This window comes from Mesoplodon bidens, assembly GCF_964165515.1.
Source record: "Mesoplodon bidens genome assembly, chromosome: 3".
NCBI lineage: Eukaryota > Metazoa > Chordata > Mammalia > Artiodactyla > Ziphiidae > Mesoplodon > Mesoplodon bidens.
In genome coordinates, this window is record NC_138178.1 from 102,498,692 (window position 1) to 102,568,623 (window position 69,932).

Below are 69,932 nucleotides of genomic sequence, written 5' to 3' on the forward strand. Positions count from 1 at the left end.
GTTCCCCGATGGGACTAGTGGTTAGGATTCTGGGCTTTCACTGCTGTGGCCCAGGTTCAATCCCTGGTCAGGGAACTGAGATCCCGCAAGCCGCACGGCATGGCCAAAACAAACAAACAAACAAAAAAACCCAAACTGCATAGATGTGTAAAAACAGATGTTAAAAACTGACACATAAAAAAGGTGCTTTTGTGGGTTGAAGAAGACTGTTCCAATGTCCTATGATCCTATAATCCAGTGACTATAATTGAACTCATCCAGGCACTGGGAGACACTGAAATTGTTTAATGATAAGAACTCAGAAAATATTTAATGTAAAACCTAAATTGATTTTCCCTTCAACTCCCTTGGGGACATATTTACTGTTACCTAGAACCTGTTCTTCACTCACAGCAATTATATCTCCAAGATAAGAAAGATCACACCCTTCAGGTGGACCTGGTAAACAAAGCTGAGTCTACTGAGCAAGGTATGCTTTACTTTCTCCAGCCCCACTCCTCCATCCTCAGCTGGGATGCCTTTGTAGAATTTTTAGAGCATGGAAGACAGACATCTAGGGCTTCCTCCTGTCCTTGGCCCATGCTTTCAGGGGAACAAAAGGCAAAAGATTGAAACCAGTGACTTCCAGGATGATGGTGTACCATGGTTCTCTGTAGCATTTCTGGGTAGTATTATGAATCATAAGTTTCAAATTACCTTAACTTGGACTTCTAGTCACAAGGTTCATGTAGAGCAGGTAGTCTAGAAGGTATATTTAGAGCCCTGCATGAGGCATGTGAGAAAAGATAGGAGCATGACCTATGATTAAAACTTATCAGCTGGTCAAAATGGATTAAAGACCTAAATGTAAGGCCAGACACTATCAAACTCTTAGAGGAAAACATAGGCAGAATACTCTATGACATAAATCACAGCAAGATCCTTTTTGACCCACCTCCTAGAGTAATGGAAATAAAGACAAAAATAAACACATGGGACCTAATGAAACTTCAAAGCTTTTGCACAGCAAAGGAAACCATAAACAAGACCAAAAGACAACCCTGAGAATGGGAGAAAATATTTGCAAATGAAGCAACTGACAAAGGATTAATCTCCAAAATTTATAAGCGGCTCATGCAGCTCAATAACAAAAAAACAAACAACCCAATCCAAAAATGGGCAGAAGACCTAAATAGACATTTCTCCACAGAAGATATACAGACTGCCAACAAACACATGAAAGGATGCTCAACATCTTTACTCATTAGAGAAATGCACATCAAAACTACAATGAGATATCATCTCACACCAGTCAGAATGGCCATCATCAAAAAATCTAGAAACAATAAATGCTGGAGAGGGTGTGGAAAAAAGGGAACACTCTTGCACTGCTGGTGGGAATGTGAATTGGTACAGCCGCTATGGAGAACGGTATGGAGGTTCCTTAAAAAACTACAAATAGAACTACCACATGACCCAGCAATCCCACTACTGGGCATATACCCTGAGAAAACCATAATTCAAAAAGAGTCATGTACCAAAATGTTCATAGCAGCCCTATTTACAATAGCCCGGAGATGGAAACAACCTAAGTGTCCATCATCGGATGAATGGACAAAGAAGGTGTGGCACATATATACAATGGAATATTACTCAGCCATAAAAAGAAATGAAATTGAGCTATTTGTAATGAGGTGGATGGACCTAGAGTCTGTCATACAGAGTGAAGTAAGTCAGAAAGAGAAAGACAAATACTGTATGCTAAATACCGTATGCTAACACATATATACGGAATTTAAAAAAAAAATGTCATGAAGAACCTAGGGGCAAAACGGGAATAAAGACACAGACCTACTTGAGAATGGACTTGAGGATATGGGGAGGGGGAAGGGTAAGCTGTGACAAAGCGAAAGAGAGGCATGGACATATATACACTACCAAACGTAAGGTAGATAGATAGTGGGAAGCAGCCGCAGAGCACAGGGAGTTCAGCTCGGTGCTTTGTGACCGCCTGGAGGGGTGGGATGGGGAGGGTGGGAGGGAGGGAGATGCATGAGGGAAGGGATGTGGGAACAGATGTATATGTATGACTGATTCACTTTGTTATAAAGCAGAAACTAATAAAAAAATAAATTAATTTAAAAAGAAACAAAAACAAACAAACAAAAATACTGTATGCTGACACATATATATGGAATTTAAGGAAAAAAATGTCATGAAGAACATAGGGGTAAGACAGGAATAAAGACACAGATCTACTAGAGAATGGACTTGAGGATATGGGGAGGGGGAAGTGTAAGCTGTGACAAAGCGAAAGAGCGGCATGGACATATATACACTACCAAACGTAAGGTAGATAGCTAGTGGGAAGCAGCCGCAGAGCACAGGGAGATCAGCTCGGTGCTTTGTGACCGCCTGGAGGGGTGGGATAGGGAGGGCGGGAGGGAGACGCAAAAGGGAGGGGATATGGGAACATATGTATATGTATAACTGATTAAATTTGTTAATTAAAAAAATTTAAAAAAAAATCTAGTGTAAATAGCGGGCGTCAGAAGGATGAGAAGGCGTGCCATTTTTTTCCTGATTAAATGTTTGACTTAACATTAAAAAAAAAAAAAAAAAAAAACTTATCAGCTGGGCTCCCATGGTGGCGCAGTGGTTGAGAATCTGCCTGCTAATGCAGGGGACATGGGTTCGAGCCGCGGTCTGGGAAGATCCCACATGCCGCACAGCAACTGGGCCCGTGAGCCACAACTACTGAGCCTGCACGTCTGGAGCCTGTGCTCCGCAACAAGAGAGGCTGCGATAGTGAGAGGCCCACGCACCATGATGAAGAGTGGCCCCCGCTTGCCACAACTAGAGAAAGCCCTCGCACAGAAATGAAGACCCAACACAGCAACAATAAATAAATTAATTAATAAACTCCTACCCCCAACATCTTCTCTAAAAAAAAAAAAACTTATCAGCTGATGGCATTCCTTATGTCTTTATCCTCAGGCTGAGAGAGAATATGAGGCATTGGTAGAAATAAGATAAAGTCCTTCAGGTGATTTCTCCACATAAAATCTGCAATCAGGGCAAAGTAAGAATAAAACTGAGTACCCCTCAACTCCCTAAATCTAGAAAACTCTAGACCAGAGTGCAGTGATATGTCTCTGAGAGAACCCTACCAACCCAGGATAAAATCCTGTAATAGCTCTGGCTTATCATACACAAGTCCTTGACTTCTTGGACACCGAAGACCCTTAACCCTTAGAAAGAAAGGGCCTCGGGGAACTTCCTCTCCCATAAAATAGACTTATAGGAAAATAAGAGGGTCACAGTTTACTTAAGAGGGTCACAGTCCACAGCAAGTCCATGTGTAGGCACTGTTCCACCTTTCAACTCATTTTATCTTTATGAACTTCAATTTGAGAGAGATACCCTTTTGTGATCTCCTCCAAGAATGCAAATTACTATACTGACTAATGCTTCCAAGTCAAGTGGCTGCCGCTGCCCTATCAGAGGCTGTGAAAGCCAGAAGACACGTTCTGCTCTCAGAGCCCTGGCTTCTCACCTCTCACCTGGGCAGTTGGCTCTGAGTAGATGGGGCTGTTTCTGTGACAGGAACCTAGTGTTGTCCTGGTTCTATCCCAGTTCTTTCCAAATACCCTGAACCAGGGCCCAAGTGACTCATTCTTCTTTCTCTTCCTCTTCCTTGAACAAGTGAGAGGTCTTCAGATTTCTGTTCAAACTAAGCGCTGGTCAACATCACTTTCATTCCTCCTCCTGGTAGGAGTCATACCTTACGGTCCTGGGGCCAGAAAATGACACAAGAATTCTAAAGCATAATTTCAAAGAATACTAAAGATCTGGTTCACTTTCTTGCAGTTCTAGTAAGGATTAATGTTAAGTCAGAAAAGAAACATAAGAACATTCATATTCTTCCCACTTGGTCCAAATCCACATAAGATCACAGGCAGGACTGCATGTGAGATTTTCTGACCTTTTATTTATATAATTGTATCAAGAACGTAGCCACTGGTGTCTTCAGGCTTTGCATCTCTAGCAGAAGCAGTCTCTTTGCCCTGAGCAGTGATCTTCATTCCCAGGACAGAAAGTATACATTGCCCTGCGTGTCTCCCACTGCGAGCTGCAGGGCAGAGTTAGGACCCAGCCAAGGTTCCAGGCAGCTCACTGCCCCTTCACATCGGAACAGGCCCAGCTACAATGGGAACAAAAACGGGAGATGTGGGCTACAAGCCTAGGGCCTCCTTACTAACTTATTTGTCTCACACCAATGACTTTGTTTAGAAACAGGTTAGTTGCACATTACTGCAAGAAGGATAGGAGAAAACAATCTTGATCCTTTGCCCTTTCTTACCCCAAGTTTGCTCTATGACATCCCTTTAGCCCTCCTTACACACACACACACACACACACACACACTTACGAGCTGCATACTGGGTCTCTCCCACAGTTTAACATCTCTGTCCTTTGAAGCTGTCACCAGCAACTCAGGCAGCACATGGAGGGCTGTGACAGAGCCCGTGTGAATCTTAGGGAGGGAGGGGAAGAGGTGTGGTGAGTTCTCAGTGGACCCTCCTCAGACAAGGAAGCAGCGAAGTCTGCTGGGTCAAACCTAGAGCCTCCTCCCCAACGTCTGTGACCTTTCCCTCAAACTCACCTTTCTACGCTGCCGTGTCTTTAGCTGTGGGACTGCTGGACAGGTATACGTGTCAGCACAGACACATGCGTCTGTCTCTGGAGTTCGGGTTTCAGGCATTTCTACTTTTTCCTGCCAGATATTATCTGTGGTCCATTCTCCTTCAACGTTGCATCTAGCTAGGCTCCACAGCGTCCCATCAGAGCTGGCACACAAAAATGAGGACTCTGCCATTTCAAGGGAAGAGTTTGAGCCAGGTCTTAGACTTTGAAGGATCCACCATCCTCCCCTAGGCCACCTCTGGATTCCTTGGGCCCTCCCGTCACCACTCACCAGATTCAGGTTTGGCCTGAGTTACCGATATGAGGGTCTTATTAGGATTCTCTAAGCTCAGATCAAATTCTGGGCACTCTTCAAACTCTCCTAATTCCTTTTGGCTCTGTGAAAGGATAGATCATTTTGATTAGCCTACTTGTATCACTTATTGCTGCCCAGACAAAGCAACTCTTTTCTGCTCTGGGCTGGTCAAGATTTTTTTAAAGCGTATCCTAGATACAGTGAAGTACTGATACACAAATCTTAAATGGACATCTTGATAAAATTTTACACGTGTATACATCCATGTAATCCCTTCCCAGATCAAGATGTAGAACATTTCCATCACCCTGGAAAGTTGCCTTCATGCCCCTTCCCAGTCAATACGAGAGTATCACCACCCCCAGAGCTAACAATACTCTGACTTCTGTCACTATCAGTTAGTTTTGCTTGTTCTTGAACTTCATCTAGGTGAAATCATGTAATATGTACTCTTTTGTGTCTGGCTTCTTTCGCCCAACATAATGTCTATGATATATATCTGCACTGTTCCAGACACTGCTAATACTCACAGTGGTAAGGCAAGACAGACATGAAGAAAATGCAATTAAAACAACTAGGTTTATGGTTTCCCACGATTCTTTTAAACACTAGAATCCTTTTTAGTATCAATGAAATCTTATAGGCAAACCCAATATAAAATGCTCTTAAGTAGAGCTACAGTTGAAGGAAGAGAATGGGATTTGGAACCAACTGCTTTTCCCTTCCTTCCTCTTATCCTCCATCATGGCCCCAAGGCTTTAAAACATTGGTCCTGGACAAATGTTTGTTTTAACACACACCCAGACAGAACTTACTGAGAAAGAAAGAACTCTAAGGTTCATTGACTGCAGGACAAACACACCATAGTCCTGGTGGGTGGACAACATTATAGGATCTTCTGAATAGCTTCTCCTGGTTTATAAGAAAGAAAGAGGCTAAGCCCAGGAACACCTCTCCGTAAGACCCCAATGTTTGTTCTAGTTAGACCTAAACTCTGGGTAGCCACTAACCCACTTTTCCTCTTTCTCCAGCCCAAGAGAAAACATTTTGGATCTTACCAGATTACAGAGGGCTCATCACCTGGCTTCATGTGCAGTAATTGCAAATCTGCTTTGGCCAAGATGAGGGAGTGACCGTCAGGGGCCAGACTTACACCTGTCAGGAACCCTAAGTCCTCCTGCAGAACTCGGTTCAGGTGAAGACTATAGCACAGAAAAGGATACATGGACAGAGAAAGATTCTACTTTAGTCCACCTCTCTCAGTTCCCCAAGAATTCCTCAGGAGTAAAGTATAAAACAAAATATATCACCGTCTCTACAAATTGTGTTCCTCTTTCTGTTTTTGTTTTATTAGTATTCATCATACCATCATCACCTTATCTGCTCAAACCAGGAATTTCTAACATTCCTGTCCTTTCCTTCCCTCCTGACCTCCCAATTGATTGATAATCACTGTGGACTCCAATGGCAACACATGCCTAAATCTTTATCTCTCCTTTTCATCCCCACTGCCCAGGTCAGGGCTCACGTTCTGTCTTCCCTGGACTAGAGCATCAGCTGTAAATGTGGTCACCCTACGTTTAGTATCTCTCTACTACTAACCATCCTCCGTGTGGCCACTAGAGTTCTCTTTCTAAAATTCAGATAATTATTCTGCTCAAAATTCTTAGCACTGTGCCCTCTAGAGCCTGGCCCCAGTTTATTTTTTCAACCCAATTCCCCACCACCACTCGCACCAAGAACCCAAAGACTGAGCTATACTCAGAACACACCACACACTCTCATGCCTCCATGCCTTTTGTTAATGCTACCTCCTCTTCCTGAAACACCATTCCCTTCCCTTACTGATTCAGAAAACTCCTACTCATCCTCTAAGCCCAATCTCAAATAGCAACTCTTTTGTAAACAGTAAATTTCTTAAATTCTGCAGCCCCAGGAATTTTATATACATGTATATAAAATATATATATATATATATATATATCTTTATTATGGCAGTAATCACTCTGCATATTGTTGGCAGTTTACTTATCTGCACATTCCTGTACTGTGAGCTCCCTTAGTTAAAAATTAATTTCAATCTGGTTCACACTGCCTGGCCCAGAGCTTAGCATAAAGTAGGCACTTGATAATTATTACTTAAATTGACATCATGAGCAGAAAACAATTTCCCAGTGACTTTTTCCTGCTTACTAATATCCTATTGACCTAGTTCAGAAGTAGAAGGGAGTGATTTGAGCAAAATCCCAGATGTAACTGTATTCATTAACCCAGCCGCCTCATTTCACCTGAAATTTCTGGGTGCTGAACCCTTCTGCAGTTCCACTTGCCACTCACTGACTTTTTCATCGGCACTGACAACAATCAAGGTGTGTGCTGAGTACCAGATCAGAGCACTGATGCGGCCTGGAGCCTGGTGAATACAAGCTTATTTCAGTATTTCTGAGGAACCAGGATTAACCTTCTCCCCCATCCCAGGCGTCTACGCAACCTCTAACCCCAGCACATACCATCAGATACATAGCCAGGGCAGAATTCACATAAACAAAGAACTGAAGTTGACCCAACCCACCTGTGCTGTGGCCACAGCCTTAGCTTCCTGCCACAAGGTGAGTTCCCCAGCTTGATTCCCAGACACTGCTATAGAAGCGTCTGGGGCCCAGGCCACAGCAGTGATGGCTGCATGACTCCTGGGTATATATGTGTCATCTGGAGAAGAAAGGAAGAAAGGAAGAAAGGAAGAAAGGAAGTGATTCATTAGGAGCTGGACCACTGTTGGGATACAAGAGGAGATAGCAGGCTACCCTTGACCTTCTTGGTCCGACAAACACACCTCCCTTTCACACCTTGAGTCTCTCCACACCTCACTCACCTGCTTCTTCAGGTACCTGCCAGAGCTGTGCGGAACCATCCTCTGAGGCGGTCAGCAGGAGGCCTGAGGTTTCTGAAACAGCAGCTGCACTGACTGGGCCACTGTGTCCCAGGAGGGTGTGTGTATGAAACACCTATAGGAGGAAAGGATGGAGATGGAACAGTGGGGAGGTGACACAACAGGATGCTGTCCCATCATACCCTCCCCACTGCCCCCACCCAAGGCCTTTCAGGGAACTCACCAAGAGTGGGTGCCACAACCGTGTGGCCCCATCCAATCCCACAGTTACCACCAGAAGCTCTGACCCCAGCTGGCCAGCTGATAAGACACAGAAACTGAGTCAGGAGAAGGGGAGAAGGGAACAGGCAGCAGGGACAGGAAGGTGGCTGACATTTCATTACCTGCACTGGGCTCCAGGGCAGCTGCACAGTGGCTGATGGGTCCTGAGTGAGCAGGGATGCTGGTCATCTCCACACCCTGATGGTCCCACACTTTCAAGGTCCCATCTCGGCCCACAGATACCACGTGCCCCTCCTGCCCCAGAGCACAGGATCAGAGAAGAGTCACACTGAGCGGGACATGGGAATTATGACTCCCGCCACAGAGGTGTGGGCTCAACATTAAGGGCCTAGAAGATGTCAAAGAATGAGGACACCCCGGATAGTGGGGCTGGGAGGCTCAGGATTACCATCATGCCATGAGGTCATGATACTGAGATACTGTGTTTTCATGCCCTCCCTCCCCTCACACCAACCCTCAGCCTCAATACCCTAATCCTGCTGTAATTCAGGCCCAAGCATCTCACTCTTTTTTTTTTTTTTTTTTTTTTTTTGCGGTACGCGGGCCTCGCACTGTTGTGGCCTCTCCCGTTGCACAGCACAGGCTCCGGACGCGCAGGCTCAGCGGCCATGGCTCCCGGGCCCAGCCGCTCCATGGCACGTGGGATCTTCCTGGACCGGAGCTCGAACCCACGTCCCCTGCATCGGCAGGCGGACTCTCAACCACTGCGCCACCAGGGAAGCCCAAGCATCTCACTCTTTATACTCCTTTTGCCTTTGGGATTAGATACGCAATGCATCCAGTCTCCCAAAGCCCCCTTAACCTTCCCAGAGACCCCCAGTGAGCTCTCCACTGCCTTCTCACCACAGCCAGCACGGCGCTCACGGCACTCTGGTGACCCAGGAACTGACCAAGCTGCTGTCTCGACTCTGGGTCCCACAACCCTACAGAGCCATCACTGGAGCAGGAGACCTGCAGAGTCAGAGGGCAGAGGAGTGGAATAATCAGCATCCCTCCAGCATTTCTCTATACTTATAACGTAGGGGGACGGCTGTAAGCCTTGTGATTAACAGCAAGGGCTGTCCTGGGTTCAAATCCTAGTTCCACCATTCATTGCTTGGTAACCTGGGGCAAGTTCATCTCTCTGGGCCTCAGGCTTCTCATCTATTCAACTAGGATAATGACAGGTACCTACTGATATGGGGCCGAAGCATCTACGGAAAGGACTTAGCAGGATGCCTGGTACATAGTGAGCATTGAATAAATAGTAGCTATTGTCCTTGTTATTAACATAATGTTAGTCAACAACAACTTTCTCTCACCCCGACAAAGGTGAGAGGTCTGCAACGCCCAGGAGAGATCTGGCTGCCTGGAAGTCAGGGGTAGGACAGACAATGACAAGTGTGTTCGATTGCTACTCATTTCTTTTTGAGAACAACAGGAACTCCGCGTTGGAAAACTAGGCTTTACCAACGCTGAGTGCATAATTTGAGACCCATTTTTCACTTAGGACCAGAGAAATCATAGTACTACCTTTACCTGCAGGGACAGGGCATCCTAAGCCCTTGGGGAGACAGTTCTGTGTTCTTGTTAAGAGCATGGGCTTTCTTATCATAAAGTTTACTGGCTCAGCTTCTTCACTTACATGACCTTGGAAATGGTCTTTAATCTAGCTGAGCTCAATATCCTTGTCTATGAAATAGAGAGAATAGTTGTAGCTTCTTTACGGGGTGTTGTAAAGACTAAATGAGGCCATATATGCGAAGGGCTTAGTCCAATGTCTGGCACATACTAAGTGCTCAATAAATGTGAGCTATTATATTGGGTGTTAGAAAATCATATACTATATTATAAATGGATATTTGGAACAGGATGAGGTGGGATGTGTTGTCCTCCCCCAGGAACCCTGCTGAGCTTTGTGCCACACCCCACCCCTTCACTTACCAGGAGGTTGTCTTTGGTCCAGGCACAGCCAGTGACCCAGTCTCGGTGACAGGCAGAGAAGGAGCAAATCAGAACAGGGGCTTTGGGTGTCCTCACATCCCAGCAGAGCAGACTCTGGACAGGCCCCAAGAGAGGAAGCCATCAGGGCCACAGGACAGAGGTAGGAACACCAGGGCCATCTCAGGCAAAAAGTTTCAAGGAAAGAGGGAATATCAAAGGAGGACGGGTGGACAGATCCCGAGCAAAGCAAAAAGCTGGAGGAAGCAGTGGGAAGTGAGCTGCTCAGGAATCCAGGACCAGAGGGCTGGGGGCCCACAGGGAGGAGGGCCCTGCAGCTCACCCGATCCCTGCCCCCGGTGGCCAGGCTGCATCCATCAGTGCTGAAGCTACAGCAGCTTACGGGGCCCTCGTGTCCCCGGAGCTCAGTGCCACAGGGAAAGTCTTCTGTCTTTTGTGGCAGTGCCAGCAACTGCCTTGGCCACAGATGCACTGTGAAGTCCTCTGCATTAGAAATGGGGAGAGAGGAAGATTTTCTGAAAGAGGAAGTGACACAGGCCTGGGAGGCCAAAGACAAAGGCAATCATGGGGGCTGAAGGTGATGTCTGAGGGCACAGCTCCAAGGGAGGGACGCCGTGAGTCCCACCCAGGCCCTGAACAAGGATCAGTCACCATGTGAGGGCACAGGACAGGAATGCCAGGCACTCCCAGCTCTGGCTCTGCGGCCGTCCCCTTCTAACTCCCGACTGCACCTCCACACCCTCCTCTCCTAAAGTGCACAGTGTCACTTTGAACAAGCCTCTTACCTAGACAGGACTAAGGCCATTTTCACCTTCACGTCTCTCTCTTCTCCTAAGGGAAACCCATCCCTTTTACACAGCAAAATCCCTCACTAGGCAGAAACTCAAAGGGTGACAGGAATTACAAAGAGGTCCCAGAATCAGGGTTAGGGAACAAGAAGAAACAGTCTAGACTGATTATGCAAGATAAACGCATTTAAAAGCACTTTGCAAGTTGTAAAAAAAAGTTATATAGGTGTGTGTATTTTCATGCACACATATACATACACATTGAAGAAAGGTGTTAGCACATTTGAAAGGAACAGTGATTCAGGACCCTGCCCGTTGCCCAGCCGTACCTGAGGCAGCAGCCAAGAGTTCCTGGGATGTGGCCAGGGCCAGCACAGGCTTCCGGTGTCTGGACAAGAGCCAGAGGGCCCGAAGGGAGCCTCCCTGGAGCATCCAGCCCTGCAGGGCCCCATCTTCTGCACCACTCACCAACACCTTAGGGCTGAGCCAGGCCAGTGCAGACACTGCCACATCTAGCGCTTGACACTGAGCCCCCTGGGAACCTAGAGAATGAGGGACAACGACAGAGTAAGATGCTTAGAAAGGGGGCCAGAGTTGGGGGAGAGGGGCCCTTTCCAGGCTCAGACACTCCAACCCTTCTCCCTCCAGTACCTGAAGAGATTGTGTAGATCCGAATGCCATCTGCTCGGTACCCAACAGCCACCTGATCACCATCTGGGCTGAGGGCCACGGAGAGGGCAGAAGAGAGAGAGGGGGAACCTAGGCATCCACGGGGACGACCCAGAGACCCGGACCACACCTGAACCTGAGGGCCAAGAAAGGGGCTTAAGGATAACCCACGCCCCATTAAAGTCCTCCTTCCAGAGACTCGTCTCCGAGAGCTACTGTGCACACACCGCACCCCCTCCCTGTAGCACAAGCTCCTCCAGACTCCTCGGCAAAGGCGCCACCCTCCCCCACATAGTCCCACACCTTTGCAATCCCTCCTCATGGCCCACCGCCAGCCCTCTGTAACCTGACCTTGCCATCCTCTCCAGCCGTCAGTAACTGGCACCCAGCACGCAGGAAAAGGGCAGCAGTAACAAAGCCATGGTGCGCAGGGAAGGCAGCCAGCCGTGTCCCCTCCTGCCAGACCCAGAGCTCCACCATCCCGTCCAGCCGGCCCACAGCTACAGCCCGCCCAGACACACTGAAGGCCAAGGCACGGACAGAGGCTCCTGGGGCCCCCAGTTCCTGCATGGAGAGGCAGAAACCGGAACGTCAGGGCCCTGCTCTCAACCCAAACCAAGAGTGACCCAGGATGCAGGTGTCCGCCATTTCCCACCCTCCACTCCCACCCTCCCGTGCTTCCTTCGCCAGGGCCACCTGGCTCCTCTCACCTTGGTGACTTTGAGCCCATCCACCTGCAAGAAGCTGAAACTGCCAGCCCAGCTGCCAATGGCTACCACCTGCCCCTCTGGGTGGAAAGCAATGCAGTTGAGGGGCTTGGGACAGGTGTGCTGGGAGGCCAGCTGCCCGCGGACTGTGTCCCACAGCTGGAGGAGAGGGAAGAGGAGGGGGACTCAGCGTGCTGAACACAGATGCCTGAGCTGCTCAGTCCCAGAGCTCCAGGGGCCACCTTGTCCAGTCCCCTGCCCTCAGCAGGCCAAGCAGCCAGAGCCTCTGCCGCGCAGAGGAGAGCGATCTCACAGGGCTGTCCCCGAGTTCAGGGCCGCTTTCACCACCACAGCCCACTGGTCGTTACCTTCAGGCCTCCCCCCAGGCACACGGTGGCCAGAAGCCGGCCGTCTGGGCTCAGGCAGCAGCCAGTGATCCGGTACTGGTGAGCCTTGATCTGGAGCACCCTACCCCAGGGAGACAAGGTCAGGGGGCCCCCTGGCCACAGACTCCCTCCTCATCCCCTTCCCCCTGGGCTTCCAACAAACAGGGACGGCCCTCAAGCTGAGACGTGAGGGGCCCCTTACCGACAACCATGCTGCAGGTCCCAGAGCTCCAGGAGCCCGTCAAAGCCAGTAAGGAAGAGGGCGATGTCGGAGAGGAACGAACAAGAGGAGACCCCATCACAGCCACTCACCACAGACCTCTCCTCCTGCGACAGTGAGCGGGGAAGCGCACTCAGGACATGCCCCTGACCGGTCCACGTCCAGCCACTCCGAGCCCCAACCAGGAAGGAGGCGATGGCTAGAAGGGCTGGAGCCCTTAGCTCTCTACACTCCCTGCTAAGTCTCAAACTCTGGCCCTCTGGTCCCACAGCAGGAGCCCCTGTGAAAAGTGCAAAGCTTTGGGCCCTACTCCAGACCTAGGCCAAGCTCGAACAGCTTCAAGCGGGAACTCCTGATCCAAGTGAGGTCACATCGTCCCCCTCACTTCGAACCCCATACGTAACCCCGAGTCACAGAAGGTTTGATGCTTCTGAGGCGGGAAAGACGTCACACACACGCCTATGGGGGGAGGGGGGCACTGACACGGGTGGAAGAGGAGACGGCGGCTGTGGCCACAGAGCCCACCTCTCTCGCCTACTGTACTCCCGCCCTCTCTCACACACGCTCTGCTGCCATTATTCTCAGCCACTTACAGGGAACATCCCCCCAGCGTCTTCGCCCGGGTTCCTCACTCAAGCCGGAACGCCTCCCCCTCTCCATCCTACCTCCTCCAGTAACTGCACAACTCACTTAGCTCTTACCTATGCCACGTGGCTATGTTTTGGTTCCTTTTTTACCTTGTATGCCTTGTTTTTCAACAAAACTGACCACCTGGTGGGCAAAGACAATGTCCTAAGCCCTGTGTTCCCTGCAGTGCTTAGTACAGTGCCTTGAAAAGAAGGTATACAGCAAGCATGTGGTGTGGGATTGGTTTTTTGACCAAGCCCTTGTGATCTGATGTGAGGAAAGTAAAGTTGCTGAATCAAACAGGGTGATAACAGGTGGGTTTGGCTTGCCTCGGGCTTCGGGGCAGGACGTGAGGCTCTTCTGAAGGTAAATCCCACCCCGCCCTGCACGTCGTACCTGCCAGGTTCTCAGGTCCAACAGGTAAACCGTCCCACTGGCAGTGCCCACAGCTGCTCTTTGCCCACTGGGGGAGAAGGCCACAGCTGTGGGGGGTGAGGAAACTCCCAGGGACAGGCTGGAGCTAGAGGAAGAACAGCAAGCAAGGGAGGAGATGAGGAATGAGGGGAAGGAAGAGGATGGGAATTCGTTTCTGCATTTCTGGGCCTGAACCCCTCTCTCCATGGTGACTGCGGTCTGTTCTTTACTCTCCAGTTTCAGAGAGGGCTGCAGCTTGCTCTCTGGCGGGTTTGCCAGCATCTGGGGTCAAGGGTTTTACCTTTGCTGGCCCCTCAGGGTCTGGGGTTTATTAAGCCAACGTAGCATGCGCTGGAGGTGCCGTCGCTGGGAGAGCTGGGGGGCCTGGCGGCAAAGGGGCGAGTACAGAGGCTGGTTGGCTGCCTGTTGGTGCAGGAGCAGTGGGTACTGGCTGAGGACTGAAGCCTGCCGCCTCAGGAAGGTGTGAAATACAGCAACATCAGCCTCAGGAAGCTTCTGTTCCTCGTCAGGGACTGAGGAAGCTATAGAAGAGATGTGGGGTGTCACTGGGGAGCCAGCCTGGGACCCCATTAACCCCAGCACCAAGTCAATCATATGATGTGTCTAAAATGCTAAGTCTCAAAGTGTGGCCCTCTGGTCCCACATCAGGAACATCTGTTAAAAGTACGAAGCGGGCTTCCCTGGTGGCGCAGTGGTTGAGAGTCCGCCTGCCGATGCAGGGGACACGGGTTCGTGCCCCAATCTGGGAAGATCCCACATGCCGCGGAGCGGCTGGGCCCGTGAGCCATGGCCGCTGAGCCTGCGCGTCCGGAGCCTGTGCTCCACAACGGGAGAGGCCACAACAGCGAGAGGCCCGCATAGCGCAAAAAAAAAAAAAAAAAGTACGAAGCTTTGGGTCCCACTCCAGACCTAGGAAAACAGAATCTGGGCACGCAGGGATCAACAAGTTTCCCAAGTAACTGTATGCCCACTAAATAAAGTGTGAGAGCCTCTGGTTTAAGAGACCTAAGCAAAAGGTCTCCCAAGAATCCCATGCTTACCCTCTTGGCCTTTTCACCTTGGAACAGAAACTCAACTGTTCTTTCCATTATACCTCCCTCTGAGCAGGCCGCCCCCCCATGAACACACCCAGGAGCCCCAGCTTGGAGAAGACTCCACCCAGTAACTCATCTCACCATAGAGGGCATGGGCCTCCAGGAGCTGAGAGATCAGACCCAGTTCCAGGTGTGCAGCCACCACGTGGAGACTGGTAAGGAACTTTGCAAGAAAGCCACGGTTCCCACTCTGGAGCTGGGAAAGTCAGACTGGATTCGTTAGGGATGTGATGAGGTTGGTGAGGAGGGACAGTCTAGGCTTGGACCCTGCCTGTACAGCGAAGACCTAGACTTAGGAGCTGGGACAAAGGACCTGAAGGACGAGGGCAGGAAAACTGAAAGGAGAAAGGTACACGGAGTTTGGGAAGGGGGTGGGGGTGATAACGGCAGTGGAGATGATGGTGGTGGTCATGGGGGAGAGGGGTCTCAGAAGAGCCAAAGAAGTTCCTTGGGAGAGGGTGCCTATAGGATCTGGGGACTAACCAGGTGATAAGGCAGGTCTCCCAGAGCTTCAGGAGGGCACCTTCGGAAGGTACCTGAGGCATCAGGGTCACACGTCTTCCAGAGCTGAGCTGCAGGTGTGGGTCACAGGAACAGACACTGAGACGGGCTTGGCCCTGAAGCATCTCCAAAGATCACATCCCTCAGGCTACAGCAAGAGCCATCCACCCCCTGGGGTAGCAGGTGAGGGGGCCAGCCGACGTGGAGCACCAGGTCCCACAGTCAGTGTCCCAGGGGTTAACTGGGCTGCAGTCACCTGAGATGAGGATGTGTGCCGTCTTCTCCAGCTCTGGCCTCTTCCCATAGCGACATTTAACGGCTGTTCTCAGGGGCCCATCACGGAGGCAAAGCCGGGCACCAGGGCGCTCCAGGGGTCCCTCCCCTAGCAAACTGATCCCGTGTGAGGGAGAGAAGGCAGGACAAGAGGGAGGAGGCCTGTAAGTGAGCATCTGGCACAGCTGTGGGTTCCCATTCCCACCTCAAACAGTGGTAACTTGAGTGACAGCCATTCAGGGTCTGGGAGACAAGTGTCAGGGGCTATACGGAGGGGAGGGTAGGATGAAGAGAGGATCACATGGGGTCCTGGCTCAAAGACAGGGAGGTACAGAAGTCAGTGGGAGCTCAGCTGGGGGCACCTATACCTGCGCAGACTCTGGACGAGGTAGGCACACGAACCCATGGGGTAGGGGTCCCCGGTGTTACCAGCAGCCACTGCTTCTTCCCAGGTCTTGGTCCCCCTGGGAAGTACCCTCCATGCACTCAACACTCCATGCAACTGGTCCACAGTCAGACCTAAAAACCCAAGCTCTCTGAGGCCCTAAACCACGCAATGTACCCACCCCCATGACACCTAGTCCCTCCTGGCACCACTTGCTGAGGCCCCAACTGAACTGAAGGTCATGCAACCCCCGAGCCCACTCCAAGTACTGACCACTGTGTGTGACCTCAAGAGTGGCCAAGGCTTGGGGAAAGACATCAGGGCCATGCTCTTGTTCCAAGGTGCCCAGGATGTGCTGCAGCAGCAGAGGGACAGTAGCGGGTAGGGTCCGGAGTCTCTCAGACACCTGGGAGGGGACAGGGAGGGGCCTCCGTCAGTGAGGGGAAGGGGAGAAGCAGCTTTGGTTGTGGGGAGGGGAGGGGACAGCAGAAAAAACCACGGGAAGGGATGACAAGGAAAGAGCAACGTTAGTGGCAGAGAAGCAGGGCTGGGGGGTGTGGATGAGGAATGGGTGATCACAAGATGGCAAAGGATGAGGGTGGGAGAAGGTGAGGGATGGGGATGAAAGAGGCTGAATGGAGACTGGGAAGTGGGATTAGGACTTAGAAGATGAAGAGTGAGCGTTCACATCCTCCACTGACCTGCTCAAAGAGCGTGAAGAGCCTCAGGTGATCAGTGACCAAGCGCAGGTAGAACGGCAGGGCTGACCCTCGCTTCACCAGCAGCAGCTGCATCTGAAGACTCAGAGGACTCAGCACAGGACCAGAGAGCCTGGCCACAGCCAGCCCTCCACCCCCTGCCCTCCGTCCTGGCACCAAGCCCAGTGCGGGGCAGCTTCTCCTCTAAGAGGCCACACCGGGGAAGAGACCCACTAAGAGGCATCACCTCAGGATACAGCCATCCCTGCCCTGCACTGCTCTAGCCAGCCAGCCCCGCTTTCAGAAACCACCCCCCCCACCGCGGTTCAGCCTACCCCATTCGACAGCCACAGCTTTCTCCTCCCCTCGCCCGGACAGGCCCTGGAGAGGCCATTCAGCAGGAGAAAAGGAATGGGTGACATTATAAGGAACTGCAGTTATCTTACTGACAACTTCCCTCGGCTGAGAAAATGAAGGAGCTGGTCTGTGTGGGGCAGCTGCTAGCTTCAGCACCCACGGTTCTCCCAGCTCCCAGATTCACCCCACACACCCACCCGCCCGGGCCTACACCTAACCTGGTTGTTGAAAGGTGACTCTTCCAGCCGCTTCCCGTACAGAGCCAGCTCCTCTCGCACCAGCCGGGCCCGGGCAGATGGCTCCAGAGGCCCCAGGGAAACCACATGGGCACCTTGGCTCTGCTCGAGTGTCTCCCCCAGGCCAGAATCACTGGACACACTCAGCACCAGGTGCACCCACTGTGGGATTTGGGCAACAGGGTAAAAATGTTGAAGGAAAAGGAGCAGAATGCTGTTGGAGAGGTCCCTCTCCCTACTGCATCCCACCCCACCTCCTTCTCCCACTTACCCGGGGAAGGGTCTTAGGGATCCAGTCTGAGATCAGCCGCCCATGCTTGTCCACCAACCTGTCAGCCCCATCAATGATCAGCACCAGAGGCTGGCCAGTCTTCAGGGACTGAGCAGACTTGGGGAGCAGCCTCTGCTGCAGCTCCCACACCAGGCCCCTGTGTATGGAGGAGAAGGACCAAGGTCGGCAGGGGTGGTGTCACGTGCTATCAACAAGGCTGGGCTAAGTGGGGGAGCAACACACCGGTATGTGCTGGGGAAGGCACTTGGCTCTTGCAGTTGGCTATGCAGATAGGCACAGAGGCGTCTGAGCAAGGTGAGGACAAGACCCTGGTCAGGGCGGGCTCCTGAAAAGTGGTAGAAGACTAAGGGGGCCACCGTGGGCCCATCGGGAGCTTGCAGGGCTGACACAAGGGATGCCTGCATGGGAAGAGACCAGAAAACATGGTCACATTTCACATGCACAAGCTTCCTGTTTCCCACCTCCTTAGCCCTCCTGAGCTCACGCAGCCCTCCCTCCTGTCCAGGCCTCTGAGACTCTGTACCAGGAAGGTGGTCTTGCCCTGTCCCGACTGCCCGGTCACCAGGCTCAGCCTCCCCTGGTGCCGCCTCAGCTTCTGCACTGTGTCCTGAAGAAGGCGCGGTCGGGCAGGGCTCGGTGGGTTCTTCAGCTGCTGAAAGGCGGCCTGGACCAAATCATCATCCTGGATGGGCACTGGCTGCTCCGGCTGGGCCGCAGGCTGAGAACACATGGGGCAGTGACTACCTGTTTCCATGCTCCTCAGGACCCCAGGCCTAAAACTCACTGTGCCCCACCAAGTTACCTCCCACCCAGGACTACCCAGCCCAGCCTACTCCCTCTCCACTCCCCTGGCCACCAGAGCTCCTGCTGACCTGTAGGTAAAGCTTCTGGATCATATTCCACACGTCCTGCAGAACAAGCTGCCCAAACGTCTCCAGCTCCCCAACATAGGGCCGGCCAGCTGCTACAACACCCCACTTACAGCGGTATCTGTAGGCAAAGCGAGCACAAGCAGGGTCACAGCGGGCTGGGCCCCCCTCACCACCTCGCTCCGTGCAGGTGTTCCCCTACCTCTCCCAGCTCACCTGCGACAGGTGATCCCTTCCTGTCTGCTCAGGTAGCTCTTCAGTTCTGCGAGCCGATGGGCAGCCTCTTCAGACTCAGAAATAAAGTCAGACTTCCAGGCATCTGGCACAGAGCTGACCACCAAAGATATCCCAAGAGCAGGGCTGGATTCAGACCCCAGCCTCTCTCCGTCCCCAACCACCAGACCTGGCTGTGGTTCCCTGAAACCCCTCAAGTGGAGATCTCCTGCAAGGCTGCTTTGGTGCTGCAAGGCAAGCCCTCTGGTCCCTGTTTCTCCATTCTAGGTCCCCCTCTTGTACTCTGAATGTTATGGACAGAAGACACATCCACTGAGCCTGTCTGGCCTTCTTTGGAGACTGAGGCCTGGAGGCAACAGAAGGTACCTGAGGAAGCTAGAATCCCGGAAGTAGATGAGAGGCTGGGCAGAGGGCTGCAGGCGGAGGCCCCGATTCAGGAACTGCATCACCTCCATCTCCGTCACAGAGCGACCTGAAGGGTACTGCTGGGCCTGCAGGGAGAGGCCAGAGAGCAGGCAGGTTCAGTCCTGGTCACACGAACCCCTCCTCTGAGACCTGCCAAGACCCCAGGGCCCCTTCATCTCAGTAATGTTCCTCTCTCCCTCCAGATACAAGCCAATAAAATATAGCTAATAGCTAACGTTGATTGAATGCCTTTCATGTGTTGAGCATTTTTTGGAGCATTTTTAAAGTAGATTTCTAATTGTTATAATAACACTGCAATGTAGACAACACTGTTTCTCTTTAATATATGAAGAAGTTGAGGCTAGATTAAGATAAGCCGTTTTCCATAAAGCTGCACAGTGACAGAAGGGAGATCAGAACCCAGCTCTGTCTGACGGCAAAGCCTAATCAGCCCTACCACTCACCTCTCACACCCCATGGCCAACCCAAAGGTATTTCCCAAAGGAATTCCCTCATCTAGGACTTGATCACTCACAGAACCTTCTACCTGTGTTTCACTTCAAGTCTCAAGGATCTGCCTGTGCAGAGTCCCAGGGTTCTAGACATACTGAGGCTTCTTGCATCCCTGCCCCAACCTTGTCTGCCTTACCCAGCGGAAGTGAGGATGGTCAGGGAGGCTGTAGTTGGGGGGAACATAGCCATAGCGGGAGCCCAGGATGCCCACGAACAGCTGCGAGTTCTCCACCTCCCCCAGGCACACTTCCAGCTGCCTGCAGGATGGTTATGGGGGCGTCGTGTCAGGGAGACGGGGCTCTGGCTCACAACCGATAGCGTCCAAAGAGCACCCCGTACCCTTGGCACACAGCCACCCTGCAGCCCCAGCCCTGCCCAGGTCAGCTCCCCCACTCAAGCCCCTCATCGTCGACCCAGCCCCTCTTCTCTGCGTTCCCCATACCTGTTCCGACGGGTCTCCTCCTCAGTGACGCCCCAGCGCAGGTCGATGGCATGAAGGCTGATGCAGTGGGGGGCCGCTCGGGCCTGCAGTGCTGGCAGCAGGGACCTCAGCAGCAGGTCCCTCTCCCCATTCATGTCCCGGAAAGTGGAGGAAATGAAAAGTCGGACGTTGCGCCATCTGCAGGAAAGCCAGGGATCAGGCCACAGCCCAGCTCCACACACAGGGCTGTGACCTCCCCTCAGCACTGACAAGCCAGATACAGCAGACTGCAGTGGGGGGGAGTCCAGCAGGACTCCAGAGAATAACCTGCTTGTAACCTCAACTGCAGAGCCTAGAAATTAAACCCCACCTGGGGACTGCCAGCGCAAGAGGCACAGGTTCAGAAAACTAAGATCCCACGTGGCACGCGGCACGGCCAAAAATAAATAAATAAATAAACCCACTTGCCATTTCTCAGGCACCCCTCCTGTGTCCGCAATAATTATTACGCACCTACACTCTGCCCATGAAATGCTCATGACAGCACTGTGAGGTAAGCACAGGCATTACCTCCACTGTGCTGATCAAGAAACTACAGCTTAAGGCATCAAGCAACTAGCCCAAGTTTCAAGCTACTATGTGGCAAAGCCAGGATGGAAAAGCCAGAGCCTGCGCCCCTAAGCCCTCTGCCTGAGCCCCGGTGCCTGCCATGCGCCTCGCACCCTCACCCCTTTCCCTAGTAGAGAAACAGGCATGCTCACCATCTGTGTTAGAGACACCCCTACCTGGGAAAGAGGAAGCATTCCTCAGCGAATAGAACAAGCAGCGTCTCTACAGTCAGAATTTCAGTCACCTGAGTTTCTCTAGGTTTCGACTGAAGCCCCTCCCAATTCACAAAGGCATAAAACACAGACTGACCCAGGCTGGAAAACAGGAGCCAAGGGGCTTGGAGTATTCTCTTCCAGTGGCCGGAGAGACTGGACCTCTGTCTTCCCTGGGGGCGGTGGAATCTTGAATATTTTGTCCATTTGGCCTACATGTTCTAGAAGGCGGGAGGCCCCACGCTCTGCAATGAACCTGACATAAAGAGTGACAAAATAAATGAGAGCGACATAGCAGAGTGAGAATCAGGAAGATCTTCCAAGGGGGCAGGGGACAAAGATATGGCTAGATTAGGTTCACCCAGTTAACTGGAGCTCCTTAAGAAGATGACCAGAAACAGTAAATGTAGACTTAAAATAAGCAAGGCAGCAGAACCACAGGAATGAAAGAACAAAGAAGAAACTCAGTTATAGCCTCTGCTGTGTGCATGGTTATCATAGGCTTCCTGTTGGGCCAGGGGCAACTGGGCTGAATGAAGATGTAAAGATTCAGGTTATTCCAGTCTGGGCTTGATCAGCTCTGTACCAGCCATGAAAGCTCCCTGGAGAGGGAGGGAAGTGTATGAGGCTTCCTAACAGGAGTAGGGGGCAATGGGTGGCATCCAAAGGAAAAGGCAGGGGAAAAAAACAAATAAATGGGAATCCTAGTAGCGGAGAGAAAAACAAAGTTAAAAGATTTCTGGATCTGGCATAAATAAATAAAGTTAACATGGAATTTCCTCTGAAACGGAATGGAACAGAGGCCACAGAGAATGAATAGAAGTGATGTGACCAACTCTTGAGTTGTTCCCTTAAAAGCAAACAGCACAATCTCCCATGTCCCCTTTTCTCCTTTCCTACTAGATGTAATACAAAAATAATGGCTGGAGCTGGAGCAGCCATCATGAACTATGAGGTGGAAGCAGAGTATTTGAGGATGGTAGAGCAACAGATAGAAGATGCCCAGGTCCCTGTAATACCGTGTTGTTGCCATGCCTAGACAGCTGTAAAAGAGGAATAAACTTTTATCTTGCTTTTAAAAAGGAAGTGGGGACTTCCCTGGTGGTGCAGTGGTTAAGAATCTGCCTGCCAATGCAGGGGACATGGGTTCGATCCCTGGTCCAGGAATTCCTGATCCCATATGCTGCAGAGCAACTAAGCCCGTGTGCCACAACTACTGAAGCCCGTGCGCCTAGAGCCCATGCTCCACAACAAGAGAAGCCACCGCAATGAGAAGCCCGTGCACCGCAACGAAGAGTAGCCCCCGCTCGATGCAACTGAAGAAAGCCCGCACGCAGCAATGAAGACCCAATGCAGCCAAAAATAAAATAAATAAATTTATTTTAAAAAAAGGAAGTGAACAGAGCAGAGGCCCCAGATAATCTCTAAAAGATGTTCTAACAAAGCCCCCAACCTCTCCAGTGTCCATCCTGTACTCACTTCAGTATCCCGTCAGTGCAGCCTGAGAGTGTCACGTCATTGGGATTCAAATCTGTGTATCTGGTAAAGGAAGAGTAGTCACTACCAGTCAGAAACAGTGCCAAGAACACAGAGTCACTGCCCCTAACATCCTAGGATGGACACCCTACCTGTGCACTTTTAATAGGGTTCTGGGCTAGGCTGGGACTGGGGTGGACCATCACGAAGGGGTATGGAGCCAGCCTGAAGACTTCAGAGAAGGTTCTAGCACTTGAAGTGCAATAGAGGTAAGAGACAGAAATGGGGAGGGGTCTGGTGAGTGGGAGTGTCCCACGCTTTAGTAGAGGTAGACAGGAAATATGGATCTCTATCTGCTGGCACTGGGTAAGGAATGTGAGCGCCCTTACAGGTAACCTGTCCTTCTAAGGAGAACACCAACAAAGAGGCACTTGGGATTCACGTGCTGCCAGAAAAGCTGTTTGGCTGCATTTATCAGTTTCTCATTTGTAGTCTGGCCAAAGACGATGACCCTGTCCACCTGTAAGATGAAAAGGGAGGGGCTAAGATGAGGAACAGAGGGATAGTAGAGGTACCAAAGAGCTCAGGACATCAAGAGACAGGTCTCTGAGGACTGGGGAATTAGGAGAACTCTGAGGTGGGGTGAAAACAGCCTTTTCTGAGAGCACCCAAGCCCACTCCACCCTGACTTGAGGGGCATCAAAGTAGAGTTTGGGGTTGGCAAGACATGGAAGCAACCTAAGTGTCCATCAACAGATAAATGGATAAGGAAAAGGTGGTATATGGGATTCCCTGGCGGTCCAGTGGTTAGAATACCGTGCTCTCACTGCTGAGGACCCGGGTTCAATCCCTGGTTGGGAAACTAAGATCCCACAAGCCACATGGCACAGCCAAAAAAAAAAAAAAAAAGGAAATATGGTGTGTGTATGTGTGTGTGTGTGTGTGTGTGTGTGTGTGTGTATATATATATATATATATATATATATATATATATGCACATATATATATATGTGGTGTATGTATATACATTTAGTGTGTATATACATATATACATACACACACACAATGGAATACTACTCAGCCATAAAAAAGAACAAAATTTTGCCATTTGCAGCAGCATGGGTGGACTTGGAGGGCATTATGCTAAGTGAAATAAGTCAGACAGAGAAAGACAAATACTGTATGATATCAGTTATATGTGGAATCTGAAAAATACAACAAACTAGTGAATAAAACAAAACGGAAGCAGAGTCACAGATATAGAGAACAAACTAGAGGTTACCAGTGGCAGGGGGATAAAATGGGGCGGGGGGATGGAAGGTACAAACTACTGGGTATAATATAGCTCAAGGATGTATTGTACAATAGGCGGAATATAGTCAATATTTTGTAATAACTGTACATGGAAAGTAGCCTTTAAAAATTATATTAAAAATTTAAAATTTTTTAATGAAAATAATAAAAATTTAACATAAATTGGACTTTGGGGTGGGGCAGTGTGTAGCTGGTCATTCAGGCTGACAAGAGCTGACTGTCAAACTTTTAGGAATTCTGTGAGCCAGCTGTTAAACATGGACTGCCATTAAATATTAAATTGTATAAGCTTATAATTGAATAAATTATATTAAAAACAAAGGTAATAAATACTAAAAAATCATTACTTCCTAATTATTTTACTACATTTCACTATTATCTACTCTTGACCTTATTTACATTTACTTTATCTCTATTGTGGAAATACTACACAAACTGTACTGAGTACCTCTGAGTACCTCTTCCCCACTCTGTGTTCACTGACAGCACGTTGGTAGCTTGAAATCAGCCGTGGAAGGAGTAATTACATCATGGAAATTAGCAAATGCTATTAACCAAGACTTAATTTTCCAGATTGCTGGTTGTTAAATATTTACCAGCATGTCACTGAGTAGAGGGTTGCAGCCAGCAGGGTATTGTGCATAGCGTGCAAGGAAGCTTTGAGAAATGAGATACATCAGTGTGGAGGAAAATGTTGGGGAGGGGAGGGTTTCTCAGGGACTGGGCAGTACTCACAGGGACCCTTTGGGTAGCCAGGGACAGCAAGTGCTTCCCCAAAGTAGGCAGGGACCATTCACACTTTTCATCCGACTCCTGAAGGAAAGAGACTAGTGTCATGTGGTTGCATGGGAGATGATCATTAAATAACAAATACTATAGTCTGCTCAAGAAATCTTCAGAACTGAGGGACTTCCCTGGTGGCGCAGTGGATTAAGATTCTGTGCTCCCCATGCAGGGGGCCTGGGTTCCATCCCTGGTCAGGGAACTAGATCCCATGTGCATGCCGCAACTACGAGTTCACATGCCACAACTAAGGAGCCTGAGTGCCACAACTAAGGAGCTGGTGAGCTGCAACTAAGGAGCCCGGGAGCCAAAACTAAGGAGCCCGCCTGCCGCAATTAAGACCTGGTGCAACCAAATAAATAAATAAATATTGTTTTTAAAAAAAGAAAGAAAGAAATCTTCTAAACTGAGTATAACCGAGCCTTTCCCAGTCAGGCTGTTCCCAGGCCTCTGTCTATTCACATATATTTGCACGGTGGGTGTCTGACCTGGACTTGAGCTTGGAGTTTGGTGGCAGTCTTCAGGATACCTTCCTCTGCCGTAATCACAGCAGTCTTCACAGTGCCACTTCCACACAGCAAGAGATCCACCTGCTCTGTCCGTGTCATCATCATTGCAATCAACAGCAGCACATAGTTCAGAGGGGGCTGATTGGACAAGCATCAGGGTAAAATAAGACTCCCCTGTTTTAGAATCCACCTTTGCCCACCCAGCTGTAGAGGCCAAACATCTCCACTGGTTGGGGAAAAGTGGACAAAATCCCCAATTAAGATGGGGCAGCTTCAGCAGTCCCCAGGAAGAGTTGACCAGGTAGGAGGTGGAGAAGGGCCAGGATCCCTGCCCAAATTCAACACTGGGATGTAAGGAGGTGAAAGTGACACATATTTTGGTGACAGAAATTTAGAGAGTATTAAGGACCAGCCAGATGTGAAAGGTTAGTGTTATGATCCACAAACATGCTTGAGACCCCATTCTAGGAATTATCCCTAGGAACCAAGGTCTGATACTGGGAAGCAAATGCATGTCATTTATTTTAGTTCTGAGTGTTTGCCTGGGAGAACCAGGTCTGGGAACAGGATGCCTCTCAGGATCTCCAGCATCCTACCAACATCACCCCATCTTTTTATTCTTTTACCCCTTGTGGGTTGCTCTTGGGAAGGATCCTGTCTGCATCAGCATCTGTCAGATAGACCAAGAGGGTGCGGCCTGGCAGCGGGGGCAGGCTGTGTTTGACGGAGAGGTTCACAGCTGTCTCCAGGGCCTGTCGATACTGAGCCAGCATCGCACGGTCATATTTCCACTGTCTGCAGGCAGGAAAGAAACAGACAGGGGCTTCACTGTTTGCCACTTTGAGGCAGATGGGAAGATGAGAACTTGCCACTCAGGTATAAAGTCTTCACCCCCTCCACAGCCCATCTCCAATGTCAGTAGAGAAAACAGGGACAGAGCTTCCCTTGGCCCCCATTCTACAAGACTATCCTAATCCATTCTCATGGCAGGAGAGAAGTCATCTGTAGATCCATTCTCTGAAATCGCTTGCCATGCTGACCACATCAATCCATACTTACTTCATGAGGCAAGATTTAACTGCTACATATTTTCACATTGTAATTTAAAGAACACATGCTAACTTCTTACTCTAAAAAATGGCAATTAAAGGAGAAAGAATTGAACATTCATCCCACCTTTCCAAGACAATCTCTATTTCAAAGTAACTAAATAGCTTTAGTGCATGAGGGAAGTTCTTTTTAGAGCTCTAGCTAATAAATATGAGAATGATAGAAAACCCCCATTCTGCAACTGCTAATGAAACAATTGATTTGGGCATAGACTATCAAATGGATAAACCATTAACTTTACAGTGGAGAAATCAGGCTACCATAACCTAAAAGCACTGATCAATCATCAACACTATGAGTGGGACCAGTAGGCTTCTGGTGCCTCCTGATCCTGTGTCCTACCAGGAGACAAAAATTCTGGTGGTCTTACTCATTGTGTACAAATGATCACCTATGAAATATTCACGTAAGAAAAAAAGTTAAATCTGAATCTATTCAAGCTTTTAGAGTTAATGCCCAGGGTACACGAAATAGAGAAACAAGTGAGATGACACTGGAGAAGTAGACAAATCTAGAATATGGGACCTTCTGTGGGGCCCCCTGAACCTGATTTCCACAGCAAGTCAATAGCATGAAAACAATTAAAAGATTTTAAGAGATTTAAGTAAATCTGGGACTTCCCTGGTGGCACAGTGGTTAAGAATCCGCCTGCCAATGCAGGGGACACAGGTTTGAGCCCTGGTCCGGGAAGATCCCACATGCCATGGAGCAACTAAACCCGTAAGCCACAACTACTGAGCCTGCGCTCTAGAGCCCACGAGCCACAACTACTGAGCCCACGAGCCACAACTACTGAAGCCCGCGTGCCTAGAGCCCATGCTCCACAACAAGAGAAGCCACCGCAATGAGAAGCCTGTGCACTGCAACGAAGAGTAGCCCCCGCTCGCCACAACTAGAGAAAGCCTGTGCGTGGCAACAAAGACCCAACGCAGCCAAAAATAAAATTAATTAATTTAAAAGAGATTTAAGTAAATCTTAATAACTACATGTAATGTGTGTATGCGTTGTTTGGATCCTGATTTGAATAAACCTGTGAAATGATACTTTTGAGACAACTGGGAAATTTGAATATAGACTAGGTAATAAATGATAATACCAAGGAATTATTTTCAGTTCTGTTAGCTATATTAATGACATTCTGATTATATAAGAAAATGTCTGTTTTAAGAGACATGTGAAATATGGAGGGGTGAAATAAGATGTATCATATTATTTGGCATTTGTTTTTTTAAAACATCTTCCAAAAAAAAGAAAAGAAGGGAAGAGAGGAATCAGGAAAGGAAGGCTGAGAAAATCTAGATTTTCACTGAAAGTGGCTAACAGTTTCATGGGAGTCCATTATATTATTCTCATTACTTTTGTACATGTTTAAATTTTTTCATAGCTTTTTTTTTTTTTTTTTTTTGCGGTACGCGGGCCTCTCACTGTTGTGGCCTCTCCCGTTGCGGAGCACAGGCTCCGGACGCGCAAGCTCAGCGGCCATGGCTCACGGGCCCAGCCGCTCCACGGCATGTGGGATCTTCCCAGACCGGGGCACGAACCCGTGTCCCCTGCATCGGCAGGCGGACTCTCAACCACTGCGCCACCAGGGAAGCCCTTCATAGCTTTTTTAATCTAGAGAATCCAGCAGTCTCTACCAGTGCTATCCAGTAGAAGTAAATTACAATTAATGAAATGAAATTAAATTGAAATTACACATGTAATGTAAGGTTTTCTAGCAGCCACATTTAAAAAAGTAGAAAGAAACAGGACACATTAATATTACATTTAATTTAGCCTTATATATATATTTTTTTCACCTCAACATGTAATTAATACAAAAATTACAAATGAGATATTTTACATCCTTTTTCACACTGCCCCCAAATCTAGCACATCTCAGTTCCCATTAGCCACATTTCAAGTGCTCAATAGCCACCTGTGGCTAATGGCTACCAAACTGGCCAGCAAAGACATCCTGTTTGGACTGCATCCTCAGCTTAATTCTTTAATGGCCCCATGTTCTGCCACTGATTCACTGATTCAGGTGAGTCCTGGCCACTGAGTCCTACTAGAAGGTTAGATGAGCCCTGCATTTGTCTTGAATGAAAATGAATGAAGATACTGTGGATGCATCTAAAAGGACAGAGTGCTGGGACTTCACCAAGCTTACAGAACAGGTTTTATGCCTGACTTTGAGTCTGCTTGATGATAACTATCCTTACATGTGTCAAAAGGAAAAGGAAAGTGAATGGGTCAGAAAATATACAGAGGAGAGAAACAAAAAGAAAAACAAACAGATATCACAGAGAAGAAAAAGAAGGGAAATGTGAACCAGAGCATAAGCAGAGAGGCACTATCATGTACTAATAGGAAGGGAAATGCTACACAGGCTCAAGGAGTCCACAGAAACCAATAAGGCAATCACAGATAATAGAGTGGAGGCCCAAACACAGATTTTGTTTCATGATCTCTCTACAGGACAATGTTAAAGACAAGGTTTGCTGTGCGAGAGAAGACTGGAAACAGGCAAGTCTCAGCCATTGGGATGACTGACAAGCATGTCATTGCAGAATAAACGCTGGGGTCTCCAGATGACTCCCAAGCCCTTTCAGGGTGCCTCTTGTTGCCCACCCTTTGCTCCCAGATAGCACACACTCACACACACACCTGGCCTTGTGTATTTTCAGCTTCGTCCGCTTGAGCTGCTCATATATCACGGGGATCATCATTGCTGCCCGAAGTTCCCGACGACTTGGTTTGTTAAACTGCCAGGAATAGGCATACTTCTTGCCATATCTTGTGTTTTTAATTATTATCCGCTTTATCAGTTTTGTGTTGGAAGGAAGTGGCAACTCTGGGTGGCGACAGGTAAGTATCTGAGTCAGGCAGCTTCTATTCCCTCATCTTGTCTTCCCATCATTGCCTGTCCTGAGTCCTGATCCTTTGGGCTGGCCAGTGTCTGACCTCTGCCCACCCCATACCCTGAGACTGGAAGGCAAGAGGCTGAAAATACCAGTGCTGCTGCCTCATCTATTCTCAGGCACGAGAGACAGACAGGAGTTGGAAGAAGAGAGATAATACCTTTCTTTTCCAGTTGAGCCTCAAAGTCATTGATGGAATCATGAGCATTAAGGAATCTGAATGGAAACTGCCGACTGTTGATCACTGACTTCTGCAAAGCAAGAGAGGGGTCATGAGCATAGGACCAGGAAGCATGGGGAGCATCAGAGGCTCCAGGGACCAGGGAGATGAGATAACCACTCTATTAGATCTGTGGGAAGGTGAGGAAGACCAAAATGGATATTAGATAAAGGTGGAGAAGAATAAAGAAAGATGTCATGTGAGAATACGAGGGAAGGAGAGGAAGTAACAGAAGGTTCCCTGTTTCTTTTATATCAGACTCCCTCTGAAGTTAGTTAAATCACAGAAATGATCTCAGAAAATAAAAAGGAAAGTTCTTATAGTCTATATTCTAAGGGATGATGAACCCCCAAACCTGTCTCCCTCAACCTATCTGAATCTCCATATCTGTTTACAGCCCATATGGAAATAGCTTGGTGGCTATGACCTTCCCCAGCCACTAGGAGAAGGCTGGCTCCCTGCCCTTCACACGTACAGCATGCTGGAGTCTCTGGAGCACAAGGTTGTGGTGGCGGGTGCTGATTCCAACTCGCAGCAGGTTGCGCAGATTCCGAAGCATGGCCATGAAGGGAAGCTTCCCACTGTCTACGGAAGGTAGGACATAGGGTGAGAAAAGCAAACAAAGGATGAGTGAGAGAGGTCAGAGACCAGAGCCATGCAAAATGTTCAGGTTGGAGCAAATGAGGTACGAACATATGATCTAGCCCACCCAAAATGTTTTAAAGGTCTGGAAAGATAACAACTGGGTTGCCTGAGCTTGGAGCAAAACCTAGTCAACACTGTTTATGGGATTAGCTATTTCAATAAACAACTTAGGGTATCACTTTGTCTGCTGGCTCCAGCCCTGAGATTGGGCTCAACAGGCAAAATACATTCTCTAATCCACAGTAATGATTTCCAAAGTTTTTAGATGTCTAAAAGAAACTTCCTAGTGTAATCTTATAAATTATATACATGTAGTACAACCATTAGTTAATATTTCAAGGCGGGATACACATTTAAAGGTTCACCATTAACTGTGAGTGTAAATTGATATTTCAAATAGTCTTCTTGATAATTCTTAAGTTTTTTGGTCAATGCCTTGTATGAGCTGATTAAATAGTCATCATTTTTTATTTAAAGATAGGTGAGGGCTTCCCTGGTGAAGCAGTGGTTAAGAATCCGCCTGCCAATGCAGGGGACACGGGTTTGAGCCCTGGTCCGGGAAGATCCCACATGCCGCGGAGCAACTAAGCCCGTGTGCCACAACTACTGAGCCTGTGCTCTAGAGCCTGCGAGCCACAACTACTGAAGCCCATGCACCTAGAGCCCGTGCTCCGCAACAAGAGAAGCCACCACAATGAGAAGCCGCGCACCGCAATGAAGGGTAGCCCCTGCTCACTGCAACTAGAGAAAGGCTGCGTGCAGCAACAAAGACCCAATGCAGCCAAAAATAAATATAAGTAAAATAAATAAATAAATTTAAAAATTTTTTTAATAAATTAAAAAAATAAAGATAGGTGAAAAAGGGATTCCCTGGTGGTTCAGTGGTTAAGACTCTGCACTTCCACTGCTGGGGGCACGGGTTCGATTCCTGGTCAGGGAACTAAGATCCCGCATGCCACACGGTACGGCCAAAAAAGTTTTTTTAATTAAAAGAAAAATAAAATACAGATAGGTGAGAAAGATTCGCCCTGAAGCAGAATTTCACTTCTGTCACTTTCTTATCGTTCACTTGTCCCTGTGATATTAGTATTACCTTCAAGTCATAGTTTCTTTTCTTAAAAATTATTTATTTATTTCTGGCTGCCTCGGGTCTTCATTGCTGCGTGTGAGCTTTCTCTAGTTGCAGCGAGCGGGGGCTGCTCTTCGTTGCGGTGCACGGGCTTCTCATTGCAGTGGCTTCTCTTGTTGCAGAGCAGGGGTTCTAGGCATGCGGGCTTCTGTAGTTGTGGCACGCGGGCTCAGTAGTTGTGGCTCACGGGCTCTAGAGCGCAGGCTCAGTAGTTGTGGCGCACAGGCGTAGTTGCTCTGCGGCATGTGGGATCTTCCCAGACCAGGGACCGTACCTGTGTCCCCTGCATTGGCAGGCAGATTCTTATCCACTGCACACCAGGGAAGTCCCAAGTCATAGTTTCTTAATAATCTTTTTAAGGCTTATGTCAATTTTAGAGGGTTAGTTTGGTTAATACTGAATAATAATTCTAAATCCATTTACAATTCAGAGATAAGCTGCAGCAAGACTCATTATGCAGAAACCAAAAAAGAGTGAGGGGGGCTCCATCAATGCCCTTGTATTGTGGAACTCCTCCTCTTCCTCAAGAAGCCTCAACTATCATACATGACACATAACCATGTAACATGAACTAAGTGACTACAGGGGTTCAATCTGTATAGTAAACATTGGAAACATTCTTTCTTTTAGATAAAGGTCAACATAAATAGAAGGTGTGATATTTTTCCTGGCTACCACCCAGAGATGCATTCAGACTACATTACAGACCAGGCCTATTAGCCCCCACCCATATCCCAGGCACCAGCCCTACCATCAGCAGCTTTCATTGGGAAAGTGGTGGTACCTTTTTTAAAGTGATGTAAGTCTCATCTGAATTATAGCTAGAAAGCTTTAGGCCTGCTGGAAGTCCTGGGGTTCTCCGATCATAATACCTCTGATTTACAGACTGTGTAGAACAATTATGTTGTATATGCAATGTAAATGATGTGTGACAACTCGTGAACTACTGCATCCTCTGTCAAGTCATTAGTTTTGCTCCAATGTTGCTATGTATGAAAGATTCCTAGATCACTTTGGTAAGAAATTAAGTTCAATATCATATTTATTGATATGATACTAGATGAATAAATGAATATTCATCCTACAGATTGAGAAATTCACTGATTTCATTCCAAATAATTCATTAATGAGTTGTTAATGAGCCTCTGGTTCCAAAGAGGGATCTGTATATCTAATTATATTTTATATTTTATAGTTATATTTATTTATTTTCATATTTATATTTATATATGTTATATAGTTCCTAAAGTACATAATTGATTAGTACATGTATAAAAATTTTTTAAATATATATATACATATATTCTGGTGTATCCCAAAAATTGTTTCTGCAATAAATGATCCAGTGGTCTGGAGACCACTGGTTTAGATTATGGGCATTGGTCTCAACCAAGATAAATAGCAGTTTTAATTTTCAGAGGCAGAGGGGGGGAAGGGGAGATGATGCATGCTAGAATCACCAACACATGCTGACTGCCATCCAGGCTCCTTTATCCTACTCTACTCAAAGTTGTATCAAACATTGCAGAATAAGTTGTCAAGCGCGCGCGCGCGTGTGTGTGTGTGTGTGTGTGTGTTTTAATTCCCATGTGATTCTGATACATACAGCACTAGTGACAACCCCAAAGTGAGAGGAACGATAAGCAGTTAAGCTTTTTGGGCTGCTCTGAGTACAACCTATAAATGGCAGCTTACAGAGCAATAAAAGCCAACTTGGGCTTCTGAAGCTCCAAAATATGAAGTCCACAAAACTCAAGCAGTCAAAAGGGCTACAGTCAGGTATTTTTCAACAGAAAGAAGTTGACTTCAAAGATGAAAGAGGACCTAAAAGAAAAAATGGAATAGGAAGATCCTTCTATAGTTAAAAATAAACTAGCAAAAAAACAGACAGAAAGAGAAGACTGAAAGTAACTTGGTCTTCCCCATTTGAATTCTTTTTATCAGTGTGGGCAAATTACCTAAAACATCCATGTCCTAAAAAAATGGGTTTTGGGGTCTTCCCTGGTGGCGCAGTGGTTGAGAGTCCGCCTGCCGATGCAGGGGACACAGGTTCATGCCCTGGTCTGGGAAGATCACACATGCCATGGAGCGGCTGGGCCCATGAGCCATGGCCGCTGAGCCTGCGCGTCCAGAGCCTGTGCTCCGCAACGGGAGAGGCCACAACAGTGAGAGGCCCGCATACCGAAAAAAAAAAAAAGGGTTTTGGGGGAGATTCCAGTATGCCACGTACTAGTCCTACCTTGTTTGGATGAGTTACACAGATACTGACACAAGTGAAATCAGATAGAAGGTACCGCTTTTGTCATGTGTTGATAAAGGCTTGTGTATCACCTAACCACGTCTGGAGTTATGACCTACCTATGATGCCAGTGCTACTCAAAGCAGGTGCCACTGTTCACTTTGGTGTGGTCAATGGCAGACCTGATAAATCCAATCATTTTCAGTGATGGAACTGCCAAGTAAGAGAATAACTGCACCATGCCATGGAAAGCTTCTAGTCAGGGTCCAAAATGTAGAGGCATGAATGAGGAAGAGAGGAAAGGAGTGTGACGGTCAAGGTTACTCTACCGATGAGTTCCTCCCAGACGGAAGCTTTGTTCCCCCACAAGCTCAGCTCTCGCTCCCAGGTCTCTGGCTTAGCAAGCTTCATCCGTTTCCCGGCTCTCCTAGAATCCCAGGGCCCCGGGAGGCGACTTCGAGAAAAGGCCTGTAGGTTGGAGGGGTATCTGGAAGAGAGGAGGAAAAACTTACGATTTCAAAGCCAGCTGAAAATAACTGAGAAAAGGAATGGTGAGTCAGTCAAAGCTAGTGAGTCACATTTAAGGCCAGGTCTGCCCAAACTAATGTTTCTGGGGTCCAACTACAGGGATTGGGGCCATGGGTGTTGAAGAATCAGGCCATTACCCAGATGGAGCATGTGCTCAGGGTGCATATTCTCACCTGCAGCCCAGGAGGGCCTGGACAAGCTGTGCAGGCTCATGGATGTGCAGTCTCTGTACCAACTTCTTCAGGGTGAAACTTGGCTCATTCTTTTTCTCTGACACTGCACTGCAGGTTGCCTCAAACTGTGGAAATATCCGCAAGTCCCACAGGGGTCATTCAATCTATGACCATGGTCACTTTCTTCAGAAAACAAAAACCAAGACTATCCTATACCTACGGTAATTTCTTTCCCCAAAGTAGATTTGGGCAAAGAATAGGAATAGAGGGTAAAACTCTCCAACAGTAAGAGCTTCTGTGATGAACATAACAGAGTAGGTCTATGGGGTCACCGTGTTTCATTTACACAAGGTTGAACTACCAATGGTTAACATGGGATGACTGGCTTGTGACAAGCAAGATGGGGCTTGAATAAACAGAAAACACCTTGCTCTTAGAGGGAGGGAGAGGGAAAAGCAGCTCTTATTTAAATCACTGAGACCTGGGGCTTCCCTGGTGACACAGTGGTTAAGAATACGCCTGCCAATGCAGGGTACGTGGGTCCAAGCCCTGGTCCAGGAAGATCCCACATGCCGCAGAGCAACGAAGCCTGTGCGCCACAACTACTGAGCCTGTGCTCTAGAGCCCGTGAGCCACAACTACTGAGCCCATGCACTGCAACTACTGAAGCCCATGTGCCTAGAGTCCGTGCTCCACAACAAGAGAAGCCACCGCAACGAGAAGCCCGCGTACCGCAAGAGTAGCTCCCGCTCGCCTCAACTAGAGAAAGCCCACGCGCAGCACCGAAGACCCAACACAGCCATAAATAAATAAAATTTAAAATAAATAATCTAAAATAACTAAATAAAATTTTAAATAAATAAATAAATAAATCACTGAGATCTGGAGCGTGTAAATGCAGGCATCAGCACAATGTGAGCTGTGAGGAGTTTAAAAATGAAAGAAGCTGGCTTTCAGAATCTTCTGTGTTAGAAGAGCTAAGTTTGGGTTGTATTAATAGGATGAAGAGAAAAGACCAATGGACCAACTGAGGATGTGTTTTCTTGTAATACTAATATATTTTCCTAAAAAATCTATTTTAATGATGATGATGATGAAATCATCACTTACTCAGTGCCAGGTATTGTTAGAAATACTTCAAATACAGTAACTGATTTAATCCTCACAAAAACCCAGTGAAGAAGGTACTGCTATTATCCCCATTTTATATATGAGGAAAATGAGGCAAGAAGGAGTAAGCCATTCAGCCAAGGTTCACAGAGCCAGCAACTGGTTTGGGGGGCAGGTGGGGAGATTCAAACCCAAATGGTCTGAATCCAGCTTCTATGCTCTTAACCACGAAGACCAGTGCCTTGTTATTAAAGTAAAAGAAAAAAACTTTGTTTGGTTTGTTTTTAAAACTTCCTATGGAAGGTGGACATTTCATAATGTTTTTAACTCAGTTATCCAGCTGGATGTGCCATCTGTCAGTAAAGAATGACACCAAGGGGCCTCCCTGGTGGCGCAGTGGTTGAGAGTCCGCCTGCCGATGCAGGGGATACGGGTTCGTGCCCCGGTCTGGGAGGATCCCATATGCCGCGGAGCGGCTGGGCCCGTGAGCCATGGCCGCTGAGCCTGCGCGTCCGGAGCCTGTGCTCCGCAACGGGAGAGGCCACAACAGTGAGAGGCCCGCATACCGCAAAAAAAAAAAAAAAAAAAGAAAGAATGACACCAAGGAGAGCAAAATGGAAATAAAAGGAGCCTTTCCCGGGGCTCTCAAAACCCCATAATCACAGCTGAGAATTATCCGGGTAGGACATTGGCATGTGCCTACCATACCCACTACTAGTATTTCTGGACCAAATGGAATTCCATTTCTAAATATTAGTTGAGAAAAGACTGTACGTGTATGTTTAGAACCCCAGAACAAGGCACTCACCATCCTCTGTTCATCTTGAAGAGGCCGAATGAACTTTGGCAAGTATTTCTGTGTCTCAGAAAATGTATGCTCCTTCTGTAGGGACAGGACAAGCCATTTCAAAAGGGGAAGTGGAGGTTGTCCCTAGAGAGACCCATTCCAATAGCCTTGAAGGCCCATCTCTACCACAAAGGAAACTGGCTGGGAAAGAGGCAGGCCCTGCCCTCTCTGCCCTCTGAGCTCTACCCAGCTCCTCTGCATTTCTCTGACTCCTTCTGTCCCTGGTGGTAGAAACATGTCAGCTGTTTAAGGAGGTCAGCGTGTTCCCTCATCCCTCTCACTTTCCGGAGGGGGGAAAGGGCCTAGGCTGTGAATGACCAGGGTTGAGGCAGGGACTGACCGGAGGGCGGGGTGGCCGGCGGGGGCGCCTCTTGGCCCGGTGCTTCCGAGGGTTGTACTTAGCCAGCTGGTACTCATCAAACTGGGCAAATTTGTCCGTCATCGCAGCACGCAGGCAGGCAGGCAGGGGCACTAGCCTGTCCTCCTCTTCTCCAGTCAGGTGCTGTCAGAGAGACGAGAAACCCTCAGGAGCGAGACCCTCCAGAACAAAATGAGAGCACGTCATGGGGTTAAGTGACAGCACAGGATAGGAAGGCCCAGCCCCAGCTCTACAACGACAATTTCTGTGGTCCTGGACCTGAGGGCAGACTTTTCAGGTTCTTATTCTCTTCACTGTAAACATGAGGTCCGGAATAACACCAAGTTTTCTCAAACTCAGTCCAGCCCTTCTCAATCATATTCTCCCTGTTGGGCAACCCAGCCTGGTACCAGGAGAAGCTGTCGTGTCTGGGCACCGGGGTTGAGGACAGCTGAGGGCAGGCCAAAGTGTCTGAGAATTTTCTCCACAGATGCAGTGAGCAAAGGAGAGGGAACCAAGTGAGGGTCAAAAGTCAGGAAACTGGGATTCCCTGGTGGCGCAGTGGTTGAGAGTCCACTTGCCGATGCAGGGGACACGGGTTCGTGACCTGGTCTGGGAGGATCCCACATGCCGCGGAGCGGCTGGGCCCGTGAGCCATGGCCGCTGAGCCTGCGCGTCCGGAGCCTGTGCTCCGCAACGGGAGAGGCCACGACGGTGAGAGGCCCGCGTACCGCAAAAAAAAAAAAAAAAAGTCAGGGAACTGAATGCCATACCTGGTAGAACCTGGCTACCTGGATCCAATCAGAAGGCAGCCGGACAATGGCACAGAAATATCGTCGCAGGTAGGGGCGGCAGACTGGCAAGAAGGCAGCAATGGCCAAGACTTTGTTGGCCACATCCCGGACATTCAGCTGCTGCCTGGCGTACAGAGATGCCTAGGGCACAGGGTAGGGAGTGCTGGTCTCTCAGCCACTTCTGCACAGCACCATGCCCTACACTAATTTGCTTATCTAATCTGCCTGCATAAAACCTTTCCTGAGCCCTCCATATTGTCTGTAAATATAAAATCCAAGCCTCTTGGCTTGGCATTCTACATCTTCCATGATCTAGCCCTTATTCACCAGTCTTCTCCTAAGTCTACTTATCCCAATTTAAGGGCCTTGAACCTTGTCCTTTCCCGCTTTGGAAGACCTCCCACCATCAATGTCTATCAAAAACTTACCCAGGGTTCAAACTGCTGATTTATCCTGCCATCTTCCAAAGCTTCATAGGAAACATTTTCCCTCTCTTTTCTGCTTCTGAAACATTCACTATCTACTACTCCATTTGCATTTATATAATATTTGGGATAATTTTTGCTTCGCTAATAATACCAATCCCTAAGAGCCAGGTCCAAGTTTCGTTTTATCTGTTGGTATAACCCTCAAGGCCTAGCATCGTGTACTTAGCCTGTGTACCTACTAAATAAACAAACCCTAGGATACTCTTTCTCAATCCTATCTTCCCCCACTCCTCAGAGAACCCTAGGGACTGGGCCTCAGGCTCACCCAGAGATCCTACTACTACCTTCCTAAGTAAAGTTCCTTCAGCCCCTAGTATAAAGCTGCTCACCATCCCCCTCACACACCATAACCAAATTCCCTTCCTCCTAACTTCCCACTCCCATCCCCTCTTTCATGTCACAATACCTTGAGTATAAATTCAGGCTCCAAGGGGGCAAGTTCACTACAGACTTTGAGGAGGAAAGCCTGGGTAGAGTAAGCTGCATCATTTGTGTTTACATTTGACACCAGAGTAGAACACAGAAAGCTCATTAGAACCATCTGGGAATTGGGAGAGGGAAGAAAGGAGAAAAGAGGTAATAAGGACCAACTTAAGCATCCACTCAGGCCAACTTCCAAAGACAGAGAGAATGAACCCAGATTCAGGAAGATGTCTGTCCGGCTGAGAGGTCAGAAAAGGGGATTAGGAAGTTAAGAAACCAGAGTTCCTTCCCCTTCTCTCTGTGGAGGGGATCAGCCTTTGGTGACCACTCCACCCAACTTCCCTAGGCCCTCCCCTCCACCATCAACCTCTCCCCAGCTCTGGAACTTTTACCTTTTTTTCCTGAAGGGCCTGGTCAGCAGGCTCAGGACGGGATTCCAAGTCCCCAAGGGTGAGCTTCAGGGTCAGCTCCTCCACTTTCTCCTCCTCTCCCAAACTTAGACTATAAAAAGGCATTTGAGCCTCTGCCCATTCCTTGTCTTCTGGCTCTTTCTCTCCAGAAGACCATCGACCCTGGGGATAGTGACAGCTGTTAATCCCGGCACTCACCCACGGCCCCTCATACAAGAGAGAGATCTGAAAGAAGCATCCAGGGCTAGGAAGAGTCCACATCTACCTTCTCGCACCTGAACTCTTCTCCCCTCACACCCCAGCATGGATCTGCCCAGTCTGACAAGAGTGATCTCTCAGTATCACACACACGCTCTTTCCCAAATCAACATTCTGAGCCTTTGCTCAGATGCTTCATGATCTTCCAGCTTCTTTCATCTCCTTATGGATGTCACAGCCTAGGAGCCTGGGGCCCTTCACAACACAGCTCCCAAGAGGCTATTAAGGTATTTGAGAGTCAGAAGAAAAAGGGCCAAGTCCCAGATCAATCGCCCAGCAATCGTGAGCTTACCCTCTGAGCCTCGGCTTCCTCATTCCCTGCCACCTACCTGATGGGGCTGTTACAAGATTAAATGGGGTCATGTATGTATGACTCTTTGCAAATTGCAAAGCCCTAAATAAATGTAAGATGGCAGTAGCTGTAATCCTGACAATGACCCTATGACGTGGATTTTCATTGATCTCATCTTAAAGGTGAGGAAATTAAAGCTTCAAAAGGTTAAGAGTCTTTGGGTAGTACAGTTATTTTCACAGTATTGATTCTTCCAACCCAAGAACATGGCATGTCTCTCCATCTGTTCGTGCTGTCTGATTTCTTTCATCAGTATCCTATAGTTAGATTCTGAGTACAGGTCTTTTGTCTCCTTAGGTAGGTTTATTCCTATGTATTTTATTCTTTTTGTTGCAATGGTAAATGAGACTGTTTCCCTAATTTCTCCTTCTGATCTTTCATTGTTAGTGTATAGGAATGCAAGAGATTTCTGTGTATTAATTTTGTATCCTGTGACTTTACCAAATTCACTGACAAGCTCTAGTAGTTTTCTGGTGGCCTCTTTAGGATTTTCTATGTATAGTATCGTGTCATCTGCCAACAGTGACAGTTTTACTTCTTCTTTTCCAATCTGGATTCCTTTGATTTCTTTTTCTTCTCTGACTGCCATGGCTAGGACTTCCAAAACTATGTTGAATAATAGTGGCAAGAGTGGACCACTCTGGAGAAGATGTGGAGAAAAGGGAACCCTCCTACACTGTTGGTGGGAATGTAAATTGATACAGCCACTATGGAAAACAGGAAACTAAAAAATATTAATAGAACTACCATATGACCCAGCAATCCCACTCCTGGGCATATACCCAGAGAAAACCACAATTCAAAAAGATACATGCACCCTAATGTTCATTGCAGCACTATTTACAATAGCCAGGACATGGAAGCAACCAAAATGTCCATCAACAGAGGAATGGATAAAGAAGATGTGTTACATATATACAATAGAATATTACTCAGGCATAAAAAGGACAAAAATAGTGCCATTTGCAGAGACACGGATAGACCTAGAGACTGTCATACAGGGGTAAGTAAGTCAGAAAGAGAAAACCAAATATCGTGTGGTGTCGCTAATGTGTGGAATCTAGAAGGATGGTACAGATGAACTTATTTGCGAGCCAGAGGTAGAGACAGAGATGTGGAGAACAGACTTGTGGATGCCAGAGAGGGGGAAGGGGAGGTGGGATGAACTGGGAGATTGGGATTGACATATATTCACTACTATGTATAAAATAGATGACTAATGAGAACCTACTGTACAGCACAGGGAACTCTACTCAATATTCTGTGGTGACCTAAATGGGAAGGAAATCTAAAAAAGAGGGGATGTGTATATACGTGTAACTGGTTCACTCTGTTGTACAGCAGAGGCTAACACAACATCGTGGAGCAACTATACTCCAATAAAAATTAATTTAGAAAAAAAAAAGGTTAAGAGTCTTGCCCAAGGTTGAGTGGCTTATAATTGGCAAAACTGGTAGAGGGCTCAGAGTTGCCTTTCCCTCAGTCCAAATCTCAAGTCTACATAGAAGGAATGTGTGTTTGTCTACCAATCCTGACCTGTATACTAAACGTGCTTATATAGGTGTGTACAAGTGGACGTGTGTCTGCACATTCACACACAGGGAAGTGGTACTGTAGTTGTTTCTCATGCCTTGTAAGATCTCAAAAGCACTTGATTGACTCTGCTACTGCAATAGTATATCGGCTCTCCTCCCGAGCAGAGGCTTTCCAAGGACAAAACCTACTTATGCTCTATTGTCCATAATCTCTGCACTAGATAAGCAATAAGAGTAATGATGCTCATGAAGACAGCCCTCAGGTAAAAGAAGCCTCAGGAAGAGGCTCTGAGGAAAGAAGGCACACAGACACAGAGCAGCACAGAGGGACACTGTGGCACTGAAAGCTAGTGACTAGACATTCTAACAGACATGGCTGCAGTGAAGACAACTGTTTGGAGCTATTACCAAAGCTGCTTCCTGAGCTCTCTCTGTGGCAGAGATGGTTTTCAAGACGCTGGGGCAGATCAGAAGGCCTGGACCCTCAGAGAAGCACTGAGCCCTTGAGGCTGGAGGCTCAGAGAGCAGGTGGTTGCTGGCACTCAGGCTGCACAGGTCAGATTGCACCATGTGAGGTATCTGGAGACTCTGGGTTAAGGGGCTGGTGGACACAGTGCTCTTCAGAGTGGGGAGTGTGGCCAGGCACCGGTTCTCCAAGGAGAGGATGTCTGAGTGGGCAGACACATGCCCATGTGGTTTCTCCAAGGTCTTCAGGTCAGGAAGTGTGGCCAGGCACCGGTTCTCCAAGGAGAGGATGTCTGAGTGGGTAGACACATGCCCATGTGGTTTCTCCAAGGTCTTCAGGTCAGGAAGTGTGGCCAGGCACAGGTTCTCCAAGGAGAGGATGTCTGAGTGGGTAGACACATGCCCACGTGGTTTCTCCAAGGTCTTCAGGTCAGGAAGTGTGGCCAGGCACCGGTTCTCCAAGGAGAGGATGTCTGAGTGGGTAGACACATGCCCATGTGGTTTCTCCAAGGTCTTCAGGTCAGGAAGTGTGGCCAGGCACCGGTTCTCCAAGGAGAGGATGTCTAGGTGGGTAGACACACGCCCATGGAGTTTCTCCATGGCTGGAGCCCAACCAGTATATGCCTAGAAGGACAGAAAGACAGGTAACGAGCAGCTGGCTGTATTGGGAGTGCATGCGTACTGGGTGGGACTAAATCTTTCCCATAGTCCTCCTGGTAATGCCAGTGACCTGAAGGCAGAAAACAACCAATATTTGTTTTTCCAGGACTGGGCTCATTCCAAGGATGTATACAGGGAGTATTCTAAGGGAAAGGAGTACGGAAAAGGTGAGGTAGAAGCTTAAGAGTAAGGAAGTTTAAAAAACAAAAAAAGGGACTTCCCTGGTGGTCCAGTGGGTAAGACTCCACGCTCCCAATGCAGGGGGCCTGGGTTCCACCCCCGTTTGGGGAACTAGATCCCGCATTCATGCCACAACTAAGAGTTCGCATGCCACAACTAAGAGTTCGCATGCCGCAACTAAGAGTCCGCATGCTGCAACTAAAAGATTCTGTATGCCGTGACGAAGACCTGGCCCAGACATACATACATACATACATACATATATAAATAAATAAAAAGTAAGAGCTGGAGAGGAAAGGAACATGTCTTCACATGAAGGGGTAAAGGAGACCCCCCAGGGCTATGAGTATGATCCCAACTTAGCACACGAGCCATACTCGTAATCTGGACTCTGGATTCTTAGCTCCAGAGAAACAAACATTTTGATCAAGTTGTCTATACTCACCACCTCAACTTCCTTGCCTCCTACTCACTCTTAAGCAACTGAATGGGATTCTTTTTCCACTATTCCTCCAAGGCTGTCCTCTCAGGTAACTAACGGAATTCTTCTTACTATAAGAATAGACATATCTTGGAGCTTATCTTACTTCATCTCTCAAGTGGAATATGACCCTGTGATCACCGTCTCACTGAAACTCTCTCCCTTTGACTTCCACAGTGCTGTCCCGGTTCTCCTCTTACAACCCTGATCACACCTTCTTGGGGGGTTCTTTCTCTGCTCTTCCTTGAATGTTGATGCTGCTTAGAGTTCTTTTCTAACCCTCCTATGTACTTTCCCAGGGTGGTCTCACCTACTCTGTTGCTCCACATAACACTGCTATGCTGGCAACTCACATATTTATTCCTTGACCTAGATCTCACCTGAGCTTCGTACTCATTTATCCATTCTCCTGTTGGACATCTCCCCTTGGATGACTCAAAGGTACCCAAAACTCCATAGATCCCAAATATATCATCTTTCTACCTCTCCTCCAAATCCATTCCCCCTCATTGCCCCCTATGCTTACAAGGGTTTGGTATAAAATAGGCTTGAGTTTGAATCCTGATGGGACCTTGGGCTAGTTCCTTAAACGCTCTGTGCCGCAGTTTCATCACCTACAAAACTGAAATAAATGCCTACCTCATAGAGTTGTATAGGAATAAATAAGAAAAAAATATATCAAGCACTTAGAGTTAGTAAGTGTGCAATAAGTGGAAGCTATTATTATTTATTATTATCATCCAATAAATTACCAAATCCTATTGATTCTACTCCCTGAATGTCTCCCAGATCTATCCAGTCCTCTCTGTTCTGCCTGCCACCGTCATCGCTGAAACCCTCCAATCCACGTGGCACACAGTATGTAGATCTGCCTAAAGGAGCTCCCAATACATACCCCAGCCACCATTTACAACACCTTGCTTATTTCATCATAATAAAAATTTATCTTGTTAGCCCATTTGCCTACTTGTTCATGGTTTCTCCTTAATAAAATAAAACTCCCTGAGGGTCAGGCCTCCTGTGTCTTGTTCATCTCTGCATGCCCAGCATCACACACATAACCTGGCTTTTGATCTCCCAGCCTCACCTCTTACTGCTACTCCCATCTAACGTTAAGCTTGAACCACAGAAACTGTTTTCAGCTTATGAATTGCCAAGGTACCTCTTGACTCTGGACTTCGCATAGGCAGAGGCCTAGAAGATTCTTCCTTCTACCAAGACCATCCCCCTTCCCCAGCCCCTCCTTTACTAGGCCAAATTCTACTTCCCTCTCACTCTGAAGGCCTCAGTTTAATAGTCAGTTCCTCCAAGGAGCCTCAGGTGACACCCAGCCCCCAGTCTGGTACAGGTGGTCCTTCTATGTTCCCACACTGTACTTCCTCTAGCATAGAACACATCCTCTATATTGTAATTGCCTGGTCATTTGTCTTTCATCCCCCCAGACTATAAGTTCCTGAGCTCTTTAGCCTTGTTCACCATTGTTGCAACAATGTCTAGTCAGTGGGATTCATAAGCTTTTGAGAATCTGGCAAAAGCCATGGAGCTTTTTCACAGGAAAACATGAGTATATACTACTTTGCATTCAATTTTCAGGGAGTCCACCCACGGATCTCCTAGAATCTCCATTAATTACAAGTTAAGAACCTCTGCCTGAGAGGATGCTTGAATTTATATCATTAGGAATGTACATACTCTCTTATTTGGACAAATGCTTATCTCCTATTTACATTTATGTATTTTAGGAATAAGTATGTTGTTAAGTCAATTGCTTAATCCTTAATATGCAAGAGCTTATGGACAGGAATGTAGAATACTTCCAAGAAGACTTGAATGGACTGACAATCCAGAACCAGAAAGGACAATGGATATCTCACTGGACATAAGTGCAGGCGAACTGCATCAAAAATGATGGCCTATATAGGCTTGTACATTTCCCTCATGTCTTTGCACTATACAAGCCCCCAGCGAAAGGACTGGGGAATCTCAGAATCGACTCAAGATTTTCAAAAGAAGAAGTCTCATAACAAAAATTAAGTTAACAGGGCTTCTCTGGTGGTGGAGAGGTTAAGGATCTGCCTGCCAATGCAGGGAACACTGGTTCAAGCCCTGGTCTGGGAAGATCCCACGTGCCACGGAGCAACTAAGCCCGTGTGCCACAACTACTGAAGCCCGTGTGCCTAGAGCCCATGCTCCGCAACAAGAGAAGCCACTGCAAGGAGAAGCCCATGCACCGCAACGAAGAGTAGCCCCCGCTCGCCGCAACTAGAGAAAGCCCTCGTGCAGCAACAAAGGTCCAACTCATCCAAAAATAAATAAATTAAAAAAAATTAAGTTAACAGAAATATAGTTACATGTTTTTCACACCCTGGTGTGTGTGAAGGGAGATTCAGCTGACCTACAAATGAAAAGTAAAAGTCTCTACAAATTAAAGGTTAAAAATCCCCATCTCTAATTCCATTCTCCAGGGATAACCACTGCTAAGTTCTATATGAAGAGTTTCAGACACTTTCTATGCATATACAAATATCTGTATAGGTCTCTACCTTCCCTTCCCCCATATCCACCACCACCCCCCTTTTTGTTTTGTTTTGTTTTGTTTTACACAAAGAGGATCATACTTTAGACACTATGCTGCACTTAGTATGCCTTGGAGACCTTGCCGTGTTAACACATTAATAGCCACCACACTTTTAAGTTGGCTGTGTGACAGCCTACGCTTAAGCACAGCCTGGGTTCCCGTCCCAAGGAGCACACAGCGCAAGGAAGAGCGACCCATTCTCACTTGGTCTCTTCCACCTTCTTCCTGTGCCCTTCTATCCCCCGGCCCTCCCTTTCCCTCATCCTTCCCACTCCCCCTTTCACACACCACACCCGCTCCCGGAGCTGCCGGAGGAGCAGGGCCGAGGCACACCCCTCCCGGCGCCCGCCCAGCGGAGTCCCGGGAGGTCACTACCTGGCCGCGCTAGGTCCTTCCCACCGGCCCCAGCGGCCGAGCTCACGCCTAGACCCGGGGCTAGGGCCAGCTGCTGCCGGCGCTCGACCGTCCCCGGAGCCACCCGGGCCTGAAGCAGCTGGCTGTCACGCGGGTCCGCTCGGTCCTCGGCAGCAGGAAAAGGACCGGGGGCTCTCGCCTCCGCGGGTGGGTAGAGTGGAAGCCGGAAGTGGAGCCGGGCGGGGAGCGGGGAGGAGACAGCGCGCCGCCGCAGACGCGGGGCGGGGCGGCCGCAGACGCGGGGCGGGGCGGTCGCGGCCCGCGGGGAGGAGAGATGCGCGGCTGGCGATGCAACTGCTGAGAGGGTATTGCAGCCTTTTCTGGGGCCAGAGGTTAGTCCCACTCCCTCCCGCCGCCTTTCCCCCCTCTCCCCCCTTCCTCGTCCTCTTTTCTCCTGCCCCTCAGGTTTCCTCCTCTACCAAATTCCTCTCTTTTGTTAAATTTCCTCTCTTTTGTAATATCTTCCGACACCATTTCTTGAAAAAGATTTTGGCATGTTCGCTGCCGATCTGGACACCTTTTGTCCTGGTATCAAATAGTATAGTGGGACTCTTAATTCATGCGAAAGTTACTTGGTGAAAATAGAAATAAAAGGAGACGGAAAGTCTAAAGCAATGGCCTGTAACCGGGTGTAGATAGCAAATAATTAAGGTAGAGTGAACTAAGAGCAGCTTATGTCCATCTGGGATAGGTCCCTGGACAAAGAATTTTTTGGAGCCATCCTGAATGGCTAATGCGGAACTGTTTTCAGAAAGTGGGACCAGGCTCAGGAAAGGGACAAGTGACCTTTAGGATGGTAATGCTCGTGCTGTTTCATAAAGAGCAGGGCCAAACAGATATTAGCAGGAGAAACATGCTTACCTCATGTAAGATAGATTATCTGTCTTCTGGAAAATATCCCTTTCCTAAGGGTAGCGGGTACCCTTGCATTCTCAGGTAACAACTGAAGCTTCAGCTCAGAATCAGGGGCATCCTTTATTCTCAATTTGTTAAGCCAAATCCCACCTAACTTCCTTAGATGCCTCTCTTACCACCTACCCCATTAGTCCCTACACTCTTTTTATAAGAAATATTTTTCTGTCCCCTTTATTATCCTGAACTACGACTTATAAATAATGTATTTTAGCATCACACTGGTGGTACAGGAAGAGTAGCAACTGGTGACCATTGCTTCCTGGTTGACTAGGAGGATCTAGAGTTTCCTTTCTGGTTAGCTGCAAGAGCAAAGAAATTCAAAGCCAGCACATTGGAATCATTGGAAATCTTTTTAAAAAATCCTCAAACCCAGGCCATACCCTAGACTGATTAAATCACAATCTTCAGAGGAGGACCCGGGCATTAGAAGTTTTTGAAACTCCCCAGATAATACTAATGTGCAGACAAGTTTGGGAATCTCTGCCCTAGGATCTTGCTAATCAAGGTATGGGCTGTGGACCAGCAACATCAGCATCACCTTGTTAGAAATGCAGACTCTCAGGCCCCACCTCAGACCTACTGAATCAGAATCTGTAATTTTACAAGATTCCCACTTACATTAAACTTTGAGAAGCACTGATCTAGACAGGTGGAGTGGGGTCTGGAGTCTGCATTTTCAAGCCCTAGGGGCCAGGCCTGGCAATCTGTATTTTACAAGCTCTCCAGGCAATTTTGATACATGCTAAAGGTTAAGAACCCCTGATTAAAACTAGGGTTTTTGCTCACCCCCCTTGAAAATTTCTGATTTGGTAGGTTTAGGATAGGACCTGAGAATCTGCATTTCTAGGAAACTCTTGGGTATTGGGGATTCTGACCTCTGATCCAGGAAACACATTTAGAAAATCACCAGTCTAGAATGATTCTCTAGGCAGAAGGACAGTAACTGACTGATCTCTAAAGGATATTTCAGTTGGATTTTGAGACAGCCAGATGAACTGTCTCTGCCTTGCAACAGAGGAAATCTCTCAATTCACAAGATGTTTACAAAGTCCAAACTCAGCTTTTCTTTTCGGTGGACAGTGCTAAATGCACCCTGTATTATTTGTTCCTTTGAGTCCTGCTTTTCTAAACTAGCCACTCCCTTGAGTTGAAGCAATCTTTCTTCAGATTACTGTCATTCTGCCAACTGAACAACTACCAGAGCTGAGGAGGCACTCCATTCCCCACTGGGTTAACTCTCATAGAGCTTATTTCCAAGTTCTTAGAGGATGACTCACTTTCTCCTCCATAGGTAGCCTACACCCATAATTGTTGATCAATGGTATTAAGCTGCAATATCCAACTGATGAGTGCAGTGTCCAGACTTGCTACTTTCTGGGGTGAAGTTGTGCCATCTCCTCAGCCCTTAGAAGCCTCTTTATTAAGGGCCCTACCACCTATTAAAATTGCTCACCTTTAGACATACAGATGGCCAACAAGCACATGAAAGGATGCTCAACATCGCTAGTTATTAGAGAAATGCAAGTTAAAACTACAGTGAGGTACCACCTCACACGGGTCAGAATGGCCATCGTCAAAAAGTCTACAAATAATAAATGCTGGAGAGGGTGTGGAGAAAAGGGAACCCTCCTACACTGTTGGTGAGAGTGTAAGTTGGTGCAGCCACTATGGAGAACAGTATGGAGGTTCCTTAAAAAATTAAAAATAGAGCTACCATATGATCCAGCGATCTCACTCCTGGACATACATCCAAAAAAGATGAAAACTCTAATTCGACAAGATACATGCACACCTATATTCATAGCAGCACTGTTCACAATAGCCAAGACATGGAAACAACCTAAATGTCCACCCACAGATGAGTGAATAAAGAAGATGTGAGATATATATATATATATCTATATATATATATATAGATATATATATATAACGGAATACTACTCAGCCATAAAAAAAGAATGAAATATTGGCATTTGCGGCAACATTCATGGACCTAGAGATGATTATACTAAGTGAAGTAAGTCAGAGACAAGTAATATATGATATTGCTTATATGTGGAATCTAAAAAAAAAATACAAATCAACTTATTTACAAAACAGAAACAGACTCACAGACTTCGAAAACAAACTTATGCTTACCAAAGGGGAAAGGGGGGGGGGATAAATTAGGAGTATGAGATTAACAGGTCCACACCACTATATATAAAATAGATAAACAACAAGGATTTACTGTATAGCACAGGGAAATATATTCAGTATCTTGTAACAATCTATAATAGAAAAGAATCTGAAGTTGTACACCTGAAATTGTACATCAATTGTAGTTAAATTTTAAAAATTTGCTCACCTCTTCTAGTCAATCTTATTGCACACTTCTTATCCTCTCCCATTTTGAGTCAATTTTATTGCACACTTCTTATCCTCCCCCATTTTGAGTCAATAAATATCTGTTAAGCACCTATGAAGTGCAAGACAGTATGTAAAATGTATAAAACATGCCTTCTTCTCAAGGCTTCACGGTCTCATAAAGGAGACAGACACATGCAGGAGACACAAGAATACAAGGCAAATTATGAGAAGTGCCATATTCTACTAAGGAACAAACTCAGGATTCTGTGGAGGGGGAACCGTGAGCAACTTCCTGAAGGGAGTAGACTTTGAACTGGGAAGGGTAGATCTCTGATAAGAAGCTGAGAGGGCAGTGAGTGCCTGGGGATTATAAGGACCCTTGGTTTCACCAGATTTTTCTTTTCCCTTTTGTGAATATTTACCTTTAGATTCACAGCTTGTGCTTCTATTCAGTCTGTCCACTGCCAGCTTCAAAGAATCACCCAAGCAGTGATTTATGGACAAGCACCTATTCGGTTGCACTTGGCATCCCAGAGGAGCTTCAGATTCTTTTCCATTATAGATTGTTAAAAGATATTAATACCTTTTAACTGCTCCCACTTGTAGAGTCTAAGTATGAGTTTCGTGAATAAAGCCTACCACTCCATGGAGGTGAATCTACATTGGAGATGTGGCATAATAAAGACAGCAGGCTTGGAAGTCCTTCTACCTGTGTTTAAATACATGCTCAACATTTATAAACTGTGTGACCTTTGGTGAGTAAATTCACTCCTCTAAGCTTCAGTTTTCCTATCTGTAAAATGGGGATAATAATAGCATCCACTTTTTATGGGTTGTTTGGCATTTAAATGAGATAATGCATGTAAAGCAGTTAACACACTGCCTGGCACATAGCAGGCACCTAAACAATGTTAGCTATATTCTAAAACAAGCAGTTCTTACTCCGTTATGAGAGAGTTGGCTTTAATCAGTGACAGTTTGCTTGAAAAGTGTGCAATTCATTGAGGCTCAGATTACCTGTCTGGTAATGAGTCAAGCTGGTATACAACTAGAAGACCTCTAGCTCCCTAAATGCCTTAGCCTCAGCTGGAGTCCAGATGAATCCATATCCCTATCTCAGGAGCAGTGTTAGTCTGGAGTAGCTGGGGATAAACCTGTAACCCTCTGTATGGCACTCATGGTCTCAGGGGTGCTACAGCACACTGGCCACCCTGTTTGGTGTCACCTAGCTTGCTAATCTAAAAGGGTGTAGCCTGGAAACTTAATTTCAGAGTACCAGGGTACACGTTTTGAAATGTGTGTAGAGATCCTTAGGACTATCCCAAGCTCTGGAGCTCATGACTATAATAACACTATGATGTTGACAGTACAGGTATTATCTCTATTTTATGGATTAAGATACTGGCATTCAGACGTTGAGAACGGACTTGAGAACACAGAGGGGGAAGGGGAGCCTGGGACAAAGTGAGAGAGTAGCATTGACATATATACACACCAAATGTAAAATAGATAGCTAGTGGGAAGCTGCTACATAGCACAGGGAGGTCAGCTCGGTGCTTTGTGACCACCTAGAGGGGTGGGATAGGGAGGGTGGGAGGGAGGCTCAAGAGAGAGGGGATATGGGGATATATGTATGCATATAGCTGATTCACTTTGTTGTACAGCAGAAACTAACACAACATTGTAAAGCAATTATACTCCAATAAAGATATATATATATATATATATATATATATATATATATATATAAAGACACTGGTATTCAAAGTGATTAAAGGACTTACCCATGATTACCAAAACAGCAATTGATTTGGGGCTTGAACCCAAGATACTGATTCTAATTCACTCTAATTCACACTCTCAAGCTATACTTTTTTCACAATTCTAAATCAGAAATACAGGTTATTGTATCTTGAATCGTCAGCCATAATAATAATACCGTAAACTTCTATCTCTCAGAGAAAAGAAGACTATAATCTCACCACTAATGACACATACATGTATTCATGCATGTATTTACACATAGGCATGTATATATATGTAATGTATGTATATTTTTGTAGTTGTATTAACAGAAGTTGTGATAAATTCACACTTTTCCACCTATGATCCCTTGATCCCAAGAGTTAGCTAGGATTTGGAATGTAGTCTGTGGCCCTGACAGAGTAATTATGTCATAATTACTGTCCTGCCTGTAGACCTAACCTGTGATGCTTGTCTCAGTGAGTCTCTTGGTCCTGATGTTATGTCACCTGGAGACTGCTCTCATTGAAAAGCCTTCCTGTTCTTTATCCAGACTATGCCACCTGCCTTGGCTTTCTACACTGTGTAAAGAAGGGTTTGAATTGCACTATCCAAAATCTCTTCGTTCCATGTTTCTATTAAACAATCTTTCTATCCAGTTTTTCACTCTTTTGGTTAGACATTGTTGCTTCTACCTCCTGGACTGTCCGTCTGGATAAATAATAGCGCTTAGTTTTGCAGCTAGTAGGATTTCTATGTGATTTTTACCCCCCCCTTTTTTTCATTTTTTAACCTTTTCTGTTATTGATTTCCCAGATGTCCAGGGCATAATATATATATATAGTATATTTGACAGGGAAAATATCTGGAGAAGAGACCAGTAAGCTTTCTATTTCAGTAGTTCAAAATTACATGATGAGGGCTTCCCTGGTGGCACAGTGGTTGGGAGTCCGCCTGCCAATGCAGGGGACACGGGTTCGTGCCCCGGTCCGGGAAGATCCCACGTGCCACGGAGCGGCTGGGCCCGTGAGCCATGGCCGCTGAGCCTGCGCGTCCGGAGCCTGTGCTCCGCAACGGGAGAGGCCACAGCAGTGAGAGGCCTGCATACTGCAAAAAAAAAAAAAAATTACATGACGAGTTGAGTGAAGCAGAAGATAAGAGGAGAGCAAGCTCAAGATGATTACAAAGTTTTGTGTCCAGGAAAAAGGAAAAATGATAGTGCCAACAAAGCATGATGAGTCTGAACCGATGATAGTGGTAAATCCAAGTAGAGGTGAGGGCTGCTAAAAAAACATAATACGATTAGAACCCAGTTGAGTCATTAAGGCTTGGGATAGAGGAGAGGTGAGCTTTCTGAAGAGGATCATGAAGCAAAGTAAGAGAAGAACATGGGCAACCCAGAATTAGGCATAGGAGACTCATATAGTCCAACACACTTAATTGGTATTGAACCTACACCCCCAGTTCTATCCAGTTCTTGAGTTGACCTGGAAAAGATGAGCGCAGGTGTGTAAATTCCACCCTCATCCACAAAGGAAGAGTTGAAGGAAGAGTGGGGGCAGGTAGTAGGGGAGTACCTACAACACCTTGGTTCATTATCTGATTTACCAAAGATAAGAATCCTACCTCTCTAGGAACTCACCAGACTGTAGCCTAATCCCTGGATTGCCATGACTGCCTGCTCTGTAGGAATGACTTCTGTCCCAATTCCTGATGCTCACTCTACTTCCTTTCTGGGGTTGAAATACTACTCTGAATCTCAGTGCACTTGTCCAGGGCCCCAGCTCGTTGCCTTGCCTGTATCAGGCCCCTCCCACTGAAGAGTGGTCCAAGAGCAAGACCAGTGTCCTGCTTCACATCAGAAACCTCCTCCTCTCTTTTCATTCTAACCACAATTTCAAAAATGGACTTCCCTCGTGGTCCAGTGGTTAAGACTCCGTGCTTCCCCTGCAGGGGGCACGGGTTTTGCATGGGTTTTGGCTGCCGTGGGGTGCAGCCAAAAACAAAAGACAAACAAAAAAACTAAGTAATGAAAGCTAGAGCCTTTTGCAGCTAACTCCCCCATCTACATAATTTTGGACCTTTGGCTGTCAGCTCTGCCTGGGATGGCACCACCCCCTCTTGGACACTATGATTTGACTTTCTGCCGCCTCTTTGGATTGGAGAAGTAAGAAGAGTAGGAGAGTGTGCTATCTCTGGAGCCAGGGAAGGAGAAATTTTTAGGGTGAAAGCCAATTTTCAAGCCAGCCAATTCCTGCAGAAAGATGAAAGAAAATGAGGATGGCCTTAGATTGTTTGATTTGGTGAGAAGTAGGTCATGGTGACAATGAAGGAGGATGGTTTCAGTAGTGTGGTGGAGACAGAAGCCAAATTACAAGGGATATTGAATGTTTTTTACAATAGAGAAACTCAGACAAGAATGATTCAGTCATGGTGAAACCTTTATTTAAGCCTGTCTTTGCATACAAATCACAGAGCGTGTTCACAGAAGTTCACCCTAAAGACTCAATCCTTGTAGTTTCTCAGTGCTTCCGATTTCCTTCTTCCCTGTCTTCTTCAATCTTTCTTCTCTGTTCTCTTATATAGCCTACTTACCCCTCCTCATTTTCAACTATGTTCCTAAACAGACATATAGAAAAAAATCCTTAATAAAATAATGAAATCTCAAAACAATAAACAAAAACATGTCAAGTCTCTCCTGGCCGGGATGAAGAAAGATGCGAGGGAGGTTCCCTCATCTCACCCTTGGCAGCATGAGAATCTAAATAAGCAAGGGTAAGAGAAAATTGACCTGTACAAAGAAGTGGCCCTTCTTTGCCTTAAGCTGCTCAGGGGTCAGAAGTGGAAATACCAGACAGGAAAGACGTAGGGGAGTTGTGAAGAAAGAGAACATACAATGAGGTGAAAGCCACTGTCTTCAGGAAGGCTCCAGGGAAGAGAGTAGGCTGGCAGAGCAGCAGAATTCTCTGAAGAATCCCTGGAATACTGACTTCCCCTTTGCTATGGAGACACAGGGCACCACATGCCCCATTTGCTTCTTTCCTCTGACTGGAATGCCTCCCTCCTTCTCTGACTGGTGAGTTTCCAGGAAGCCTTCAAGATCCAGTTCAATCTACACCCATCTGATGATGCCTTCCTAACAGAAGTCTTCCCTGGACAGAGTTCCCTCCTGCATCCTCTGGGCTCTCATACCTTCAACTGCTCGCATCTTCCCCACCTGCAGCACTCCCACCTCATCGCCCTGGCATCTCAGGCCCCTGTGCTGTGCCGGGTCCAGACAGGAGCGTCCTCCTCAGATTGAAAACCAAGAGGCTCTTAGGGGCAGCCTGTGGTGTATGGCTGAGGAAACGCTAGACTGGGTCTACAAGTTTACCTGAGAAAGAACATTGTCAGGAGGGTTTGGGTGTCCCAGGGATTGGAGAGTAAAGAGAAGCAGCAATCACAGTCCTTCCCCCACACTCCTCAGCTCTTTCACGGATGGCCTCTCCACGTTTTTCTCCTTCATCCATTGATCAGAATATCATTTTCCCAGCTGACCTCTCATGGCCCCTACACCTTGGCTATTGACACTTCTCGACTGTCTGCCCAGCCAGATGCACCTTCCCCACCAAGAATCTAAACCTTGTACCGTTGCCCCTGGGTCTCCTCTCCTTACCTAGGTATTCAGCTGCCTCTCCTTCCCCAACGCTCTTTCCCTAGGAATTCCAGAACCACCTTTTCCTCAGTGCAGATCATACATACAAAAGCGCTGTGTGAGTTGTAAAGCACTGTGCTAGAATGAAATATGATCATGAATAAAGCCTTCTCTTTATCCCTGCCCCCATCATTTCTATCCTCTCAAAATGTTTCTTATCCCTTCCTCACGCCATCCACCACCACTCCCCCTTCACCCGGCAGGTTTAGTTTGGTGTCCTGTGGGAACCAAAGCTATTTGCTGCACGGTGGGCAGTGTCAGGACGCAGGCAGGCATCTCAGCCCTAGGCCTCGGCAGAGTTCCCAGGCACAGCCATCGGCCCAGGCCAGGACAGAAGGCGTGGATAAGGTGGGAGGGGGCATAAGTACGGTGGCTGTAGCCCCCCAGCACCAGTAGCTCCCCCTGCAGCACGGCGCCTGCAGCCCCGACATGGGGGGAGGGCAGGGGGGTCAGGTGAGTCCAGCTATCAGTCCTTGGTTCATAGGCTTCAAAGCTCAGCAGGTCCCCAGTCTCACCTAGCCCACCCGCTACGTACAGCCGCCCACCCAGAGCAGCCATGATGTGGCCAGCACGAGGTACCCCCATAGGGCTCAGAAGTGTCCCCGGCTTCTCAAGTTTGGGGTCATAGTGCAGCAGCGAGGCCAGGTACTGGCCAGTCCCGCTGCAGCCGCCGCTCACGTACAGCTGGCCCTCCAAAACAGCAGCTGCGTGGGCAAAGCGTGGTGCTGGAAGAGCAGGTGCCGGCCTGTGGGAGAACAGGGCACGTAATCAGGCAACAGTCATCTTCAGTTCTCCTCTTCCAAGACTCCTAGCCTCTCCCTGATGCCTGAAACACCCCCTTCCCTGCTCACCTCCAGATATTGAGCTTGGGGCTATAAGTCTCCACAGAGCTGAGGGCAACACCACTGTCTCGTCCACCCAGGGCATAAAGCAGTCCATCCAGCGCCACCAGGGGGAAAAAGCTCCGAGCCTGGCACAAAGGTGCCATCTCCTCCCAGTCCTCTTGCCTGGGGTGCCACCTGGACACAGTGGGACAAGAGATGGGAAGAGTGACCCTGGGAGTCTGCGGTTGGCTGGGCTGCCAACCTCCCGCAGCTGCCCACCTTGGGACCAGCCGCTCTCAGGGGCCCATACCTGAGAGTCGAAGCCAGGGTGTTAGAGTGGCCGTAGAAATCCTGTCCGCCACACACGTAGAGCTCACTTCCGGCTAGGCTCGCAGCCCCATGCCGAAAGCGCCCGGGGGCAGGCAGGGCAGGCAGCCGTCCCCACTCCACAGTTCGAACCAGTCCTACGCCGCAGCGAAAGGCCCGGGCCCACCACACTCCTCGGGATGGCTGTCTCATGGCCATGTCTGATCTGAGCCCGTCCCCGCCAATCACTACTAGTGCCTGGTCAGGCTCCCTCCGCCTCTCTTGTCCTGGAACCTCAGCCTCCAGCATCAGCTGACGCAGCAAGTCCGGGCTCAAGGGTGGAGGCAGCCCGGCCGCCCATACCCTACGCAGCTCCCTGGTGGACATACGGCCAAAGCGGACACATCGAAGCAGGGCCTTGGCCTCTGACTCCTGGGTGTCAGGGTTGGCAGCTAGCCAACGCCGTGCAGCCGCAAAGGCCTCGAACTCCTCCTGCAAGTGTAGCTCATCGCTGTCCAGAAGCTCAACCAGGCAGGCAACCGGTAAAGACGGGAAAGTGGAGCACAAAGCCACAGCAGGCAGGTGGGTGAGGAGGTAGTGACGGGCTTTGCTCCAGAGCCTCTCCAGCCCAGGGGCTTCAGCCATGGGGATCAGGGCCAGGCAACGGGCAGGGTTGAGGCCTTGTGCCAAGGCTCTCTGGCACAGAGCCAGGCAGGAAGAGCTCTGGTACCGCAGAGCAGCCTGGGCGGCTCTCAGCAGTCCTGGCCACCTTGCCCGCACAACCCCAGAGTAGGCAAAGGAGACAAGGAGTCGCAGGTCCTGGGCAGAGATGGTATGCAGAGACACCTCTGTGCCCTGGGATTCCCTCATCCCACTCAGGAGCATGGCCCCAAAGAACTCACTGCCACAGGCGAGGGCTGCTCGGTGCACTGCAAAAGGGAGAAGCAGAGGGGGACCCAGAGTGTTGCAAACTGCGAGGCACTCTCCTGACTTCACAGCCCCAACTTTGGGCCAACCACCCAAGACCACAGGCCAAACTGCGGTATATGCACCAGAACCACGTGGGGTGCTTGTTACAGTGAAGGTTTCACGGATCCACCTCCAGAGATTCTGATTCAGTAGCTCTCGACGGAGACCCTAGGAATTTGTGTTTTAACATATTCAAGCACCCTGCATGATTCTCATGTGAGTGGCCTGAAGACACTTTGAAAAACATTGCTTTAGTCTTTTTGCTGCAGGCCAATTAGAGAAAGGGTCTTGATCGATCAAGTAAAGATGCTACAGAGAACATTTGCTAAGAGGGGGTACAAAATAAACTGCGAAGACCAATGTGCAACTTATATAGGTCTTTCTATATTGTGCACAGAATAAAGTTCTCTCCTCTACGATTGTAAGAGCCACTGACATCAGCCATTCTGCTAGTCAGATTTTACTCAGAAAGTGGTACCACACTCAGGAATGGTTGTGACCCACACTCATCTAACTGCCATCTCCTCTTACCCAAGACTTAGTGCTTGTAAACTGGAAACCTTCAAAATCACCCACTTCAATTGCTCCTTTTAAGATATGGAAACTGAGTCCTAGTGAAAGGGAGTGATTTATTTTCTATCTCCATGCAGTGGCTGTCTGGGCAGATCACTGTAACTGATGTCAGGCTGCAATGAGCACACTTGTGTATCAGTTCCCTGCTTATCTGCATGGCCCTCGTGACTCTGAAAATGTCCTATTCAAAAATGCTATTAAATAACTAGACCTTATATGTTCCCTAATGTAACTCGATTTGAGGCAGTTGGCATCAAGTATGGAGTATCCTTACCAAAATATTTAACCAAAATCTAATCAAACCTTCAGATCTAAATTCAAGTTTATAGGAAATTGAGAGGCTAAAAGAATGAGTTAAACAAAACCATGAGGGAAAATGCTTACAAATCTAGAACATGGAGCATTCTATAGGACAACTAATCTTGTTTCTTCAATAAGTCATAAAAAAAAAGGGAGAGAGGACTGTACGAGAGTAAAGGAAGCTTAAGAGACATATATCTGAGTTCAGCGCAAACCTTGATTGGCTCCTGGGTTGAACAGAGCAGCTCTAAAAGACACTTTTTTGGACAAGTGGGAAAGTTTCAATGTGGACTATACGATATTAAGAAATCATTGTTAATTTTGTTAGATATGATAAAGAAATTGTGGTTACATGAGAAAATTTCCTCTTTTAGAGAGACACATACCCAAGTATTTGTGAGTGAAATGTCTGAGATTTACTTTAAACTTTAGCAAAAAATAAAGAAATGAAACAAATATAGTAAAATGTGAATTGTTAAGTCTGGGTGATGGGTGTTTTGAGTGTTCATCTTAATATTCTCTTTTCTTTGCTATGTTTGAAATGCTTCATAACAGAAAAGAGAGGAGGACTTCCCTGGTGGCACAGTAGTTAATAATACACCTGCCAATGCAGGAGACACGGGTTCAATCCCTGGTCCAGGAAGATCCCACATGCCACGGAGCAACTAAGCCCATGCACCACAACTACTGAGCCCACGTGCCACAACTACTGAAGCCCGTGCACCTAGAGCCCATGCTCCACAACACGAGAAGCCGCCGCAATGAGAAGCCCCCGCAACAAAGAGTAGCCCACCCGCTGCAACTAGAGAAAGCCTGCACACAGCAACGAAGACCCAACACAGCCAAACATAAATTAATTAATTAATTAATTTTTTTTTTTTTAAAAGAGGGGAAATGCTGCTAGAAGTCCTCTCAGGCAGGTCACACAGACCCAAGCTCCCAGTGAGGCTTATGAACCTCAGGCTACTTTGATCACTTGCAGCATATTCACCTCTCTCAAAGGGCAGGTGATATCGGCGTGGCTTTCCACTGTCTTTTTGAGCAGTATGTAGTAGCTTGGTGCTTCCCAAGCAGTAAACATTAGTGACAGCTTCCATATTGACTGAGAAAATTTGCATTCCGTAAAGCAGGTAAGCCTTCTCATCTTCCATACCATCAATCAGCCTATAGCTCAGAGCCACTGACAAAGGATTCACAACCACTTGTATTTTGTGCCCCTTCTCACTCATCATTATTCCTTAGAATTTTAAGTGACAGGTTCCCACCACTGAGTTGGAATGTTTCTTAAAGGAAGTGAAAGCAGTGATATTGAATACAAGGATGTTTAAATTCCAAACCCTTGTGAGAATTTTATAACTATGAAATTTGAAAGTCCCCCTCCATCTAGTGCTATTGGAAATGATAACACTTTAGAAGTCTGTTATGGACTGAGTGTTTGTGTTCCCTGCCCCCACCAAATTCATATGTTGAAGCCCTGATCGCCAACGTGATAGTATCTGTAGGTGGGGCCTTTGGGAGGTAATTATGTATGAGAGTAGAAACCCTCATGAATGGGATTAGTGCCCTTATAAGAGGAGACATGAGAGAGATGATCTCCCTCTCTCTCTGCTATGTGAAGATACAGTGAGAAGGTGGCCATCTACAAACCAGAAAGAGGGCCCTAACCAGAACCTGACCTTGCTGACACCCTGATGCAGCTTCCAGAGCCATGAGAAATAAATTTCTATTGTTAAACCACCCAGTATTTTATGGTATTTTTGTTATAGCAGCCCAAGCTGACGAAGATAGGATCCTTTTCCTTTGGGGAGTCCCAGAAGCACTTTGGGTCCCAGTCATTCCTCCAATGAGCAGTAGCTATGTGACTTTGGACTTGTCTTAAAGACTGATTTCCTTATCAATAAAGTGTAAGAGCTGAACTAGATAATATCTAAACAAATCCCTTTTCATGTTAAACTTTTATGTGTCTGCACTCTGACTCCATTTGCCAGGTGCTATGTGTCTTTGACTTGACTGCATAGGAGGCAATGCATGGCCTAGTGAGAGCAGACTGGGTTAGTGGATGTGGGCCTGTATCCTGGTTTTCACCTGTTAACATCTCTGAATTTAATATTCTTTATCTGCACCCAGGGATAATGATATCTAACTCACTGGTTTTCAGTGAGATGAAAAGAGATGGCATGTGTAAAAGAAATTCCTGGTACCCAGTACCTCACTAAATGTTAGTAGAATCTGAATAAATCTCAACTTATTCAACCCTCTTCAGCTTTCCTGGTGATGAGCAGAGTTAACTTCAAAGTGCCATGAACTGGTAGCCTTAAGATTCTGGCCAAACAGTACCAGACCTTGCTCACTAGCTGTAGGGTCCACGTCTGCCATGGTGTCAAGCTCACTTAGGGGAAAGGACACACTGAATTTTTCCACTGTGTTCCTCTGGCTTTTCCTCTGTCCTAAATAGAAGATGCCAAGAAGGGCCTTTGGTTACTCTTTGTTTGAGTCAATCACCTCCTGCTTGTTCTACTGGCATGGACTATATACCCTTAGCTCCAGCCAGCTGACTGTAACCTTCTTGTTTCTGGGCACAGGAAAAGCCACAGCATAAATCTGTCAGTGCTCTTAAGAAAACAACTCAACTGCGCATGCTCCATTCTCAGTGGGTCAGGAGAGGTGCCAAATGTCACCCTGGGGAAATTCTGACTGCAGCAGGGATCAAAACCACTATGGTAGGGACCGAACCACCCGCTGCTTGCACACACCATTTCAGGTGGCATATGCGCCTGCATTAATGTAATGCCCCACAGACCCTCACCCCGCAGCCGGCAGCCGCCTGCCTCCAGCTCCAGGTCACACCCGATGCCTTCTTGGTACAGGAGCTCAATGGTGCGCAGGTTCTCTCTCAGTTCCTCTGCCTGGCTGGGCTGCTTTTCATCTTCCCGGGTGCTTCCAGCCCCCTCGCATCCCCACTGGGCCACAGCCTTCACCCGGGGTGCTCCCAGGGCTTCAGCCGCGGCCAGCACATCCCCCCGTGGGGCGGGTCCCAGCACCCCCTCATAGGCAAAGGTCAGCATGGCCTCCCAGGCCCCAGGGGTTACATCCAGGCTGAGGGGGCGTTGCAGACCTCTGCTCCCCAGCAGCCTGTCTCTGAAGAGGCTGCTGACTGCGGCCAAGATCACCCGATGCACCCCGTATACTCGCCCCCCGACTGATACGTCTTCATCCAGCAACAATCTCTGCTCTCGCAGCCGCTGTGCCTCCGCGAAAAACTGGCTGGGATGCGCCTCGCTGCGCAGCTCCTCGGCTTCCTCTGCGTCTTCTCCATCCTCCTCCTCTTCCTCCTCCTCTTCTTTCTCTCGGGACAAGGCAGGAGAGGGAAGGCTCCCCGGGGCCATGGGCCGGGGGCCAGGCTCTTCCAGAGGAAAGGGGGGCAAACCAGGATCCTCGTCCGGGGACGGAGGCCAGGAGGGGGTTCTCCTGGTGGGCAAAGGGAGGCCAAGGCCGTCCTTCTGGACCAGAAGAGGGACTTGTTCAGGGTCTGAGGGACGATGTGCGGAGCCCGAGACGCTCATGGCCCAAGCTCACTGGATTGCTGCAGGTAAGCAGAGAAAAGAGAAGAGAGGGTAAGAGCTGGACCCACAGAGGCCAGAGGAAGCCCTGCCTCCAGTCCGGCGACATGTCAGTCCCTCTCCCTACTTCACCCCCCTCCCCCCATCCCAGGGCTCGAGCGTGTAGGTTACACCGCGCGACTCTGAGGTTCCCCAGGTGCAGCAAAGCACGCAAGATCTATATGTAAAGATCCAGTACCCGGAACTGTACCCTGCCCGTCTTGCCCCCATGCCAGTAGTCACCCTCCTAAGACACCAGCATTCCACTTGCCCTCTCACTTGAGCCTGCTCTACTTCTGACAGCGTGGCAGAGGGAACGCGCCCCCGGGGCCCCGTCCCTGACCGAACCCAGCTAATTATAGGCAGTGCTGGAAGGCTGGGGGCTGGTCTCCAGGTGCCCAAACTCTGACACCCAATCCCCTGGGCCTGACCTGAGATGACCTCCTCTCCCCTTCCACTGGTAGGTCATGCCCTGGTGCTGAGCGAGGCAAATTCGGAAGCCAAGTAGGATGTGGGGATCTGGTGGAGTGAGCCAGGCCAGAAAGGCTTCCTTCACTGGACTGGGCTGGAGCGGGTGCGTGAAGAAAGTCTGGACTCTGCACACCCGCAGGAAAGTGGGGAGAAAGAGTGAAGCGTGCGTTTGGGGTCAGTCCTGGCCTTTGTTGATTTTTCTGTGCATGATAAAGCTGGGACCCTGGAACGAACAATCCTGACGTGAAACTCAAATATAACCCATCCATCTGGTCCAACAAGGGCAGAGGGGTGTGGGAGGTGAAGGGGCATGGGTCAGCGCTATCGACCATGGGTGACCCACCCTTAGCGAGGGGTTTCCTCCCTGTGCCAACGTGGAGTTGGTGGTGAGAGAGCTAAACCCAACCCTTGGGCTGCACTCCTCCAAATGGGTAAACAGAGAGGCAGCCCATGGTTGTCCTGGCTTGTGAAATGGGCGATAGTGACCAGCCTCTGCGTGGATCCTCTTATGTCCTCCCCTTTGCAAGACAAGGTGGCCAACACCTTGGGCCCTCACCAGGAAGAGGAGGAACCGCTATCTGGCAGAGACAAAGCCCAGGTCAGCCCCTGCCCTCCCTCGGCCAACAAGGACAAGGACACGGGACCCTGATCTGCGTTCTGTGCCAACCCCATGGTCCTGGGACAGCTCCACCACAGCCACGTGTCTCTGGAGGCTCTGCTCGGCTCCACCGTGGCGAGGCCCATACCCCACAGTGAATCCCCGAAGGTTGGATGAAACCTGCTCTTCTGTGCAATCATCCACCCTCCATTAAATGCGTTATGACTGACCTCCCCCCATAGCACCTCCAGGTCTGTTAGCTGTCCTTCTTGTTGCTGACCTGCTGACTGGGGCAGGGTCTTGGCATCTCAGCCAGGGGACAGTATTACTTCCACCTCTGCTCAGGAGCCCCATGTGGAGCCACACTCCCCAAAAGATGATGTGGAGAATTCGGGGGCCAGGCCTGGCAAGGCCCCATTGCACTTTATCTGGGTCATGGGAGTCATGGTAACGGATTGGTGCTCAGGGTTCCCAAAGGTTCGGGATGGAAGCAGGGAAAGAGAACTTCGCTCCAGAGGACAGTCTCAAGGGTCCCTCTGAGGGTGAGAGGAAAGGGCTGAGGGTGACCTTGACTCCTCCCTCCCTGATGATCAGGGGCATCATCCTCTACCTGCAGCTGCCTTGGATCACTGCTCAGGCTGGCATAGGTGTGGGCTCAGCACTCTGCTAGACAGTAGGAAGGGATTTGAGACTTGGCCTCAGTGAAGTAAAGGAGCCCCATTCCCATCCCACTCCAGGTCTCAGATCGCTCGTTACCTTGTTCTCGGCTTCAGTCACTATCACCAGCCTGTCTATCTCAGCCGTCTCCACCAATGGCAAAGTCAAGGCTGGTGAGTCTGTTGTGACTCCATGACCTCTTAGGGCCTCTGGTCCTGTTGGAAGTTGGTGAGACTGATTGACTCTTCTTTCCTCTCCTCTCAGGTGGTACCTACTTCCTTGTCTTGCACAGCCTGGGTCTGGAGCTTGGCAGTTCCACTGAAATATTTGCTTTCTCCTATGCAGTAGCTGTGGCTGTGCATACAGTGGGCTTCACAGAGACACTTTTGGACCTGTTCTGGGTAATGCCCATTCCCTTCCTCCATGCATCCTTTTCTCAAGTCAGCTGACCACCCAGCTTGCATTTTCGTGGCTCCAGCCTGGGCAAGTAATTTTAAGAATCAGGTGGACCAATTAAAAATCTCTGTGACCCCCTACCTCTGTGTTCTGCCCTTCCAGGAGCATGGGGTGCAGCTACCAAACATGGATCCTGAAAATGAGTTTCGGGTGGTGGGCCTGGTGACCGTGACTATCCTTGTAGGCGTTGGCACTGGCAGGCGTGGAGTGGGAGTCCAAGGCAGGCGAGGGGGAATTGAGTTGGGGGTGAAAAGACTAAGGGGATGGCGGTGAGAGCTGGACAGATCAGGAAGGGGCGGAATGTGGGGAGATGTGGGATTGTGTGTGTGGGTAGTTGACAGACCAGATTTCCAGGGACCAGACCTGAAACTAGCCGGTTTTGCTGAGAGAGACTCCACATGCCAGTTTTTGAAGGGGAAAGTAAGGAGGACTCCTTCTGAGGATCTGTTGGGATGAGCACTAGACATGACTACCAGATGAGAAATGCCCTGGTTCTTGCTCCCAGTATTTACAATGTTGATATTCACCCCTCTGGCATGGGAAGGGATGCTTTGTAGTTTGAGGCAAGAAGGAAGAGGACACCCATTTAGCCACATTCCTTTATGGGAGGAGGTTGGTAGGAAACAGAACGAGAGGATTGGAGAGAAGAGTGAAGATGAGACAAGGAAAGTGAGGAGGAGGAGGAACTACTTCCCTTCCACTCACCTCTGTGTCTCTGTCTCTTCTTCCCTCCCTCTTTCTCCCTCTCTCTATGGAGGGGGGTGGTGTCACCCATGGTATTACAGGCCCAGATTATCTTCTTCTTCCTGATCTTCCTTTCTCTTATCAACTACCTGCTGGGGACTTCCTCCCCACAAACCCCAGCCAACAAGCCACTGGCTTCTTTGGGTACCAAGGTGAGACAGTGGGAAACTGACTGAGAAATGCGTCCTCCTCAGAAAAGAACCCTCAACTTCTGATTCTGTATGTCATTCACAAGTTGGCCATCAGACCAGTCAGAGTCCTGTTAAGTCCCTGGGCCAAAAATCCCTTATGCTTCCCAGCCTAACCTAAGTCACGGACACTAAACTGGGGAGAGGCGTAATAATTTGGGCTGAACAAAGGAAGCCAGGAGGTGCTCCTCAAAACCTCATCTTTTCTCTCTGTTCCTTTATATAGAAAGCATTTTCTTTCATAATATTGTCCCGCAGTGGTGGGCATGGTCCAGAGGGCAGTTTCCTTGGTATGTTTTCCATCTTCTCCTCAGCCACTGGGGTACTCAGCAGGACCAGTATCTCTAGGGACCTCAAGGTGACAAGGATGTCCAGGCATGGAGCACACTATCACCCCTCTTCTCTCTCCACTGATGGTTCAACTTTTGTTCCCAGGACCCTGCCACAGCTGTCCCCAAAGGAACCATCCTTGCCATCACGTAGACCATACTTTCCTACCTGGGCATCTCTGCCACAACTGGTAAGGCCCTCCACTCCTGCCTTCAGTGCAGAATGACCTGGAACCCTGGTTTCTGCTTCTCTGAGGGGCTAGGTGATGAAATGAGCCAGAGGCATTTATCAATTATATTAAAAGTAGTTTATATGCAGGTAGGCCCCCATCCCCTCCTTCACCAGTTCTCTCCATCCCTTGTTTCATTAATGAATTGTATGGTGCTCTTTGATTATCAAATTTGGTTGTCCCCCCCAACCCCATGCACACACACTTCCATTACCCGCTTTGGCACTGGTGGTACCTAGACAGTCCTACTGCTTTGGGTTGGGGTTCTCTTCCCATGAAGGAGTATGTGTCCTAAATCTCATTTCCAGGCTCCTGTATGATTTGTTTTAGGAAATAGGACCGACATGGGTGTGCAGAGTGGGAGCTGCCTAGGGTCAGAGTGCCAGTATGGCTGGTACTTCATTAGATGTTGAGAGCCAGGGTCTTGCCTCTATGGGCTCTCTGATTACTACCAGGTGAGTGAACCAGAGGGGAAGATTAGAGAGATAAATCTTACCTAGCCCACTGACCAGCATAGAGTGGATGCTCAAAAAACAGTAATGACTTAAGTGGATTCATGTAGGAGGAGCCGAAATCTGATGGAAGAGGAGTTTCTGTGGTAGGAGGTACTGGCTGTGGGGAGACACTGGCTAATCTCTACCTACATCTGAACAGGTTTATGGTTACCAGTTTGAAAGAAATGCCAGCTGGGCAGCAAAACAGAAAAACAAAAGAGTGAAGAAGCCCTATTATCCCTAAAACCCCAAGGACAGAAATTTCAGAGGATGACATACTTTCTGTTCCCTTCTGTATCTGGGGTTTCCTTTCTCTGTAGCCAAAAGGCTTTTGAAGACTTAGTGGTCTTCCAGCAGGTGCAGAAGCCACCAGCAAAGGAGAACTTGGCATCTACCTCTCTCAACAATCCTGCTCCCTCAGGCTACATCCCTGAGCAGGACCTGAAGACAAACCAAAAGCAGGTAGATATACAGGAACAGGGCCATTAAAGTGGGGGCAGTTGTCCCAGAGTACAAACGGACAATGGCGCTCACCTCGTCCCTGCTCACTTTTCCTAACCATGCAGTCAGAGTGGCACACGTGCCTTCATAAAGTTGTATGGCAATATTCATGCCTTCATGAAGTCCTATGGCTGCCCTCACAGTCATGAATCTGGGAAGATTTCAAACTGCAGGGGCATAGAGCTCAGGGGTAGGACTAGTCCAATGGCTAGAGAAGCTGAGGAACAGGTTCCATTTCTTACATAACAGGAGGCTACCTGTGATCCCTCAATCAGCCTGCCCTGGGACCCTATATGTGACCTGGCCGGAGATGCTGTCCAGGGACCTGACATCCCCCATTGCCTTCGTTTGTGGAAATCAGCAGTACACACTCACCCTATACTGTTAGTGAGGCTCAGGAGGAAATACAGCTAGGAAGAGGAGTCCATAATTTAGGACTTAAGGAGCCAAGATTTTAATCTCCTGGCTCCACAAACTTTTTTGAGTCTACCCATGGGTGGCCCAAAGCTTCGGACACACAAGGATTTTACAACAGCCCAAAGCTACCTAGGGAGAGAACTCCCCGACTACGCAATACGAACTGCGGCTGCAGTGCCAAAGGTCCTTCCTCCACAATCCATTCCACCCCATGATATTAATAAAAACTTACAAATAAATACCTGAGGCTAATGTGTAATAACATACTTGAAACTCCCCAAGCCTAGAAAAAGATTATTCCTGTTCTCCAATATATTCAACAAGAATTTTTCTTCTATCTTCCATCTCAAAGTTTCTACTTTAAACCTCCACGCCTTAATGCATCTCAACCCATTTGTGTCTATCCTTTGTAAATGAAAAAAAATGTATTTATCATCACTTTCTACTTAGTAAGTAATCAGAAACTTCCTCTTTTCCCAAGCTCATGTAATCCTAATTTTTAAAATCTTTTGGCTCAAGTCTTACCTTATAGTCCTTTGATTATTTCTTTGGTTTAGTTCCTCATCAGCTTATACATTCATTCAGCAAATACTAACTGAATGTCCACTATGTGCCAGACCCTATCTTAAGTACTGGGAGATGATATGCCGATGAATAAAATAAGCTACACCTCCCCTCAGGGAGTTTATATTCCAACAAGAAGAGATAAACAATGAACATAATAAAAACAACTATTAGATTACAAGGTGGTAAGTGCTATGAAGAGAAATAAAACAGGGAAGTGGGCTAGAAAGCGCTAGAGGAGTACAATCTTTTTTTTTTTTTTGCGGTACGCAGGCCTGTCACTGTTGTGGCCTCTCCCATTGCGGAGCACAGGCTCCGGACACGCAGGCTCAGCGGCCATGGCTCACGGGCCCAGCCGCTCTGCGGCATGTGGGATCTTCCTGGACTGGGGCACGAACCCATGTCCCCTGCATCGGCAGGCGGACTCTCAACCACTGCGCCACCAGGGAAGCCCGAGGAGTACAATTTTAAGTAGGGTTGTCAGGAAGCCCTCACTAAAAAAAAGTTGAGCAGACTTAAAGACTATACCTCCGGAAAGAGCATCCCAGGCAGAGGGAGCAACAAGTATAAAGGCCTTGAGGGGCAGTACACCTTCAGTGTTTAAGGAAGAACAAAAGGCCAATGTTGCTGGAGCAGAGTGAACAAGGAGATAAGTAGCAGGAAGTGAGGTCAAAGCATTACTTGAGGAAGGGTGGGGCAGGTCATGGAGGCTTTTACAGGCCTTTAAAGGACTCTGGTTTTTATTCTGAGGTAGGAAAACAAAGAGGGTTTTGAGAAGAGTGGCTGAGAATCTGGCTTCTGTGTTAACACTATTCACTCTGGCTGCTGTGTTGAGAAATGACTGTAAGAGGGAAATGGTGGAAGCAGGTGGACCAGCTACTGCAATAGTAGTACCTTGGACAGCAGTCCCCACCCTTTTTGGCACCAGGGACCAGTTTCGTGGAAGGTAATTTTTCCAGGCTGTAATGCAAACGATGGTTCTAAGCTTCACTCCCTCGCTCGCTCACTCGCCCGCCCGCCACGCCACTGCTCACCTCCTGCTGTGCAGCCCGGTTCCTAACAGGCCGCTGACCGACCAATACCAGTCCATGGCCCGGGGGTTGGGGACCCCTGATCTTGGAGGCAGAAAATTCTGGCTTGGGCTAGGATGGCAGCAGAGAAGTGACAAATTGGATTCTGGATGTATTCTGAAGGTAAAGTCAACGTGATTTGATGAATTGGAGGAGATGAAAAATAGGTGCCAAAGATAATACCAAGACACTTTAACATGAACAACTAGAAGGATGGAGTTGCTATTAACTGAAATAGGAAAGACTGCAGCAGTAAGCTGGGGAGAAAGTAAGTTCAGTTTTGTATATGTTAAACTTGAGATGCCTATTAAGCATCCAAGTCGAGATGCCAAGGACAGCTAGATATTCAGGATAGAGTCCTGATTGGAGCTAAAAAAAATGGGGAGTCATCCACATTGAAATGGCTCTAATGTGCAACACTGGATGAAATCACTCCAGGTATGTATGTAAACAGAAAAGCAGTCCAAGGACTGAACTCTAGAGCACTATGGAGATGAGGAGAAACCAGCAGACTAAGAAAGAGTACTTGGTAAACTAAGAGGCAAACCAGAGACTATGTCCTAAGGTCAAGTAAAGACAATGTTTCAGAGAGGGGGTGTCAAATGCTACTGATAGCCCGTGCAAGATAAAGCAGAAGATGCCATTATTTAGGTTTGTGAAAGTCGTTGGTGACCATGATGAGAACAGTCGTGGTGCAGTGGACTTAATAGGGAATTGGTAGAAAGTGGAAAAGACTCTTTTAAGATGTTCTGCTATAAAATAGAGCAGAATAAACAAACTACAAGGATATATTGTACAGTACAGAGAATACAGTGAATATTTTATAACTTTAAGTGGAGTATAACCTATAAGAATACTTACTAAATCACTATGCTGTACATCTGAAACTAATATTGTAAGTCAACTATAATTCAACTTAAAAACTTAGTAATAAACAAAATGTTTTTAAAAAATTGAGCAGGAAAATTGGAAGCAACTGGAAGGGGAAATGGGGTCAAGAGAGGTTTATGTCTTTGTAAGATAAGAAAAATGATAGCATATTTGTGTGCCAACAGGATGCTCCAGGAGAGAAAGGGGAATACTGACGCTACAGAAAAGGAGGGAGAACTGTTGAGAGATGTCCTTGAAAGCCAGATGATGGGACTGGCTGGACAGGAGCCTAAACAGTTTGTTTAGAGCAGCATTTCTCAACCTTGACGCCAATGACATTTAAGCCCAGATAGTTCTGTTGTGGAAGGCTGTTAGGTGCATTGTAGGCTATTTTGCAGCATCCCTGGCCTCTACCCAGCAGCACCACCTCCCGGTTGTGATCAACCAAATGTCCTCTGGGAGCAAACTCAGTCCCAGTTGAGAATCACTGGTATACAGTAACAAGAGAGAAAGCAGAGCTTACAGGTATAAATGCTGGAAAGTATGCAGGTATAGTGGTAGGAGCTTGTGAACCTTTTCGGATTGTTTCTATTTTCTACCAAAGTAAAAGTGAGAATGAGGGATGTTGGAGATTTAAGGGATCAGAAGTGAGGGCAAGTGGGGAATTCCCTGGATTGTTTCTATTTTCTACCAAAGTAAAAGTGAGAATGAGGGATGTTGGTGATTTAAGGGATCAGAAGCGAGGGCAAGTGGGGAATTCCCTGGAGGTCCAGTGGTTAGGATTCCAATCCCGCAAGCGATGCAGCATGGCCAAAAAAAAGGAAGGGCAAGTAAAAGGACCAGGGGATATTGCTAGTAGCATAAAGGACTCACTCAAGTTTTATGGTAATGAATTTAAAGACAAGTCAACCTGACTGTTTCTTCCTAGCCCTTTCAACTGCATGGATCTAGGAAAGTTGGTGAAGAGTTGAGTGTGACAAAAGCCAGAGAGAAGGAAGGGAGGTAAGGCGTTTGTAACAAAGGGCTCATGACTGGAATTTAGTGGGAGGAGGGAAATGAAGACATGGGGAATAAACTGGAAAGACAGGAAGTAATGGTGGGAGGGTGGGACGTTTGAGATTGAGATATGGAGTAGTGGTAGGTCTAGAATATGACCAAGGGAATGAGTAGCTGAAGTGGGGGTGGAGGACAAGATCACTGGAGGAGCAAAGAACTGAGACCAGAGTGTTAGAAAGATTATCTACATGGATATTTAAATCACCAAGATTTATGACAGGTACTGACTTGTGTTTCAAAGCTGAGGTATGTTAGAGATGAAAGAGAATAGTCTTAAAAATAGTATATGGCAGGGACTCCCCTGGCGGTCCAGTGGTTAATACTCCATGCTCCCAATGCAGGGGACCGGGGTTCGATCCCTCGTCAGGAAACTAGATCCCACATGCCGCAACTAAGAGTTCGCATGCCACAACTAAAGATCCTGCATGCCACAACGAAGACCCGGCACAGCCGAATCAATAAATATTAAAAAAAAAAAAATAGTATGAGAAAAAATGAGGACACTTGCACTGCCTCCAGGCCCAGTGGTACAATGGGTGTGAGAGAAACCACCACCACTACTAAAAGAAGCAGAGTCCTCAGGAGAAACCAGGGCTCAGAGCAGGACT

The 69,932-nt window shown here is 47.9% G+C and overlaps 2 protein-coding genes across 4 annotated transcripts; both read right to left on the reverse strand.

Moving 5' to 3' along the window:
* Positions 1–3,407: 3,407 nt before the first annotated feature.
* Positions 3,408–45,569, reverse strand: TEP1 (telomerase associated protein 1). 3 transcript variants are annotated; one of them, XM_081227126.1, is made up of 55 exons: positions 45,369–45,569; positions 41,038–41,718; positions 38,467–38,646; positions 38,058–38,192; positions 37,143–37,304; positions 36,352–36,513; positions 35,973–36,047; positions 34,055–34,179; positions 33,683–33,840; positions 29,816–29,925; positions 29,281–29,371; positions 28,867–29,053; positions 25,734–25,902; positions 25,087–25,245; positions 24,551–24,628; positions 22,891–23,021; positions 22,505–22,564; positions 21,123–21,281; positions 20,226–20,402; positions 19,920–20,040; positions 19,232–19,356; positions 18,848–18,961; positions 18,635–18,752; positions 18,286–18,480; positions 17,985–18,160; positions 17,742–17,898; positions 17,453–17,632; positions 16,881–16,973; positions 16,453–16,585; positions 16,163–16,313; positions 15,778–15,911; positions 15,504–15,592; positions 15,102–15,216; positions 14,207–14,447; positions 13,888–14,011; positions 12,847–12,971; positions 12,627–12,726; positions 12,262–12,417; positions 11,903–12,115; positions 11,534–11,687; positions 11,212–11,424; positions 10,417–10,577; positions 10,077–10,190; positions 8,997–9,104; positions 8,255–8,387; positions 8,095–8,171; positions 7,854–7,986; positions 7,554–7,690; positions 7,270–7,394; positions 6,040–6,183; positions 5,797–5,893; positions 4,958–5,063; positions 4,646–4,851; positions 4,412–4,516; positions 3,408–4,183 (listed from the first exon to the last, which is right to left on the reverse strand). In XM_081227126.1, the coding sequence occupies exons 2-55, from the start codon at positions 41,692–41,694 to the stop codon at positions 4,061–4,063; spliced, it is 7,971 nt and encodes a 2,656-aa protein (XP_081083252.1). In that variant the 5' UTR covers positions 41,695–41,718; positions 45,369–45,569; the 3' UTR covers positions 3,408–4,060. The 3 variants fall into 3 exon arrangements, with proteins under 3 accessions (XP_081083252.1, XP_081083253.1, XP_081083254.1); XM_081227127.1 differs by lacking the exons at positions 3,408–4,183; positions 4,412–4,516 and having other exon boundaries at positions 4,676–4,829; XM_081227128.1 differs by lacking the exons at positions 3,408–4,183; positions 4,412–4,516; positions 4,646–4,851; ... (3 more) ...; positions 7,270–7,394; positions 8,095–8,171 and having other exon boundaries at positions 7,585–7,690.
* Positions 45,570–54,267: 8,698 nt separating this feature from the next.
* Positions 54,268–60,539, reverse strand: KLHL33 (kelch like family member 33). Its single transcript, XM_081227911.1, has 4 exons — positions 59,887–60,539; positions 55,243–56,167; positions 54,960–55,127; positions 54,268–54,853 (listed from the first exon to the last, which is right to left on the reverse strand). Exons 1-4 carry the CDS (start codon positions 60,464–60,466, stop codon positions 54,301–54,303), a joined length of 2,226 nt encoding a protein of 741 aa, XP_081084037.1. The 5' UTR covers positions 60,467–60,539; the 3' UTR covers positions 54,268–54,300.
* Positions 60,540–69,932: the final 9,393 nt, after the last annotated feature.

What these genes read in the sequence shown, in the direction of transcription:
- TEP1 (XM_081227126.1), bottom strand. Translation starts at nt 41,694, where the DNA reads ATGGAGAAACTCCATGGGCGTGTGTCTACCCACCTAGACATCCTCTCC. An exon ending in AGGCTGTGGCCACAGCACAG is followed by an intron (nt 7,395 to 7,553) that starts GTGGGTTGGGTC and finishes TGTATTCACCAG; the next exon opens with GCTCCAGGCCGCATCAGTGC. An exon ending in GATGAGCCCTCTGTAATCTG is followed by an intron (nt 5,894 to 6,039) that starts GTAAGATCCAAA and finishes CTTATAAACCAG; the next exon opens with GAGAAGCTATTCAGAAGATC.
- KLHL33 (XM_081227911.1), bottom strand. Translation starts at nt 60,466, where the DNA reads ATGGCCCCGGGGAGCCTTCCCTCTCCTGCCTTGTCCCGAGAGAAAGAA. An exon ending in AGGCGGCTGCCGGCTGCGGG is followed by an intron (nt 56,168 to 59,886) that starts GTGAGGGTCTGT and finishes TCCCTTTTGCAG; the next exon opens with TGCACCGAGCAGCCCTCGCC. An exon ending in ACCCTGGCTTCGACTCTCAG is followed by an intron (nt 55,128 to 55,242) that starts GTATGGGCCCCT and finishes CACTGTGTCCAG; the next exon opens with GTGGCACCCCAGGCAAGAGG.